Source organism: Rissa tridactyla, chromosome 6 (assembly GCF_028500815.1).
Source record: "Rissa tridactyla isolate bRisTri1 chromosome 6, bRisTri1.patW.cur.20221130, whole genome shotgun sequence".
Lineage (NCBI taxonomy): Eukaryota > Metazoa > Chordata > Aves > Charadriiformes > Laridae > Rissa > Rissa tridactyla.
Genome location: NC_071471.1, coordinates 13794993 through 13864666, shown reverse-complemented (window position 1 = coordinate 13864666; position 69674 = coordinate 13794993). Strand labels below are relative to the sequence as shown.

The 69674-nt window shown below is 51.9% G+C and overlaps 1 protein-coding gene and 1 long non-coding RNA gene across 5 annotated transcripts; one reads left to right on the top strand and one right to left on the bottom strand.

The window, feature by feature from the left end:
* The first annotated feature begins 34799 nt into the window (after positions 1 to 34799).
* LOC128911524 (uncharacterized) lies at positions 34800 to 36874 on the top strand. Its single transcript, XR_008467108.1, has 4 exons — positions 34800 to 34861; positions 35249 to 35333; positions 36037 to 36132; positions 36569 to 36874. It is a non-coding gene; the product is annotated as an uncharacterized LOC128911524 (long non-coding RNA).
* Positions 36875 to 41782: 4908 nt separating this feature from the next.
* Positions 41783 to 67472, bottom strand: IGF2BP2 (insulin like growth factor 2 mRNA binding protein 2). 4 transcript variants are annotated; one of them, XM_054206830.1, is made up of 18 exons: positions 67283 to 67472; positions 66674 to 66734; positions 55801 to 55849; positions 55380 to 55431; positions 54725 to 54788; positions 52143 to 52215; positions 51943 to 52010; positions 47839 to 47973; positions 47258 to 47380; positions 46856 to 46991; positions 46520 to 46648; positions 45580 to 45603; positions 43992 to 44060; positions 43705 to 43821; positions 43386 to 43460; positions 42985 to 43116; positions 42565 to 42678; positions 41783 to 41964 (listed from the first exon to the last, which is right to left on the bottom strand). In XM_054206830.1, the coding sequence occupies exons 1-18, from the start codon at positions 67470 to 67472 to the stop codon at positions 41869 to 41871; spliced, it is 1707 nt and encodes a 568-aa protein (XP_054062805.1). In that variant the 3' UTR covers positions 41783 to 41868. The 4 variants fall into 4 exon arrangements, with proteins under 4 accessions (XP_054062805.1, XP_054062801.1, XP_054062802.1 ...); XM_054206826.1 differs by having other exon boundaries at positions 51943 to 52215; XM_054206827.1 differs by having other exon boundaries at positions 45580 to 45600; positions 51943 to 52215.
* Positions 67473 to 69674: the final 2202 nt, after the last annotated feature.

Below are 69674 nucleotides of genomic sequence, written 5' to 3'. Positions count from 1 at the left end.
CCATTTCTAGCAGGCAGCTCTTGTGTGCTGGGTTCGCCTTCCTCAGCTCTGCGTCCTCTGCTCTGGCACTTGCAGCCGAGGAAGGAGCAAAGCGTTTGTTGCCTTCCAGATACTTTCCCGTCATCCCAGTTTATGGTTGTCCTGTGTTTGTAAACTGTTGTTACTCTCTCTCTCAAGCTTGTAGTTAAGGAATCAAAATACACTACTTTGCAAGAAAAACTGCGTACTTCCTCTGGATAAACCTCCTTCTCATAGGTTCATAATCCACCATTCCAGGGGAGGATGCCTGTAGGACTTGGACTCTGTCAAAATGAGTCATGAGCTGCTTGACTTCCCAGTTTGGTTCAAGTAGTAGTGCTATTTTTCTTATTGCCCTATAGGATAAGAGGAATAAGAATCTGTCATGCTCTGACTATTAGTTCGTGAGAGAGTCATTCTCTCTTATTTGTTCAAAATATCTTTTTGAAGGGCTAAACTACCACACTTTGGACTAGTGATAACTGCGTGACAAGTTTATATTGTTTTAATCACTGCAGGTATGAGAGCCTGTATTAAAAGCCTAAAGTGTAGTCATCAGAGATCCTGCAAAGATTGGCATTCTTCCGCAGTCTGAGCGGGCAAATCATGGTCCCCAAGTCAGAACAGAGTTGACTAAATTTCAGGAAGTTTATGTTTGCTGGCATTCACATGGAATTCATGTTTTACTCTCGTTGTTTTCCTTTTTTTTGTTTGCAGTCCATCTTTTCTGAGCCTCCAGCTAAAAGGGCAAGATGGTGTATGGAAGAAGGAGGGATGCTACAAATTGGTAAGGCTGACATGGAGTTATGAACTCGTTTCTTTTTCACCCGCCCTTGTGCACCGTACAGCTGGACCCCTAGAGTTCTGTAGGGCTTATTGCAGGCACAATACTAGGCAGCATCTGGGAATACTTGAGTGTGAGCTCTGATTCCTGCCTGCATCCTTGCATTGCCTCTGGAGTGGAGCCAGGCGTTGATCTTGTCGTCTCAGTAGACGAGCTGCCTTGGATGCAGTCCTTCAGTTCTGATATGTCCACTGTTGGCTTGCCAGAAGTCAGTAGTTTGAAAAGCTGATTATGGGTAGCAGGTCCTGATAACCCTTTTTTATTTCGGGTTTTGGCTGGCAATCCCTTGTGTGCACAAGTTTCTGTAGTTGCCAGTATGAAACTCTGAAACTCTCCTCAAGTGACATAACACAAATAATATTATGATGTAGGAGAGAAAATGACAAGCTTTCTTTTGTGAAGCTCTTGACTGTAAACTCATAAAACCCTTCAATTTCTTTTTGTAGTTATCGATGCCTTACGCTCACTGTCCCTTTGTGACAAGACAATTCCGCGTCTGAGGTAAAAATCCTTCCGTTTTCTTGGAGTTCTTCTCCGAAAGGTTTATTGCCTTTCTCTTTTGTTGTTGAACTTCCTCCGTATTGCCTAACATTTGTATTTGTGTCCACAGAGCAATATTCCTCCAAGGTAGCCTGGAACTCCCTCAGGCTGCTGTACTAAGGGAGGTCTCCAGCTGCTTTTTTGGTTTTTTCTCCCCCGACTGATTTTAAGCTTTTTCTTTAAATCCAGATACTTCATAGACACAGGAGATTAGATAAAGATTAAAGGTCTGTGGTAAGAGGAAGTGTAGAACTTGAGAAGAGGCTGAGGTGACAAACAGCAGTGTATCTTCAAGGCAGTTGTTCTGATTTTCGCTTTGACTTCTCTGTACTTTCCCATGAGCTAGTTGAAGACAGCAGGTCTTCATCTAAAGGTTGTAAACATCTCGCGTCTGTCTCCATCATCATCAGCGTACGTGCTTTAACACAACAGCTGTTGGTGAAGCTAGCATCGGGAGCTGCATATTTGAACCTTCTCTTGATACTATTTCTTTTGCCCTTGATGTTTTTAGCACAAGCCAGAGGGGCAAGCAGGACATCAAACCTGCCTCAGGCAGCGTCTTGACACCGAGGCCACCCATTAAGGAGCGCGCTGCGCCAGAACGCAGCACTTTGGAAGCCAGCAAAATGGGGAGGCTTTTCTGTACTGCTGAAGAGGTAACCTGAGTGCGAAATGTGTCTTTTGAACGGAAAGAACTTAGCACTGATAGCAAAACGGCGTGTAAAGGCTGAAGGAGCAGTTTGTAACAGCACAGTGGGTGTAGTGAAAGAAGTTGAAGGGATGCTTCTGGGAAATCAGCATATAGCATTTCATTTGCCTTTACGTGCATCAAGTCTTGGAACAGAGCAGTGGTTTGTTGCCAAAGGATTGAATTTTAAACCATTTTCATGGACCTGGTGTAGTGGGGGAGGACCCTGCAGCCAGTTTCCCTTGTCAGTGGAGCTGTACTGCCTTGTCACTAAGTATGTATTTGTTGCAGAGTTGTTTCACTATGTTGTCCTTAACCTAGCTCAACTCTGCTCTTTAGGTAGCAAGTCTAAAAGGATGGCGGAGGGAAAAAACCCACTGAGTTGCTGCTACTCCTTCCTTACAGGGCTATCTGAGAGGTCTTTCCCTGTCCTTTCCTTCCAATACCTGAAGGAACCATTGGAAAATTCCTGATGAGCTTACATGGGAGAAGAACGTAGGGCAAAGTGCTGGAGAAGCAGGCCATGGCAAGCTGTGGAGCATGATTAGGATATGCCCGGGGACTCATAGCAGCCAATCATGATGTCTATTGGCAGGAATGCCTATTAGCCTGAATTATTAGGCAAGGGGTGCAGACCATAGCTGAAGAGCAGAGGCCCCCAGTTGAGGAAACAGTTGCAGAAGGAATTTTGAGCGTTCTGGTGGGACACGAGCTCCTAGAGCAGGGCTAACACAAAAGGAAGGTGGGAATTCCTGCTAAAGTAAATGTGAATAACGTGCCAGTATTTTGGGAGCAGCCTGTGCAGTCCACGCTATATCCGGATGACAAACGTTTGCTTCACATGCAGTGGTTCTAAGCTGTTTGTTTTTCCCTCCATTTTGCTAGGATGTTCAGCGAGGAGAAAAGGTGAAACATCAAAAGCCTTTGGAACCAGTAAAGGAAGAAGATGCTGGAAGCCGTCCTAATCCAGAGCCGACAAGGTTCCGCAAGTAATTATAGGCAAAATTACCTTTAACTTCTTGGTGGTAACTTTGTAGGTGTTGTACATGGAAGCGGAGGGGATGACTGTGTCCTACTGTGGGGGTTCTGGGCAGTGTCCCAGGGCAAGTGTTGGGGCAAAGTAATTTTTAAAAGACCGACCCCCCCGCTTCAGCTCCCTGCAATGAAGCACGAATAGTCCCTGAATGATCTGTTGGGCTCATATCTCAGAGCAGAGCTGGAGCATGTGAAGCAGATTCCTTTCAGGTGAAGCTAAACCAGAGCGTGTTCCCAGGGCACGTGCCTAATGCACTCCGACTGCTAATGAGCATGTAGTCTCTGAGGTCAGGGTAGAGCAGGTCTGAAGTAAAATGTCCTCCTCGGTGGCCTCCTCAGGTTAATCCAGGTATTTGTAGGATGTGCAAAGAATGTTTCTTTCTTTTTAAAGACAAACCAAAAAAGCCACTGATTGACTGGTGAAAAGGTAAAGGGAACAAATACCACGATTGATTGATCTCTCTTGAAATTCTGAAGAGACAGAAAATTGGACTCGTGTATCTTCAGTGTGCCCGAGTTGAAAGTGGCCGAGTTTCTGAACGTAAACTCCCCATGGAAATCCCTTTGCATTTTGTCCGGAAACTAGTGCAGGAGACAGGATGTTTCTGCCAAGGGATTAAACAGCTTAATTTTACGTTACGTATACCTGTTGCTTTACCCATGACTTCCAACTCTAACGTAGACAGTTGCGTCCGTCTGAACTGGATCTGTCCTAGTGAATTGGTATGTACTGACAAGAAATGCCCTAGGTATAAAAATAGTGATTCTCCTCTGTTGTTTTTGCTGCACCAAAGGGTTGAAGCCTATTCCAAGGAACCTGTGATGACTGACCCGGAAGAAACAAAAGGAGGAGATGTTTATCCATATCCAACGCTAAGGACTGGTGAGTATCCCCATGATTCAAATCCCTTCCAATTTGTAGGTAGACTTCAAATGAAAATAGGGCATTTCCTATACACTCCCACATGATATTCAAAGTTCACACTGCTTGCCAGAGTTCAAACTTCCTAACCGTACAGTCGTCATTTAAATGTATTTTTTTTATTTATTCCTCAGAAATGGAGAGCTACGTACATCTGATGGCAATCGAAAGTTGACTTATTTTTTTAATACTACTGCTTTTCTGTGCAGGTATCAAATTGGTAGGTGTTTGCTGCCCAGAGCTGTCTCAGGGAGATGTTGTGACCAGGTAGAGTCTCTTTTCATCACGGTTCTTGTTTCTTTTGGCTCTGTGCGCGTGTCTCTTTCCGTCCCTGTTCTTCTCCCCGCTTTAAACACTAGCGCTCTCTTTAGCCGTGCGGCACTGTTGTGTGCTTAAATTGTCAGTGGTTCACCTGAGCGTGAGGGGAGAGAAGGAAATAAAGGAACGGATAGAGTATGACGGGTTGAAGTGAAAGGAACATTTTCTTGCCTTTTTTTGTGGATTTAACTACTCAGTCAAGTCATTTGATGAAGCTTGTGAATACCTGCTCTTCCCCTGCTGGACTGAAAGGGGAGAATACTGTGAGAGTCTGTTGTAGGTCTCCCTCCTGAACAAGGGGGTCTTTGGTGACAAGGCAAATTATCGGTTTTGAGGAAGGCACGTATAGACAGACAACGTTCTGTCTGTGTATTTGTTTGCTCTTAAGAGTCTGCGTGGTTTTACTGGTAATCCTCTCCAAATGGGGACAGTCACTCTCTTGACTAGCCTATAGGAGGCAAGTAAATATCCTGTAGGTGTCCCATTTTTAGTTCCCTGTGCTGGTCTTAGTTCCCGTAAGCTAACTGTATGTGGCTGCAGGTAGAGTTGCGGGTGTTCCTGTTATACCTTGCAGTATAAGCCCTAGCACGCAGCATTTCTCCCCAGTAGATCCCAGAGCACTTGACAGAGGAAGTGCTGGTTGCTTCCCTGTTTTCCAAATAATGAAACTGATTAAGAGCAATCAAAGGAATCTTGCACAGGGAGATGGGAAAAAATGTACAAAGCTCCCAGTGCTTCCTTCTATGCCAGTCTTGCTGCTCCGAAAGAATCGTGCTGGAAGCGGAGACGATGTTGTCACACGTGTGCAACCGAGGCTGTAGTCAGCATCAGCCTTGAAAAAGCATTTCTTGTCCAGAAGGTGAATTCTTGAGAATTCCGTGGGACAGTACAGGTCCACAGCTCACTGCTCTCTCTCTTTCTCTCTCCCGCTCCTCGCAGGGGCTCCCCACCAGCAGAAGAATGTCTGGAAGAGGACGGAGCGGTGAAACAAGCTGTTGCAGTTGCAGGGGTAAGCTTGTGTTATTCATGATTTCATTTCTTAGGAAAATGTATCTGGTTGTGATCAGAAATTTTTGCGCTCCTCCCTTTCATTACTTCCTCAACAATATCTGTATTCATCCAGGTCATTTTTCCCAAGGGAAGCGGGAGCATGATTTGTTGAGTAGCACGATCACAAAGGGTTTCCCGCTGCCGTTCATTTTGTTTCTGGACTATGATGAGCGCACTACCCTATACTATTTTTCTTCTTCCCCTTTGATGTGTTGGGTACAGCCTCAGAGTCTTTACTGCACAGGCTTGGTTGACCTGCAGAGCTGGACTGTGGTATCTTTAGTGGTGTCTTGTTTTGTGAGATAGGAAGTACATCTCTTTGACTTTCGTCTCTGGTCAGGATTGAGATCAAAATTAAATTTTAGTCCTGGAAATCAGAGCTATTAATCTCCATCTCAACCTGATACCTACCTGCGGAGGCTTTTCTGGGGTTCTTAACGCTACTCCAAGCCAAACTAACTTCCTGCCTCTCTTGCCTCCGTTTAGTTTTGAGTGCAGCACTACATGGGTGCGCAGTTGGGATGCAGTCCTCGACAAAAAGTAACTTTGGAGTCGGCCGGTTAGATGCGTGTACAAAAGCCCTTCCAGTTTTAGACATGAGCAAGATTTTCTGTGCTATCCCCTAGCAAAAAAATCTGTGCTGGATTGGTAGCTTGACGTCCTTTTGTCTCACAGGAACAGCGTGGAGCTCAGATCGCAGAAGGTGTGTTATGCCAAGTACCTCTGGCACCCGCCCAGGCCAAAAAGTCACCCGCCCTTGCCGTGAAAGGAAAGAAAGTCATAAGGCTGAGAAGAATAGGAAAAGACTTTACTCCACTCACAGAGGTACCGTAGCTGACAGGCTGTTTGACAAAAGAGAAGGCTGTGAAACAGCTGCAAGGAACTCCATTTGTTACAGGTGGTTCTTCAGGCTTTTTGAAATCTGAAGAACTTGCATTTAAGCTGTTAGGGAGTGTCTGCAGCTGTGACTTCCCAGTGCAAAGGTCAGCACTAAAGCTGGTTTGAAGGATTGAAAGGATTTAAGCATTTGATGCTCCACGCACTCCTTCAGTTGTGCTAACCTAAGGGTTGGTGGGGCTTCTGTTACTCGGACAAAAAGGAGTCCACGTTTAACAACAGCCTCCCCTGCTTGTCTGAGTGTTGGCCGCTTTTATTCTTGGGAGTTGCAGTCTGATCGAGCGCCCCCTTTTTTGCCTCTTGAGGATTGACTTGGAAAGGGCTAGCAAGTCCAGAGTTTACAACGTCTGCGGGGTGATGCTCAGTACAAGGAAAACCAGGGGTTTTCTTATCCTGCTAGCCCACGTTCAACCGAGAAGAAGATGCTCTGGCAGTTCAGAGTATTTTATACTAACAGACCCAGTGGTTGCTTTGCATTCCCTAAGCAGAATTTCCTTTGCATGGAAACCTGCAAATGACAACCAGTTGCATGCACAGCCTGGACTCCCGATTGCCTGACTGCAGTGTAGCTGCCTCGGTTTCCCCCTTTGCTGGTACTTCAGCTCCCTTGAAGTTCCCCCACCTTCCCATTCTTTCAGGCTCCTGACGTAGCTGCCTTGGCATGGAGAATGCCTGCTGCGGTTGCCTTAAACCTCAGCGTTGCGAGGGCTGCAGCATCGCATGGGAAAGGCGTTTGCTGTGTGTTTGCTCGTCCCTGCGTTTTGTCTCAGCTTCCTTGGTGAAAACAAATTGAGGCAAACCTGGACCCTGAAGTTCCAAGTCAGGATGCTGAAACCAACCAACCAACCAAAAAGGGCGATTGCTAACCTAGCCGAAAGCCGGCAAAGGCAGTTGCTCTGTCACCTGAGCTTCATTTCCAGGCCGTGTTTGAGCTGAAAGCTGCCCACAGGTTGGCATGCTCGATGCTCTGTTGCACAAGTCCTTCCCCATTTAATTGTTCATTTCAGGCCATGGAGAGAGAGGTCGTTGCCGCATTAGGCAAAGGTGAGCCAGAGGAGATCATGAGCAGTGCCTTCAACCTAAAGGTGACTCGTGAGGACATCCACACCTTAAGGAACGGTTGCTGGCTAAATGATGAGGTAAAACTAGCTGCAGCACAGGGATCTTCTAATTGAGCATTTCTTTAAAAATACCCCTTCACCGTGTACTTTTCGAAGTTATTTGATGACCTGCACTGCAGAGGCTAGAAATCTCTGTGCAGTTCTTATTTTAGGTACTTGAGGGTCCAGTGTTCCTGACAGTTCCTTTACTTGTTGTGTTATGTGCTTCCAGGAGTTAGTCCAGGTTCTTGGAGTGGGTGGCAGGTGTTTTTATCAAAGTGCAGTTTGATAACCAACTGTAACCAAGTGCGAAGTTCTCTCAACAAAAGCTGACAGCTGAGGCTGGAGTTCTCTCAGCTGCGTACTTCAGGGTGGCCAGAAGAGAGATGTGGCTGTATTTTTCGTTTGGTAAGCTAGCGTCTGATTTTACATCTCCAGTTTACTCTTTGTGGTACAGGTCATTAATTTCTACATGGGTCTTGTGATGGAGAGAAGTAAGAAGGCAGGATATCCATCAGTCCACGCTTTTAGTTCCTTGTTTTATGAAAAACTAGCTTCTGGGGGCTACAGGACAGTAAGAAGATTGACCAGACGCGTGGATGTCTTCCAGAAGGACATCATCTTAGTGCCCATTAACTTGAGCTTGCACTGGGCACTAGCGGTGAGTCAAACGGGCTTGTTATTTAGAGTTGGGTGGGGAGAAAAAGCTAGCAAGAAAAGTCATGGAGGTTTGTGCAGCACAAGGTGGTGCTTTGTCTAACAGTCACCTTTGAATAACAGGTCATAGACACCAGAAAGAAGACCGTCAAATACTTTGACTCCCGAGGACAAGAAGGAGGGGACAAGATTTGTGAGACTTTGCTGTAAGTAACTGCTCAGTCAGTGCTTTTGTGTTGTGAATGAGGAGAACGTTTTGGGTTTTGCCCCTGTGACACGACGGCAAGTTTCCACATTTCCTGTAGATAACAAACCAGAAATCTTGGATTCGCTTGCTGCGAGTTGTCTGACAGTGACTCCTTCCCTAGTCTCACGTCGTCCCCTCCACCCAGCGTCTTGGGTGCCTGGGTTCTGCCACCTTCCCCCTATAGCACAGACAAAGACATGGTAGCCCCGTGGCACACGGGCACCAACCTTGTTAGTGATCAATAAAATGGGGCTATTGACGAAAGGGAAGAATTTGAGGGCAGAAGTGTTTGAGGATACCGCTGGGTGCTCTTTGTAATTCTGACATTCTCGTTCAAGACAGATACCGTGTAGCCAGCTTTTGCAGCTGTGTCAGCTGGCACGCACACCTCTCCAACGTAACGGGGACAGGTTTTCCTGTTGTGCAAGCAGGCGTCCTTAGAAGTCTCTGCCACTGATGCAGAGGTAGTAAAACCCCTTAATCCAGCAGCTTTGTAGCCCAAGAGCAAGGAGAGCGGCCCCGCAGAGACAAACCAAGCGTTGGTTTAGTCCAGTGCTGTCCTGAACAGTTAAGAGCAGGTGCCTGGGAAAGGCTATAAGAACAGGTCTGCATCCAGTCCTTTTTTCCAGCAACTGGTGGCCTGGAAACTTCCTCAGCCAGAGGTGCTGGCCCAAAAGCTTTTGTATTTGTCCTTCCGGAGGCGCACGCAGTCTGTGGGATTCAGGCACGTGGTGGGCTGACGACATTAGGGTTCCTTGCTTGGTTTTTCTGTTCTTCCTCTGATAACATGGGATTTGGGGTTTTTTGACCTCTGCTAAGCAATGACCTTATTTGGAATTGTCGGAATTGTCGGTCTCATTCCTGATGGTTAGCTCGCAGCCTCTCGCAGCGTTTGTAAATTTAAGATTTGGATTTTTCCTCCAAATGCCTGAAATCAGCTGCTGTGAGGATCCTCTGACATGTTTACTCTCCTGCCATTCATCTTCCTGTGATCTTTCAGCAGCTCTTTTTTTCTCGGCCTAAATTACAGCGATGAAGAGTGGTTTTTCTTTTGTTTTCAACAGCAAATACCTGCAAGAGGAGAGCCGTGAAAAAAGACACGTGAAGCTGAGTGTTTCGGAGTGGACTGTTCACAGCATGGAGCCACATGTGAGTGAGCACTGCTTGCACTTGAAATGTGAACTAGAACTCCTTGTCACAAAGCTCTTAACGCTTTCTCATAAGGCCAGGACTTCAGAGAACAGCCATAAGCATCTTCTTCTGGTCCCACATGGGGCTGCAAGTGGACCAGGAAACAGTGCTGGGATGAAATCTTTGAGCAGTGCCTCTCCTTGCTGGCCGAATACTTTGTTGGGTTTTTTTTAATTCCTCTGCCACGTGAAGGTGAATTTGGCTTTGCCCCCATTTCACAAGTCAAATTCCAAGTCTCTTTAGCAGTTGTCAGAGAACGTGGGCTGCTTGTTTGCAGCCCAGATCCTGGTACGTGACAAAGCAAAGGGTTGGGCTGATGTTTCTCAGCAATAGTGAAAAGCAGCACCGAAAGCCTCGATTTAAGGGATGTCACTTCAGAAAGACACTGTAGAAACCTCCAGACACCTTGCAGGGAGGAAGCCTGCTGTCCCTTATCAGCCTGCCAGGAATTTGGCTTGTAACATCCGAGCGTAGGAAGCCGAGGGGAGGGATGATGTGCAGTTCCTGGGGTCTGTTCCTTGTGTTGGGGAGCGGTTACTGGGGATGGTGCAAGTTCAGGAGTGTCTGGTTAGGGTATTTTTGGTAATGGGTGCTGCTTCCAAGTTGCTTTTCCTTGAAGATAGAGGCAAATTCTCCATCTTCTTTGCATTCGTTAGGAAATCCCTCAGCAATCGAATGGAAGCGACTGTGGCGTTTTCACCTGCAAATACGCAGATTACATCTCGAGAGAGAAACCGCTGACCTTTACACAGGTGAGTGAAGGTTCTAAACAGCTCCAGCCCCTTTCGCACAGAGACAAGAGCCAGGGAAGTTACGCAGCGGCTGTTAATTGCATCTGGTGCAGCGGCTGAGGTTTTGTACCTCTCTCCGTTCTTGGGAGATAGTGGCTGGGCTGGAACTTCCAAGTGGCCTCAGCAGGGCAGAGCTGTGTTCTCCATCCTGGCGTCCGGTATCTGCTCCCAGTGAGATTCCTCTTGGGCGAGGTACTGGAGCCAGGGGGTTTGTGGGATCTGGCCTTGGGATCTTTGGGAGAAATGGGTCTCAGCCTTTGACCAGTGAAGACACTGGTTCTTTTCCAAGGCAGTGCTCTTCTGTGAAAGTGCTTGTGAGCTGTTGTGTGGTCAAGGAGATCTGGTTTTGGTGGCATGTCACCCTCTTAGGAGCTGTGCGGGTGAAAGCCAGGTTGTACCGGAAGGGCAAGCGTTGGCAGTTCTTAAAAGGAAGTGTATATTAAGGAAGTAACTGGGCGTTTCTGCGTATTTTGTGTCTCTTTCTGCCATGATGTGCATTTCATGGATTTTTCTTTTCTTTTCAGATCCACATGCCTTATTTCCGCGAGAGGATGGTCTGGGAAATACTCCATCAAGAGCTGCTCTGAGGCATGCGCTACCAGAGTAACACTGTCATCACCTTTGGGTGACTACCTCTTCTTTTAGTTACTTTTCTACTACCTCATTTGAAATAGCAGCAGGCACACAAGTTTTTCTCTTTAGGTTAAGTAGTAGTGGTTAAGATTGTTATTTCCCCCCCGCCTGCCCCTATTTTGGAGACAGTAACTCTCCTTGAAATTAGCTAACACACCTTAAGCACAAGCTGGAAAGGTTGGTGTCACCTGGGCAAGGAAATGGTTAACAACAAATGCTGTGAACTTCCATCGCAGAGAGGGCTGCTCACACCTCGCAGCGCACGTGGCCGCGTTCTGGACGAATGGGACTCATCCTCTGGTGGTGACATTGCACGAGTGGAACTTCTCTCACAGCACACATGGTCACGTTATGGACAAATGGGACTCATCTGGTGGTGGCAACAGTTGTGTGAGCTGACCGTCTCTTCCCAACAAGAAGGTGCTGAACTGCTGTTTCCTCAAAGAGAGTTTTCTTCTGTTTCTGGAGTAACCTACCATCTACTTGATGCCTACAAGTGGATTTGTGATGACCATCAGAAGAAAGCATTTACCATCTTTTGATTTGCGAGAGAAACCCCTGTGGTTGGGGTTGGTTTGTTTTATTTCTGTCTCCAGGGAGTTCTGTAATATGAAAAGAGAAGTATTTATTTATTTTTATTAAAATAAATATTTAAATTATTTGAAGAGCCTTACTGGAATGAAACTTGATCTGGTAATGAGAGTGATTTAGGGTTTTTTTGTCATTGAAAATAAGGTTGACATATCAATGTGGGTTTTAGCTCACTCACAGTCTATGGAGGAAGACGACTCTGGCCAGGCTGGGTATCAGAGCACCAGAACCTCCAAGCGATTGTCCCAAAATGCTGAAGGGACAACCAGGACGTTGTTCAGCAGCGAGAATCCCAGTAACAGCCAAGTAGGAGATTATTGCTGCTCTGCCGCAGGCGCTGCCTCCAGGCGTCTGCCCAATGAAGAGCTTGTGTCGATCCTCGCTCTGTTACGCTCAGACCCAGCTAGATCAGTTTAAACATGGTGTTTCCCCCTTTCTTTCATTTTTTTCCCCCCTCTAGCTTACACTCCGGAGCTGGAGTGGGATTTCAGGTCTTTCCTTGACCATCGCAGGGGAAAAATTGCCCAAGAGGTGGTTTGGAAGCCCCGTGTTGGAACGCTTGTACAAATGACCGTGTGGTGTTGTTTCTGTAATGGCAGTTACCATCGTGTGAGGTGATTCCTGCCCGGTGATGCGGTCTCTCCTCTCCTCAGCTTTGGGGGAAAGCTGGTGATTTTGGGGCCATGCCCTCTGTCGCCGTGGGTGGGATCAGCCTTCCCAGGCTGCTCCTCGCCTGAAGGTCTGCTCTCCTGGGCCGGCTGACGCGGTGGTTTGGCTGTGGTGCGCGTCAGCAGCCACATCGCTCTCTGCTTTCAAAGTGATGAGCTTAATCCGTCCCCAAATCAGAGGAGGTTCTCCAAAGGAAGAACTATTGCAAAGGCCATTTGTCGTGGTTTGTTCCTCCATGAGATACTTCATCTTCCCGGGCTCCCGGAGGACGTGGAAGATTTTAGCTGTTTATTACCGCTAGGACGCAGTAGCTGAATGCTTGAAGTGTCCTTTCCCCTTCCCTTGGGTTCTCGCCATCTGGGGGCTGCAGTTTTGAGGCTGACCCTGTGCTCTGCTGAGTACAAAAGCAGGATTTTGTCCCCCGTCCTCCGTCAGGGGATCCCTGCTGCTGGTCGCTTGGCAGCGCTGGTGGCTGCTGAAAGCCTCTGCGTCTGAGGCGGTGGGAAATGGTAGGCGTAGCAGCCACCGTCCCCTCTGTCTACAGGGTCACCTCCTGGGCTCTGGCCCTTCAGCCGGGGCTCGTGTCCTTGTGCCCCAAGGAGGTTCTCTGAGAGCAGCCCCTGGGGAGCAACAGCCTGTTAACACTGTGCTCTGCATGAGCAGTTGGGTGGGAGCTGGGCCTCGCTTCTCCTTAGGAAATGGCCTTTTGGAGGGGACGAGCCATGGGACGAGGGGGAACGGTTTTTCACTGGAAGAGGGGAGATTTAGATGAGATGTGAGGAAGCAATTCTTGGCTGTGAGGGTGGTGGGACGCTGGCCCAGGCTGCCCAGAGAAGCTGTGGCTGCCCCATCCCTGGAGGGGTTCAAGGCCAGGTTGGACGGGGCTGGGAGCAGCCTGGGCTGGTGGGAGGTGTCCCTGCCCAGGGCAGGGGGTGGCACTGGGTGGGCTTGAAGGTCCCTTCCAAGCCAAACCCTTCTCTGCTTCCATGAAAGACAGGATCCTGGCCTTGGCCCCGCTCGGGCGGGCAGGACCAGCTCCACCGGGCACCGGAGCTGTCTCTGAAGGGGCCGCTCGTCGGGTTCCGCCCCCCCGGCCCCCAGCAGCTCCCGAGCCCGGGCAGGAGGGGGCCACCCCCGGCGCCCGCCGCCAGCCGCCACGGCCTCCCGCCAGGGCCGCCGCGGGGCGGGGCCTCCCCTCAGGGCCGGCGGCGGGGGAGGCGGGGCCTGGCGCGGGGGCCCGCGCGCCGGCGGGGCGGCGTCACTTCCTCTGCGGAGGGCGCTGGCGCCGGGGACGGTCGGGTCGGGTCGGGTCGGGTCGGCGGTGCCGGGGAGCGGCGGGACGATGAGCGGCAGCGGGGAGCAGAACTACGGCGAGCGGGTAATACACGGAGCCTGAGTGCGCTGCCCGGCCGGGACAGCCCGCACTCCCCTCCATCCCTCCCTCCGCCGCCCCTCTCCGGGCGGCGCCGCGGCCCGAGGGGAGGAGCCGCCGCGGGAAGGGCCCGCCGTGGCCCCGGCGGCGGCGTCGGGGTCGGGGTGTTTTTCCTTTGGGAAATGAGTCTTGTTTTCCTTCGAGGTCTTTAGTTTTTAGAGAGGAGTGCAGTGCCGGGGTCAGCGCTGTGGTTTGGGTGCTTTTTTCCCTCATCAGCCTGTACTTTTTGAACTTCTCGCAGCCTCAGCAGGAGTTGTGGAGGTGATGAGTAGTTTGAAGTTTTAGCCTTCACTGGAGGTGGCAAAAAATCCATTTTGAAGAGAAGGTAACAATTCTGAGCAGGAAATTGGAGTGTCTTGCTTTGGGTAGGGCCTTTTCTCTTTCAGATTCCCTGTAAGAAGCTTTAATAGTGCAAGTGTTTGTCCTTCCATGGAGCTGAGGTTAGGAGAACTTGGTCTGCGGGAGGTTAAAAATGCTGCATGGGAATGAATGCTGAAAGACAGGGATTAGAGAATAGGCTCGTGCCGCCCCCGGTCTTCCCTCTCCGTTGGTGTCTTCACGTCGTTCTTACAACTGCTGTGTTGTTGGGGAGGAGCTCTTAGTTCTGACTTGCTCAAGGTGGATTTCTGTGGGTTAGTTTTTTTTATAAAAGGTTGATTGAATTGCTGTTGTGCGAGTCCACTGAAAAGCAGTTCAAGACGGCAGCCGACCTTTAGTAAAAGTTTGGCAGGATAACCTGCGCTGTATTTCCAATCAGAAGGAGTGGAAACACGAAGACCTTTCGAGCAAAGTCTTTTGGAAAGGTAACTGTGCAGGGTGTGATAGGACAGCAATTGCTATCCCACCTACTTCCTAGTCTGTACTTTCCCATTCTTCCTGCTTCCCTGTTCTTCCCTTTTCTATACTTTTATTTACAAAAATAAAATCCCGTGCAGACAGTCTTCAGCAAGGCTTAAAATGAGTTATGGCTGAACTTTTGTGAGTCATAAATAGGCAAGTTGTACGCAATGTAGGCGTTTGTAAAATTAAGAGAGAAGAGCACAGATCTACAACCTGCTATTTCAGACTAGATCAGGGAGCGGCTTTTCTAATGCTCTTGCTAGTGTTATTTATGACATTTTTGGCTTACTTAAGGCTTCTATTTTACCGAGTCAATGGCTTTTCTACTTTTTGAAGCGGGAAGCGCTCAAGTCTCTGCAGAGTAGCAGCAGCGTTTGGATAAAGAATCTAGGATATGACTTTCCGACTGTCTGTTGAGCTGCTCCAAGTCCATGCTGCCAACAAGAATTGTGCTCCTGAAAACGTGTTCTGCTTTCTCCCTTATACTAGTGTTTGGACAGCCAGTCGGATCTGGGAATTAAATCAGCTGATTTATTTTTTTTGTCCCGATTGCGTTTCCAGCTGCGTTGCTTTGCAGGCTTGACTGGATTGTGGAGCCACGAGTCCTAGTGTCAGCATTGGGGATGGAGAAGAAATACCAGGTGCTTTCGCAAGTAATGGGACTTGCTATTTCAGCAGCAAAGCAAACTGAAACTGGTTTATGTCACAGTTTAAACAGGGAGAGGGGTGTGAAAAAAAGAAGGGAAAGAAAGAAAATCCCCGCTCAAATTCTCTTTCAGAGTTTATAGTCCATAGTGGGATTAAACTCCGGAAGCTCTTTTTAACTGAAGAGGCTCTAAGTTATTAGGTGCTACTAATACTTCGAATACTGGAACACACTTGAGATACCATCGGTATGCTGTAATAATTGCCGCGTTTTTCCAAGTCGCTTTTATTGTGTTTTCCTTCATTGAAATTGTGCTCACTGGAGTGCATGTGATTCAGGCATGGGAGGGCTGGGAAGAAGACTAGTTAAAGGGAAAAGTAGTGAGTCTCGTTGTGTGAATTAGTTAATGGTGGTGGTGATTACTTGCTATGTGCCTGGTCAGCAATGATTTAATATGGTAGTCAGGTCTTTTGGTTGGTTGGTTGTTTTTTTTTAATCAGAGTAACTTGAATAGTAGAAATGCTCAACGTACAGATGTACTTACAAGATACTTAAGGCATCTATTTTTAAGAATGCTGATTTTTATTAGTAAGTTGTGGAAGAAGAACTAAGGAAGCAGTTTGAGAAGGTTCGAAACAATCTGATAGCTTGATGCCACCAAAAGGACAGGTCGTTCTTTGTGTTCCTCCTTCATCAGCTGCCCTTGATCTGACTTTTTGTTGGGCTGGTTGGTACCCGAAGCTGTCAGAAAATCCTTTGCTTTTTGCTGCTGGACTAGTCTCCTGCCGGCTTGGTGGCACGGAGTGAGCCCCAGGGCCAGTGCAAGCGGCAGAGGTGGTGGGAGGAAGGTGGGCTTCTGTGCTTCTTGTCTGATAGTCTCATTTTTCAGAACACATTCTTGTCTTTTTTTTTTTTTTTGGTGGAGTGTGGGAACTGTCATGGGAAGGGGCTGCTCTGCTTTCCCTCCCAGTGGATTCCCAGCCCCCCCAGCAGTGATCTGGTCTGGTGATGGTGTGCTTCAGGGGGAGAGAGGCAAAAGCTGTTCCTTCCAGGTGTTCCAGTCCACAAGCCTGGACTTCAGGGCTTCCACCTCAATTCCAGTAGTGGCCAAAGAAGGGGAAGAACTGTTGGTAACGATCAAGGGATCTGGTGATTTTGGGAATGTACACGTCGTCACAAATTGAAGGTTAGAATAAAATGGTTATTTAATAGCAAACACCAGTCGTGATCTGCTTACCGGCAGAGTTTGAATATAGGGAGGGTAAAGAAGTCTGTTTTTTCTTCTTTTGTTATTGCATATTCCTTACAGGAGCCTAGTTTGGCAAAAGAGCAAAAATTAGGCAGAGAAAATGTCTGAAGAACAACCAAAGGAGGTAGTAGAAACTCTGCGATTTCAGTGAGCTGCGGGGAGTGGCTTGTAGGAACCCTCAGTATGTGTCAGGATAATGGGGCATACACTGCTTTTGGAGTGATGCAGGCTCCTGGTGTTTGACATTTTAGGTCGGGAGGATTTCCTGGGGCTTGGGGGGCGGGTAAGAGCTTTGACATTTTAGGGGTTATTGCCAGTCTTAGCGATAGGCGGAGCAGGTGAGGTGCCAGGAATTCCTTGGAGGCTGGAAGTACTGAAGAAGTGGCATAATCCTGTAAAATGTGGTAGATTGAAGAGAGAGGTTTCAACGAATGGTGATCTGGAAACAAAAATGTGGATGTTTAAAAACTGGAAAATGTTGTAAAATCCAAAAGGGCTGAATGAATCTAAGGCAGCTGTTTAATTTTCTGGTTTAGATACACATCTGTTTCCTCTCAGATCACAGGTGTCCCGCTTCCACATCCATCTTAACGTAATGTAGCAAAGGTTGTTGTAAAAATATGTCAAAGGGATGAAGACTTCAGTCATTTGCTTAAGCTAAAATGATTTCTCTACTGATTTCTTCAAAGCTTATTAACTTCTAAACACTAGAAAGGGGTACGGGGAATGTTTGTGGGCAAGATTCTCGCTGCTGCTTCCGTCCAGTCGTGCATTTCTTGTGTCCTTCTCAGTGTCAGACCACCCGTATTTCAAATTATGATTTGTTTGGAAGTGTGAAGCCTGCATACGTAATGACGCTTGTGCAGGTGTGTATATAGATGTCTCTCTGTATTTATAACCATTGAGTATAAACGAGAAAGTTTGCTGCAGAGTTCTCTCCCCCTTGCTGGCTGCCATCCTGAGCACTCCTTGCCCCGGTGCTGGGGCCCTGAGCCCTTCCCTTCCTCCCGACGCCGCAGCGCTCGCAGGGTCCCACATTGGCTGTCCCTGCTGGGAGAGCACGGCTTCTGCTGATGGGATGGGCTGGGAATAGTCCTTGTGCATTTTCTATTGGTATCGGGATCAATACTGGTTCTTTAGTGTTCTCAATGTTAATTGTCTAGTCTTATTCTATTAAACCTGTTTGAATTTCAGTCCTCGGCTTTCCTTGTTTTTTCCCAGTTCCCCTTCCTGGGTGGGGAGGGGCCATCGGGTGAGAGAATACCTGTCTAAACGACAATAAATTGTTGTGGGTTTCTCAGAGCAGAAGAGGGAGTTACGTTGGAGCAGTTACAGGAAGAAGTTGCCACCCGCAGCCGACTGCTGAGCCGTTCCCAAACAAGCGGGGCTTTCCCAGGAAGCCCCTGTGGCCGCCCTGAAGGCGCTCGCCCTTCCCTGCCAGGTACCACGCAGCAGGGGAGGGAGCAGAGCCCATCTCCAGGAGTGCTGGGCACCTCTCTGGTGACACCGGGAGGACAGAGCAGGGTCTCCGCACGCCTCCCCCAAAGCCATCCTCCCAGCCCAGACCAGATGTGGAGCAGACGCTGCAGCGGGGCTTCGCTGAGCTGATGTGCCACCTCCATGCAAGCCCCTGCCATGGCAATGGTGGCGGGAAGCTGAGGGACCCCTGCCCGGCACTCCTAGTCCTTCTGGGTCCACAAAGTGGTGGTGATGGCGGTGTCCCTTCTGAGCTGAGTGACAAACACCACCGCGACAGCCCGTGGAGGAGGAGGAACGTCTGGGAGGGGTTGGTGGGCAGGGGAGAGGACGGGCAGGAATTCAGATGTGCCCTGCTCAGCTCAGGCAGGAGCCGAGTTCACGTTCTGCCATTTTACACCCCGAGTAAGACCGCCCAGACCCGTGCTTGGCCACGAGACGGAGTCTGCCTCCCGGAGTGCCCGTTTTGGGGTGGGAAGCAGGGACGAGCTGCGAGGTGCCTTTAGGTGCCGACCGGCTAAACACACACGAGCCATAAGGCAGCTGTGGTGACAAACTGACTCATATCCAGGGGGATGGACCCAAGGCAAAGAACCGCCGAGATTAGCCAGCCAAAGCCCCAGCAAAGGCGCGCTGCGGGGAGTCGCAGTGCTGGTTTGGAGTCTGGGATAGCGCTGTGCCACCCGGCATCATCCCGAACACATGCGAAATAAAGAGATTGAAATGCCAGATTAAGCATATTACGCTTTCCATACCTAAAAGTAGGGCTATAGCTAAAATGACCAAGCATTCCTCCAGCCCTAATGTTAATTGTTCAGTTTGTTATGCCACGAATTTGAAATATGCTGCTTCGGCATCCAGGTGTGTGAAGCTGCTTTCACACTGAAGCTGCTCTAAAGGCACAGACTCTGGGTAATGCACAATTAATGAGCTCAGATTCTGGAATGATCCGCATTCGCTATCGGATCGGAGATGGAACTCCAGTAATCCATGTGGATGTAAACGTCTGGTAACGGGATTCGGGATTTTCGTGCACCAAAGAGCCTAATTTTGAGTCCTTACGCATCAATGGACTGAGCAAGAAGCTCAAAGGCACAGTAAGGAATTAAGTCATGACCATCAGCTGCATCAATTACAGGCACTGAGAAATGTAACTGATGTAAAACTGCACTGTAAAGACGTGCCAGGAATTACGACATACAGCCTCTGGCACATCCAGCTGTTGTATTTGCTTTTAGAAAAATGGGAATTTTTTGCCATATGCAGGACAGAGAGGAGGAAAAAACCCAAAACATTTAATGTAAGGTGCAACAAGAGACTCCCCTCCAAAAAGAAAGACTCTCAGTCTGGTGGCTTTAATTTAATGAAATGGTAACTTCTTGATGTGTTTGGTTATTGACGTTTAGAGATCACAAGAGTCTCCACACCAAACACCACGCACAAAGGAATCCGACTGGGACAAAACCTTTGGACGGGCACCGCAGTCACACTGACCCTGTCGCCACTGTCAGGTACTTTTCTGGCACACACAAAGCCATTCACGCAGGTGTTTTCAAATCATTTAACAGCATTAAAACCCCTGTCCTGGTGAGGACAAGGAAGTGGTGTTACCAGGAAGCACAGAGGAGCTGCTTTAGAATAACCACCACAGTTCCCAGAGAAGATTTCTCATCTTTTTCTGAGCATTGTCCTGCGGTGGGTTATGCTGCAGGGTGGAAGAAACTGCGGCTGGGGGGACATGCCTGGCAGAGGAATCCTGCAGCCCCAGGGCTGGCTCCACACCTGTGCCCAGGGTAGGGGGTCCCAAGGCAGGAGAGAAGCCTCAGCATCACCCTGTGGCACAGGGCAGCTGTACGAGTCTCACGTGGGCCACATCTGCCTTGGGAGCAGGGAAGAGCCCTTCCCCAAAAGACCATCCTTCCCCCTTTCCTAGAATGGCCCCCGAGAGCCAGCCCAGGCCACCAGGAGCCAGCTCAGCACTCGCCAGCCCCACAGCGGCCGCTTTAGCCGGGCTCCCTGCAGCGGGCCCTTGGCCGCCGCTACATCACGGTTCGTCACAATGGTCGAACGCAGCGTCCGCGTCCCTAGTTGCAGCGGAGCCATGGCGGAACCGCACGCAGCGCCTGCAGCTCCCCAGCGGAGCGGCACAAAGCGTCGCTTGGGCCGTGAGGCCAGGGCTGGGTAAGCCCGGCAATGCCATTCCCTCACCGCCGCAGAGCACAGGAGGCAGTAGCGGGCGCGCAAGAGCCAGCGTCGCCGGGCGCTGTGGCCCGCCCCCGTCCTGCGGGACGCGGAACGGCTTCTCCAGCCTCTGGGTCCTCCAGGGCGCCCCTGCGGCCTCCGACGGGCCCCCCGGGCCTCTGTGGGTCCCCCGCGAGGTCCCTCCGGCCTCGGTTGGGCCCCTGCGGCCGCCCCTCCGGCCTCTGCGGGGCCTCTCCCTAAAGGGAGACGGGCCTGTCGCCCTCCACGGCCGTCCAGGGCTCGGCTCGGGGCTTTCTGGGAGGGAAAGCTCCCCGCCTGGCCGGGGGCGGGCCGGCACAGGCCCGGCCCCAGCGGGGAGGAGGCGGCGGAGGGCTGGGCGGCCGTTCCCGCCTCCCTCAGGCGGCGCCGCGCATGCGCGCGCCCCGCCGCCTGCCCGTCCCTCCCCTCCGTGTCGCAGGGGCGGGGGCCGCTCCCCGGCAGCCAATAGGGAGGCGGCGCCGGGCGCGCGGGCTGGGCGCACTTCCGCCCCGGGCCGGCGCGGGCCTATGTACCAATGGCTGCTGGGGGCCCTCGGCGCCCTCCTCGCCGCCGCCCCCCGCCCCGCGCCGCCCCCCGCCCCGCCGCCGACCCCCAAGAGGCCGCCCCCCAAGAGGCCGCCCCCCAGGTCAGCGAGTCGCCCCGTTGCCTCCGGGCCGTCCGAGGGCCTCGCCCCGTCCCATCGCTGAAGCCCGTCGCCCGCGGCCTACCCCGGTTCTGGGGGCTGCGGGACTCTCCGGGGCCTGCCTGGGGGCAGCGGGAGCCTCATTCCCGTCGCCTCGGCCTGAGGGGCTTGAACCATTAGCTGCTCTGCGGGCTGGGGCGCAGTGTGGTGTCTTGCCCTGGGGTCCCCGCCACGCTCCTGGGTTGGGCTCGGCCCCTCTGCCCGCCCAGAGCCCCCCCTGCGGGGCAGCAGGGCTCGGCGTGGGCTCCCAGGTGCCATGCGCCGCCCTCTCCCACCCTGGCACCCCTCCTCCCGGCCCGGCTCTTGCCTTGTGTGGCTGGCCATTGGTCCCGCCGCTGTCGGGTCGCCCTGTGCCCGCGGCCAGAGTTGTTCACTCGTGATGCTGAGATGAGTGTGGGTTCCAGACGTTCCCCCCGACTCGCTTTCCCTCTGCACAGTGTAGGGGTTTGAAAAGAAAGAAAAGGGGAGGAGACTTGGAGTAGGAGTGTTGAAGGAGCAGGGAACAGTCTGTATACATGTAGGGATATCTTGGGTGGAGGAGAGGCATGGCATGGGGATGTGGCAGGTATGTGGAGTGGAAGACAGGGGGATGCCTTCCCAGACGTTAAGCATTGCAGGTGCCCCAGAGCTCCCAGTGACAGATGGCTGAGCCATCTGCGTGCCTGTCGCATGTGCCTCTGCAAGGAGAGGGAACATCTGGGAACACGTGCCACGTTTTGGGGAGTGTGGTTGCTCCCTCTGGGAGCAACTTGCTCCAGGAGGCCCCGCTGAGCGTCTCATGTTCCCCGGTGAATGGGAAGAGCGCAGGTCTTCTGGAAGGAGCCACTCGTTGCACAAGCAGTAGTTCACAGCTGCTGTGCAGAGCACAATCCCAAAGTGAAGAATGCGCCTTTGTGGGTGCTGCAGGCTGTCGTGTCACGGCCTGACCAGGAGACCCAGTTTTGCTAAGAGTTCACTGGGAGTGACAGGCGAAGGGATTAGGATGAAAGTGAAGTAAAAGTGTTAGACGGCTTCAGAAGCTGTCCTGCTTCTAACAATGCCCTCCGAGATATGCAGTAAAATAGCAAAGCTCCCTTGTGTGAGTCTCTTGAAGGCAATCTAAAGCACAGGGTGGTTGTTATTGCTGCCCCTTGAGGTTTTTCCGTGATAGAAAGATGAACAATGATGGGCATGAGTGGTGAAGCTGGTGGGCAAAGGAGATAAGTGTTAGCTACTCTTGTACTGCACTGCTGAAGCGCAGTCTGCGATTTTTTTGGGGGGTTAACCTGTGAAAACTTGAATTTTTTACAAATTCAAATTATAAATCCTAATGAAGTGTCCTCAACACTGGTGGGCAGGAGGTTTTGAAAAGAGGAGGGCCTGAGCTTCTGTGGGAGTCTACAGAGTTGCTGAGTTTTCCTAATACCTTCTTTCTTTCTTGTCCTTGCTAAGGAGGCAAGTCAAATGCTGGGCGTAAATAGGTGCTGTCTCCTGTAGAGCGTGGAGAAGGACATGAATGCGTCTCTCCCTGGAGAGCGGTCTCAAGTTGCTTTTATTCTCTGGCCCGTTTTTTCATCATGTTTCAAATACTACTCAACACTCTGTGCGCTTCCCTGTTTCTGGCGGGTCCTTGGCAAAACCCCAGTTGCAATGACACAGTTTAACCTCCTCCTGGGGTTGTGTATTCCCATGGGAGAGACAGGTAGCTAGGCTTAGATTGATTTTTTCCTTCCCTTTTGCCCATCCACGTTCCATGCCCATGCCCGCTTCAGAACAGCAAAGATTTCCACGTTTATTTCTGAACTGGCAAGAGAGAGTTAATCTTTTCTTGTGACGAAACTAATTCTAAACCTCCAAGTGGTTGGTAAAGTAAAATAGGAGAAAACACAGCTGTCACAGGTGTTGGGTGCTCTGGTAAAGGTGGAGAAAGAGGCCCTTCTGTTCACAAACCGCGGTCGGGTATTTCAAGTGTGCTTCTCTGAGGAAGTAGCCTTGAGGAGGTTGGATTGTGCTTATCCCTGCAGAAGAATGATGCTGGAAAGTTTTCACTGAGGAGCAGCTTAGAATGAGCTAGCTCTTGCTAAAAGTTGAGCAGGAGGATACAAATATTTTGCATTCCTTAGTTTTACCTTCTGCCACGTCAAATATGCTGCATAAGAATGCATTTTTATAATGGTGTATTTGCCTTTAACACCTAGCCCTTGATATTGTATGAAAGGTGCTGTTAAGGATATCGGTTCCTTTTTGTGTTCCTGATACATACAGAAGCAATGATACTAGCAGGGTTCGGGGGCATAACAGTTGAAAAGAAATTATTTTGTGTAAGAAAGACCAAAGGATTCTTGCAAGAATCCTTGTCATCTGTCATGGCATTTTGGGGAGCAAATAGAGGAAAAAACCAACTAGGAACAACCTTTGTGCTCCATTCCCAAAGTAAAAAGTTTTACTGGATTTTATCATTGTTTTCAACTGATCTAGTATTTGGACTTAAGCTTAATAAGAAAGGGTTCAGCTAAGAATCCTTTGAAGAACGAGTTCCCGAGCACTGCTTTAGCAGTAAGTTATTGCAGTGGGTGTCTGCATGAGTTGCTTTCCCACCTTTTGTTTCCTGTCCTACTTAGTCTTTTCTTTGCAACTCCGTGTAGTGACTGAGGAACTTGGAAGGCTTAGTAGTGGCTGGTATGTGGCTTTCCTTGAGGAAAGAGGAAAACTTGGCATCGTAACTTCTGCAAGTTTTTGGTGATAGGAACAGATGTAAAATGTTAGGAAGCATTAGGAGAATGAGGAAAAGAGGCCTAATAGGGTGTAGTGGGATAATGAGCTGTGTGTGAGCGGTCCGTTGCCTGGGAGAGGTTGTGGGGGGTTGATGGGGGATGCTCAGCGGTGTGCTCAGGTTGGGTGTGTGTGCCTGAGATGATGCCAGGGGCGTTCGGAGGGGGAAACCTTTGGGCTCTGGAAAGTACCTTTGGAAGTTTGGGTCCTGTGAAGGGAAGTCAGCCTGGTAGAAGCTTAAGGAAGTTTCAAACCGCGGTTCTGTGTGTTCTTTCCTCAGCACTTGTACAGCTGCGGACGATCCTGCTGAGACCACAGCAAAAAAGAGAAGGACAGGTATTGCACATTACAGAAGTATTTAATATGCCTGATTTTTCTTCGGTTTCATCTACCTTAGAAAACTCTGGCTTCTGTACTTCAGCATTGTTCCTGAAACTGTGGTTTTTCAAGCCTTTTTCCTTGTGGCCATCTGTGTAGCCGGTGACTTGAAGGCGTGTCGTAGGGCCTAGCCTTATATGTGATGTTATCTGTGTTGACTGTGGCAGGGTACAATACTTTTAATGCCAGCAGGTGATATCCCACGTCTCTCTGGCAGTGAGCCCATGCATGTCAGCAGAAAGAGTATTTTAAATCAAAGCTGCATGCTCCCTCCTATCTGTATTCGCAATGTACCTCTGTCAGTTCAAAATACCCATATGTCTTACAAGAAATCACTTAGACTTTGGGATGTGAAGGAAGGTAACTTTAAACTGATGATAGGCAGAGAAAAATGGTATTTCTGTGGGTTTGGGGGTGGGGAGGAAGCTGAATTAAAAACAGAAGTTTAGTCTGAATCGGAAAATGTTGGCATTTTGAAAAACTAGAGGAAGGATGAGTAAAGAAGGATGGAGATACAGCAGAGGAGAGAAGAGCGGGGTAGAGAAGTGCTCTCTTTGGTGAGGCTTTTTCTGATACCTGCTCCACAAAGTGTTTAAGGGTAAAATTACGCAGCTGCCTGCAGCCATGTCAGTGCCTTTGGATGCCAGCTGCATTGGTCATGATTTGAGATGGACATTTCCCCTTTTCTCTCTTTACTGATAAAGAGGGAGAAATTATGCTCTTTAGGCTGTACAACATTTCACAGCACAAGTTCTACGGGGAGATGTGGAGCTTCCTAGTTACTGCTTGGCAAATGATGCTGCCCCTTGTTTAATAGTAGGGGCTGCTGAGCTGTTTGTGTACTTTGAAAGCTTAAGAGCATAAACCAATTGAAAAATACATCAAATTGGCATCTTGCTCCCCTATCCCTCCTTTTAGCGACATGACCAACTCTTGGTAGGAATAATTCCCACTTCTTAGTAAGCAGGCCAAATCTGCTTCTAAGAATGTGGTAGCATCTATGCCCTCAGCTGCTAAAGTGTCATTCTCTTATGTTCAAACAAATGCTTTTGTCTAGTGTGATTTAATCTCTAACATGTGAGATGTGTTATGAGGCAGCCCTGGCTTGTTGAAGTTTGGAAATACTGTCTAAGGGCTTGTATATCTCTGCTTCTTTAATACTGAAAAGAGCGGGCTTGGGTAGCTTTGGTTTCTAGACCTCAGTGAACAGTTTCTCTCAACTAGACAAGAGTGAAACATAATAAACTGCATGTGTGTGGATGTATACGTAATAAACACGTATACATAATAAACTACATGCATGTGTGGAGGAGTGAGGAGGATAAATTGCACCCTGTGCTGCTTCTCCAGAAACAGGGAATGTTCCCCAAAGCAGGGTTTTTTTGCAGATCTGGCTGGCAGACTCACGGGTGGGTTAGTCTTTGAGCTGTGGCTCTGAGGGGCTGCTCAGTGAGGCAACTAATACAAAAATTGCCACCAAGTGCTGTTGGCAGAAGGGTGTGAAACTTGAAATGGGTTACACTACTTTAGCTGGGACTAAGAAGAGGGGCTTTAATGCAAATAGAAATCCTAATCTCCTTTTCTATCATGTTCTTATATGGCCTGTCTTTGCTTTTTTAGATTATGATGACTCTGAGCGAGGAGAGAAAGTTGAAGAAGTTTCTACTGTGGTGCAGTTACCAACCAAGGCAACTAAACGCCCGAGAGATCCAGTCATTGATGATGCTCCGACCACAGAGTCTGGGGAAGAGGTTAGCAAGGGTTGGGAAATTAGGTAGAATCTGCGCAAGATGAAAGAGCAAGCGTCTCTCCCTGAAGCGTCCTGAAGTTGGGCCTGCTCTGAGCCTGTGCAGCAGTAGGTGGTTCTTTTCCATTTCTAGCAGGCAGCTCTTGTGTGCTGGGTTTGCCTTCCTCAGCTCTGCGTCCTCTGCTCTGGCACTTGCGGCTGAGGAAGGAGCAAAACGTTTGTCGCCTTCAAGATACTTTACAATTATCCCAGTTTTACTGTGTTTGTAAACTGTTACTCTCTTTCTCAAGCTTGTAGTTAAGGAATCAAAATACACTACTTTGCAAGAAAAACTGCATACTTCCTCTGGATAAACCTCCTTCTGATAGGTTCATAATCCACCATTCCAGGAGAGGATTCCTGTAGGACTTGGACTCTGTCAAAATGAGTCATGAGCTGCTTGACTTCCTAGTTTGGTTCAAGTAGTAGTGCTATTTTTCTTATTGCCCTATAGGATAAGAGGAATAAGAATCTGTCATGCTCTAATTATTAGTTCGTGAGAGAGTCATTAACTCTTATTTGTACAAAATATATTTTTCAAGGGCTAACTTATCACACTTTGGACTAGTGATAACTGCGTGACAAGCTTATATTGTTTTAATCACTGCAGGTATGAGAGCCTGTATTAAAAAACTAAAGTGTACTCGTCAGAGATCCTGCAAAGATTGGCATTCTTCCGCAGTCTGAGCGGGCAAATCATGGTCCCCAAGTCATAGCAGAGTTGACTATATTTCAGGAATTTTATGTTTGCTGGCATTCACATGGAATTCACGTTATACTCTCGTTGTTTTCATTTTGTTTTCATTTTTTTTGTTTTCAGTCCACTTGTTCTGAGCCTCCAGCTAAGAGACCAAGATTTTCTACGGAAGAAGTAGGAACGCTACAAATTGGTAAGGCTGACATGGAGTTATGAACTCGTTTCTTTTTCATCCTACCTCGTGCACCGTACAGCTGGACCCCTAGAGTTCTGTAGGGCTTATTGCAGGCACAATACTAGGCAGCGTCTGGGAATACTTGAGTGTGAGCTCTGATTCCTGCCTGCATCCTTGCATTGCCTCTGGAGTGGAGCCAGGCGTTGATCTTGTCATCTCAGTAGACGAGCTGCCTTGGATGCAGTCCTTCAGTTCTGATATGTCCACTGTTGGCTTGCCAGAAGTCAGTCGTTTGAAAAGCTGATTTTGGGTAGTAGGTCCTGATAACCCTTTTTTATTTCGGGTTTTGGCTGGCAATCCCTTGTGTGCACAACTTTCTGTAGTTGCCAGTATGAAACTCTGAAACTCTCCTCAAGTGACATAACACAAATAATATTATGATGTAGGAGAGAAAATGACAAGTTTTCTTTCATGGATCTCTTTATTGTAAACTCATAAAACTCTTCAATTTCTTTTTAAAGTTACTGATGCCTTATGCTCTTCTCTCGTAGGCCCAATGCCTTGTGGAACCAATGCTTACTTGACTAAGGAAACACTATCCCTTTCTCACAGGAGAATTCCGCATCTGAGGTAAAAATCCTTCTGTTTTCTTGGACGACTTCTCTGAAAGGTTTATTGCCTTTCACTTTCGTTGTTGAACTTTCTCTGTATTGCCTAACATTTCTATTTGTGTCCACATAGCAATATTTCTCCAAGGTATCCTGGAACTCCTGAAGCATCAGGAGGTGCATATTTGAACCTTCTCTTGATACTATTTCTTTTGCCCTTGATGTTTTTAGCACAAGCCAGAGGGGCAAGCAGGACATCAAACCTGCCTCAGGCAGCGTCTTGACACCGAGGCCACCCATTAAGGAGCGCGCTGCGCCAGAACGCAGCACTTTGGAAGCCAGCAAAATGGGGAGGCTTTTCTGTACTGCTGAAGAGGTAACCTGAGCGCGAAATGTGTCTTTTGAACGGAAAGAACTTAGCACTGATAGCAAAACGGCGTGTAAAGGCTGAAGGAGCAGTTTGTAACAGCACAGTGGGTGTAGTGAAAGAAGTTGAAGGGATGCTTCTGGGAAATCAGCATATAGCATTTCATTTGCCTTTACGTGCATCAAGTCTTGGAACAGAGCAGTGGTTTGTTGCCAAAGGATTGAATTTTAAACCATTTTCATGGACCTGGTGTAGTGGGGGAGGACCCTGCAGCCAGTTTCCCTTGTCAGTGGAGCTGTACTGCCTTGTCACTAAGTATGTATTTGTTGCAGAGTTGTTTCACTATGTTGTCCTTAACCTAGCTCAACTCTGCTCTTTAGGTAGCAAGTCTAAAAGGATGGCGGAGGGAAAAAACCCACTGAGTTGCTGCTACTCCTTCCTTACAGGGCTATCTGAGAGGTCTTTCCCTGTCCTTTCCTTCCAATACCTGAAGGAACCATTGGAAAATTCCTGATGAGCTTACATGGGAGAAGAACGTAGGGCAAAGTGCTGGAGAAGCAGGCCATGGCAAGCTGTGGAGCATGATTAGGATACGCCCGGGGACTCATAGCAGCCAATCATGATGTCTATTGGCAGGAATGTCTATTAGCCTGAATTATTAGGCAAGGGGTGCAGACCATAGCTGAAGAGCAGAGGCCCCCAATTGAGGAAACAGTTGCAGAAGGAATTTTGAGCGTTCTGGTGGGACACGAGCTCCTAGAGCAGGGCTAACACAAAAGGAAGGTGGGAATTCCTGCTAAAGTAAATGTGAATAACGTGCCAGTATTTTGGGAGCAGCCTGTGCAGTCCACGCTATATCCGGATGACAAACGTTTGCTTCACATGCAGTGGTTCTAAGCTGTTTGTTTTTCCCTCCATTTTGCTAGGATGTTCAGCGAGGAGAAAAGGTGAAATATCAAAAGCTCTTGGAACTGGTAAAGGAAAAAAGTCCTGGAAGCCGTCCTAATCCAGAGCTGACAAGGTTCCGCAAGTAATTATAGGAAAAATTACCTTTAACTTTTCGGTGGTAACTTTGTAGGTGTTGTACATGGAAGCGGAGGGGATGACTGTGTCCTACTGTGGGGGTTCTGGGCAGTGTCCCAGGGCAGGTGTTGGGGCAAACTGTTGTTTAAAAGACTGACACCCCCCTTAACCTGCCTACAATGAAGCACGAATAGTCTCTGAATGTGTATTCTAAAGGTGACAATTTCTTTGTTGATATGGATGATTCTCTGATATTCCTTTCTTGTTTCTGTGTTAAGAAAGGTAGTATCTAGTTCCAGTGCTGGCAATGTAACTTCTAGTATAAAAATATAGAGCACTGGTTATTCCGTAGCACCATTAAAAAGAATTTCTTTTCCTCTGGTTTGCAATGGATGAGTTTTTCCTTGCTCGGGAATCCTGTTTTATCTGTGAATGTGAAACTTCAGGTAAACACAGGGAATGCCAGAATTTTCTCTGTTCCTCCTTTCCACCTCCCCTAATCCTTCTCGCACAAATTATAGGAAGTTCTCCCTTTGCAGTACACTAAGTTGACAAAATCCCACTTGTGTGTAGAATTCCAGTTCATAAAGCAACCTGCAAAGGGGAACTTGTGTGTAGTTATGATTCATATATTACCAGTGATGAGTGTATTTGATATAACTGCATCAAAAGATTGCGCCGAGTTAATGACACAAGTAAAAACCATTACCTTAGTGGAACAATTACTCTTCAAAGCTGTGCAGAAGGGGCCTAATTCTTGTCAAATAGTGATGCCAAGATGATGCTGAAGTTCCAGCATGCTTTTCTGCGCAGTAAGACGGTAGAAAATGCCATGCTTTCTTGCAGTTCCCTTTAAATGCTGTGAAACGTGGGTTGTTACCAAGGTTTAGAAAAATCCCAGTCTCCATCGGTGGTTCACAGATAGAAAACATGTGAACACACAACTTCAGAACAGCGCATCATTCTGGTGCATGAAAATGATATGGAAAACAGTACCTTGTGTCATTTTAAGTGCACTGGCAATAGCATTTTAGGGTGGGTCAAGGCTCTGCTTTCGGCATCTGATCTCCCAATCATTGATTATTGTGGTTTGGCTCATATCTCAGAGCAGAGCTGGAGCATGTGAAGCAGATTCCTTTCAGGTGAAGCTAAACCAGAGCGTGTTCCCAGGGCACGTGCCTAATGCACTCCGACTGCTAATGAGCATGTAGTCTCTGAGGTCAGAGTAGAGCAGGTCTGAAGTAAAATGTCCCGGAAGCATGTATGTTGTGGACATCATGTTCTCAGTGTCAGCGTAATCTTTAATACATAGCTTGAGAAGAATTGGTCAAGGACGGTCGAAATGAATGCTGTCTTGTCCCATAAAATAAAGTGGCCTCCTCAGGTTAATCCAGGTATTTGTAGGAAGTGCAAAGAATATTTCTTTCTTTTTAAAGACAAGCCAAAAAAAGCCACTAATTGACTGGTGAAAAGGTAAAGGGAACAAATACCACGATTGATTGATCTCTCTTGAAATTCTGAAGAGACAGAAAATTGGACTCGTGTATCTTCAGTGTGCCCGAGTTGAAAGTGGCCGAGTTTCTGAACGTAAACTCCCCATGGAAATCCCTTTGCATTTTGTCATGAAACTAGTGCAGGAGACAGAGGATGTTTCTGCCAAGGCATTAAACCACTTAATTTTACTTTACGTATACCTGTTGCTTTACCCATGGCTTCCAACTCTAATGTAGGCAGTTGTGTACCACTAAACTGTATCCATCTTAGTGAATTGGTGTGTACTGATAACAAACGACCTGTGTATAAAAATTGTGATTCTCCTCTGTTGTTTTTGCTGCACCAAAGGGTTGAAGCCTGTTCCAAGGAACCTGTGATGAGTGACCTGGAAGAAACAAAACAAGGAGGAGATGTCTATCCATATCCAACACTAAGGACTGGTGAGTATCCCCATGATTCAAATCCCTTCCAGTTTGTAGGTAGACTTCAAATCAAAATAGGGCATTTCCTATACACTCCCACATGATATTCAAAGTTCACACTGCTTGCCAGAGTTCAAACTTCCTAACCATACAGTCATCATTTAATTTTATTTTTTTTTATTTATCCCTCAGAAATGGAGAGCTACGTACATCTGATGGCAATTGAAAGTTGACTTATTTTTTTAATACTGCTGCTTTTCTGTGCAGGTATCAAATGGGTAGATGTTTGCTGCCCAGAGCCGTCTCAGGGAGATGTTGTGACCAGGTAGAGTCTCTTTTAATCATGGTTCTTGTTTCTTTTGGTTCTGTGTGCATGTCCCTTTCAGCATCCAGAAGATGACAAATCATATTAATCGTCTCAGTGCTGTGGAAGAGGAGTAGCTCGCTTGTGGCTCTGGAATTTCTCACAAGCCAGTTGCATCTCAGACACAGCTCCCATGCTAGAGCCGTGCTGTGTGACAAACAGGCTTGTGCTGGTGTGGTGTTTGCTGGGTCCCTTGCTGCGGGAAGAAAGCCAGTGAGGGGGAGAATGGTGGTCGTATCAAGTTGTCCTTGGATTTGCAGAGTCCATATTTGCTTGTGAATCTTTCTGCCAAACTATTCACGAGCTGGCATTTCATTTCTTTCACTTTGAAAATAGGATGCTAAGCGTAAGGATCGGCGAACTTGTAAAGCCTGGTGGGACTGAGGCAGTTTCTGTGACTTACAGGATGCCTTGGGTTTGAATACGAGAGCAAAAAGGAAGCTGGCAGGACCAGGAGTTCGGATGGCTTTCTGTTGTTGAGGGAAATGGGGTTTTGGTTGCAGTAGGTGCAGCTACAGGGAGAGATTTTGTCTGGCAGTCTGATGCACGCATCTTTCTGCAGTGACCTGCCCTTAAATGAGAGGCAAAAGCGTAGATAGGAGCAGAGAGAGATTCAGTTGAGGCAGTCCTGTTTTTTAGCTAATTCTGTCTCTGTTCTTCTCCCCGCTTTAAAGCCTAGCGCTCTCTTTAGCCGTGCGGCACTGTTGTGTGCTGGAATTGTCCGTGGTTCACCTAAGCTCGAGGGGAGAGAAGGAAAGAAAGGAACTGAGAGAGCAGGATGGGTTCAAGTGAAAGGAGCATTTTCTTGCCTTTTTTTGTGGATTTAACTACCAAGGGAAGTCATTTGACGAAGCTTGTGATACCGACTCTTACCACGCTGGACTGAAAGGGGGGAATACTGTGAGAGTCTGTTGTAGGTCTCCCTCCTGGAAAAGGTCTCCCTGCCCTTGTCTTTGGTGACAAGGCAAATTCTTGGTTTTGAGGAAGGCACATGTGTACGGACAACTTTACTGTCTGTGTGTTTGCTCTTCAGAGTCTGTGTGGTTTTACTGGTAATCCTCTCCAAATGGGGACAGTCACTCTCTTGACTAGCCTACAGAAGGCAAGTAAATATCCTGTAGGTGTCCCATTTTTCATTCCCTGTGCTGGTCTTAGTTCCCGTAAGCTAACTGTATGTGGCTGCAGGTAGAGTTGCAGACGTTCATGTTATACCTTGCAGTATAAGCCCTAGCACGCAGCATTTATCCCCAGTAGATCCCAGAGCACTTGACAGAGGAAGTGCTGGTTGCTTCCCTGTTTTCCAAATAATGAAACTGATCAAGAGAAACCAAAGGAGTCTTGCACAGGGAGATGGGAAGAAATGTACAAAGCTCCCAGCGCTTCCTCCTATGCCAGTCTTGCTGCTCCGAAAGAATCGTGCTGGAAGCGGAGACGATGTTGTCACAGGGGTGCAACCGAGGCTGTAGTCAGCAGGAGCCTTGAAAAAGCATTTCTTGTCCAGAAGGTGAATTCTTGAGAATTCCGTGGGACAGTACAGGTCCACAGCTCACTGCTCTCTCTCTTTCTCTCTCCCTCTCCTCGCAGGGGCTCCCCACCAGCAGAAGCTACTCCGCAACAGCATGGACCAGCGAAACAAGCCGTACCCCTGGCACCTGGTGAGGCCAAAAAGTCACCTGCCTGTGAGGTGGAAGAAAAGAAACCGCCAAGGCTGCAAAAAAGAGCAGAAGGCTTTACTCCACTCACAGAGGTACCGTAGCTGGCAGGCTGTTAGACAAAACTGAAGGCTGTGAAACAGCTGCAAGGAACCCCATTTGTTACAGGTGGTTCTTCAGGCTTTTTGAAATCTGAAGAACTTGCATTTAAGCTGTTAGGGAGTGTCTGCAGCTGTGACTTCCCAGTGCAAAGGTCAGCACTAAAGCTGGTTTGAAGGATTAAAAGGATTTAAGCATCTTATGCTCCACGCGCTCCTTGAGTTGTGCTCCAACCTAAGGGTTTGTGGGGCTTCTGTTACTCGGACAAAAATGAGTGCAGGTTTAACAGCAGTCTCCCAGAGCAGTGCTGACCTGATTCCTACAGTTGTATGGGATCTGCCTCTCAACCTGTCCTAGCATGAAGATAGAACTTGAAATAGAAGCTTTTACTGCTCCGTGGTGTTGCCTTGCTTGTGGGGGACCTGAGCATCTTGCGTACGTCCTCGGGATGTCACCGAGCCGCGGATGCGCACTGGGCATGGTTGCACTGCGTGTAGCAGTGGTCACAGGAGTTCACTTAGTTACGCTATGCAACAGGGAGTGGGAGTTGACGTTCCCCTGCTTGTCTGAATTTTGGCTGCTCTTATTCTTGGGAGTTGCCGTCTAATCGAGCGCCCCCTTTTTTGCCTCTTGAGGATTGACTTGGAAAGGGCTAGCAAGTCCAGAGTTTACAACGTCTGCGGGGTGATGCTCAGTACAAGGAAAACAGGGGTTTTTCTTATCCTGCTAGCCCACGTTCAACCGAGAAGAAGATGCTCTGGCAGTTCAGAGTATTTTATTCTAACAGACCCAGTGGTTTATTTGCGTTCCCTAAGCAAACTTGGATGGAAACGTCCAAATGACAACCAGCTGCATGCACAGCCTGGACTCCCGATTGCCTGACTGCAGTGTAGCTGCCTCGGTTTCCCCCTTTGCTGGTACTTCAGCTCCCTTGAAGTTCCCCCACCTTCCCATTCTTTCAGGCTCCTGACGTAGCTGCCTTGGCATGGAGAATGCCTGCTGCGGTTGCCTTAAACCTCAGCGTTGCGAGGGCTGCAGCATCGCATGGGAAAGGCGTTTGCTGTGTGTTTGCTCGTCCCTGCGTTTTATCTCAGCTTCCTTGGTGAAAACAAATTGAAGCAAACCTGGGCCCTGAAGTTCCAAGTCAGGATGCTGAAACCAACCAACCAACCAAAAAGGGCGATTGCTAACCTAGCCGAAAGCCGGCAAAGGCAGTTGCTCTGTCACCTGAGCTTCGTCTCCAGGCCGTGTTTGAGCTGAAAGCTGCCCACAGGTTGGCATGCTCGATGCTGTGTTTCACAAGTCCTTCCCCATTTAATTGTCCATTTCAGGCCATGGAGAGAGAGGTCGTTGCCGCATTAGGCAAAGGTGAGCCGGATGAGATCCTGAGCAGTGCCTTCAAACTAAGGGTCACGCGCGAGGACATCCACACCCTAAGGAACCTTTGCTGGCTAAACGATGAGGTAAAAGTAGCTGCAGCACAGGGATCTTCTAATGGAGCGTTAATTTCAAAATACCCCTCAGCGTGTACACAAGTCTTTGCAAAGTTATTTGATGACCTGCACTGCAGAGGCTAGAAATCTCTGTGCAGTTCTTATTTTAGGTACTGAAGGGTCCGGTGCTTCTGGCAGTTCCTTTACTTGTATTGTGCCGCTTCCAGGAGTTAGTCCAGGTTCTTGGAGTGGGTGGCAGGTGTTTTTACCAAAGTGCAGTTTGATAAACAACTGTAACCAAGTGGGAAATTCTCACAACAAAAGCTGGCAGCTGAGGCTGGAGTTCTCTCAGCTGCGTACTTCAGGGTGGCCAGAAAAGAGATGTCGCTGTGCTTTTCATTTGGTAAGCTAGTGTCTGATTTCACATCTCAAGCTTACTCTTTATGGTACAGGTCATTAATTTCTACATGGGTCTTGTGATGGAGAGAAGTAAGAAGGAGAGGTATCCATCAGTCCACGCTTTTAGTTCGTTCTTTTATGAAAAACTTGCTTCTGGGGGCTACAAAGCCGTGGGAAGATGGACGAGGCGCATGGATCTCTTCCAGAGGGACATCATCTTAGTGCCCATTAACTTGCGTTTGCACTGGACACTAGCGGTGAGTCAAACGGGCTTGTTATTTAGAGTTGGGTGGGGAGAAAAAGCTAGCAAGAAAAGTCATGGAGGTTTGTGCAGCACAAGGTTGCGCTTTGTCTAACAGTCACCTTTGAATAACAGGTCATAGACACCAGAAAGAAGACCGTCAAATACTACGACTCCCTGGGACAAGGAGGGGAACAGATTTGTGAGACTTTGCTGTAAGTAACTGCTCAGTCAGTGCTTTTGTGTTGTGAATGAGGAGAAGGGTTTGGGATTTTTCCCCTGTGACAGGGCTGCAAGTTTCCACATGTCTTGTAGATAACAAACCAGAAATCTTGGATTCGCTTGCTGCGAGTTGTCTGACAGTGACTCCTTCCCTAGTCTCACGTCGTCCCCTCCACCCAGCATCTTGGATGCCTGGGTTCTGCCACCTTCCCCCTATAGCACAGACAAAGACATGGTAGCCCCGTGGCACACGGGCACCAACCTTGTTAGTGATCAATAAAACCCTCCTGCCACTCATCTTCCTGTGATCTTTCAGCAGCTCTTTTTTTCTCGGCCTGAATTACAGCGATGAAGAGTGATTTTGCTTTTGTTTTAAACAGCAAATACCTGCAAGAAGAAAGCTGTGAAAAGAGACACGTGAAGCTGAATGTTTCGGAGTGGACTGTTCACAGCATGGAGCCACACGTAAGCGAACACTACTTGCACTTGAAACGTGAACTAGAACTCCTTGTCACGAAGCTCTTAACGCTTTCTCATAAGGCCAGGACTTCAGAGAACAGCCATAAGCATCTTCTTCTGGTCCCACATGGGGCTGCAAGTGGACCAGGAAACCATGCTGGGATGAAATCTTTGAGCAGTGCCTCTCCTTGCTGGCCGAATACTTTGTTGGGTTTTTTTTAATTCCTCTGCCACGTGAAGGTGAATTTGGCTTTGCCCCCATTTCACAAGTCAAATTTCAAGTCTCTTTAGCAGTTGTCAGAGAACGTGGGCTGCTTGTTTGCAGCCCAAATCCTGGCACGTGACAAAGCAAGGGCTTGGGCTGATGTTTCTCGACAAGTTAATAGCGAAAAGCAGCACCTAAAGATTCAGTTTAAGGGATGTCACTTCAGAAAGACACTGTAGAAACCTCCAGACACCTTGCAGGGAGGAAGCCTGCTGTCCCTTATCAGCCTGCCAGGAATTTGGCTTGTGACATCCGAGCGTAGGAAGCCGAGGGGAGGGATGATGTGCAGTTCCTGGGGTCTGTTCCTTGTGTTGGGGAGCGGTTACTGGGGATGGTGCAAGTTCAGGAGTGTCTGGTTAGGGTATTTTTGGTAATGGGTGCTGCTTCCAAGTTGCTTTTCCTTGAAGATAGAGGCAAATTCTCCATCTTCTCTGCATTCGTTAGGAAATCCCTCAGCAATCAAACGGAAGCGACTGCGGCGTTTTCATCTGCAAATACGCAGATTACATCTGCAGAGACAGACCGATGACCTTTACACAGGTGAGTGAAGGTTCTAAACAGCTCCAGCCCCTTTCGCACAGAGACAAGAGCCAGGGAAGTTACGCAGCGGCTGAGGTGTCTGCTCCCAGTGAGATTCCTCTTGGGCGAGGTACTGCAGCCAGGGGGTTTGTGGGATCTGGCCTTGGGATCTTTGGGAGAAATGGGTCTCAGCCTTTGACCAGTGAAGACACTGGTTCTTTTCCAAGGCAGTGCTCTTCTGTGAAAGTGCTTGTGAGCTGTTGTGTGGTCAAGGAGATCTGGTTTTGGTGGCATGTCACCCTCTTAGGAGCTGTGCGGGTGAAAGCCAGGCTGTACCCGAAGGGCAAGTGTTGACGGTTCTTAAAAGGAACTTCATAGTAAAGAATTAACTGGGCGTTTCTGTGTATTTTGTGTCTCTTTCTGCCATGAGGTGTATTTCATGGAGTTTTCTTTTCAGACCCACATGCCTTACTTCCGTAAGAAGATGGTGTGGGAAATACTCCACCAAGAGCTGCTGTGAGACCTGCACGACAGGAGGAACCCTGGGATCACCTTCGGGTGACCAACTCTTCTTCTAGTTATTTTTCTAATATCTTCTTGGTATTAGAAATTTTTCTCTGTAGGTTAAGAAGTAGTGGTTAAGATTGTTATTTCCCGCCCCCCGCCTGCCCCTATTTTGGAGACAGTAACTCTCTTTGAAATTAGCTAACACACCTTAAGTGCAAGCTGGAAAGGTTGGCGTCACCTGGGCAAGGAAATGGTTAAGAACAAATGCTGTGAACTTCCATCGCAGAGAGGGCTGCTCACACCTCGCAGCGCACGTGGCCGCGTTCTGGACGAATGGGAATCGTCTGGTGGTGGTGACATTGCACGAGTGGAACTTCTCTCACAGCACACGTGGTCACGTTATGGACAAATGGGACTCATCTGGTGGTGGCAACAGTTGTGTGAGCTGAACTTCTCTTCCCAACAACAAGGTGCTGAACTACTGTTTCCTCAAAGAGGGTTTTCTTCTGTTTCTGGAGTAATCTACCATCTACTTGATGCCTACAAGTGGATTTGTGATGACCATCAGAAGAAAGCATTTACCATCTTTTGATTTGCGAGAGAAACCCCTGTGGTTGGGGTTGGTTTGGTTTATTTCTGTCTCCAGGGAGTTTTATAATGTGAAAAGAGAAGTATTTATTTATTTTTATTAAAATAAATATTTAAATTATTTAAAGAGCCTTACTGGAATGAAACTTGATCTGGTAATGAGAGTGATTTATTTTTTTTTTTTTGGTCATTGAAGAAAAGGTTGACATATCAATGTGGGTTTTAGCTCACTCACAGTGTATGGAGGAAGAAGACTCTGGCCAGGCTGGGTATCAGAGCACCAGAACCTCCAAGCGATTGTCCCAAAATGCTGAAGGGACAACCAGGACGTTGTTCAGCAGCGAGAATCCCAGTAACAGCCAAGTAGGAGATTATTGCTGCTCTGCCGCAGGCGCTGCCTCCAGGCGTCTGCCCAATGAAGAGCTTGTGTCGATCCTCGCTCTGTTACGCTCAGACCCAGCTAGATCAGTTTAAACATGGTGTTTCCCACTTTCTTTCATTTTTTTCCCCCCTCTAGCTTACACTCTGGAGCTGGAGTGGGATTTCAGGTCTTTCCTTGACCATCGCAGAGGAAAAATTGCCCAAGAGGTGGTTTGGAAGCCCCGTGTTGGAACGCTTGTACAAATGACCGTGTGGTGGTGTTTCTGTAATGGCAGTTACCATCATGTGAGGTGATTCCTGCCCGGTGATGCGGTCTCTCCTCTCCTCGGCTTTGGGGGAAAGCTGGTGATTTTGGGGCCATGCCCTCTGTCGCCGTGGGTGGGATCAGCCTTCCCGGTGCTGCTCCTCGCCTGAAGGTCTGCTCTCCTGGGCCGGCTGACGCGGTGGTTTGGCTGTGGTGCGCGTCAGCAGCCACATCGCTCTCTGCTTTCAAAGTGATGAGCTTAATCCGTCCCCAAATCAGAGGTGGTTCTCCAAAGGAAGAACTATTACAAAGGCAATGTGTCGCGGCCTGTGCCTCCATGAGATACTTCATCTTCCCGGGCTCCCGGAGGACGTGGAAGATTTTAGCTGTTTATTACCGCTAGGACGCAGTAGCTGAATGCTTGAAGTGTCCTTTCCCCTTCCCTTGGGTTCTCGCCATCTGGGGGATGCAGTTTTGAGGCTGACCCTGTGCTCTGCTGAGTACAAAAGCAGGATTTTGTCCCCCGTCCTCCGTCAGGGGATCCCTGCTGCTGGTCGCTTGGCAGCGCTGGTGGCTGCTGAAAGCCTCTGCGTCTGAGGTGGTGGGGAAATGGTAGGCGTAGCAGCCGCCGTCCCCTCTGTCTACAGGGTCACCTCCTGGGCTCTGGCCCTTCAGCCGGGGCTCGTGTCCTTGTGCCCCAAGGAGGTTCTCTGAGAGCAGCCCCTGGGGAGCAACAGCCTGTTAACACTGTGCTCTGCACGAGCAGTTGGGTGGGAGCTGGGCCTCGCTTCTCCTTAGGAAATGGCCTTTTGGAGATGACGAGCTTGCTCTTTTTCGTGCTGATGGGCGAGCGCGTGTGCGGTGTGAGTAATGCCCTGCCGCCCTCGGCGGGGCAGGGGGGACACACACTCCCCATGGGGCTTCTTCGCACAGTTGTGACGCTGCCGGCTGCCCCGTGAGGTGGTCCTTGCTCACAGGAAGGCCGTGGAGGGGGCTCAGCCCCCAAGGCTGGCTCAGACCTGGCCTCACATGGCCAGTGACCACAGGTCTACCAGGAGCAGAGTCATCCTCGGCTGGGGATGGCGGGGGGACAGCAAAGGTGAAAACTGATGCTCTCTTTGTGATTGCTCATGCTAGAGGCAGGGAGGGGATTTATTTTGTTTCCAAAACACGTGGGCGTGACAAGTGCCCTGATTTGGTGCTTTGAAGTGTTACAGGAGCGGCACCGGGGCCTTCCCCCCTCGGGGGCCACCTCTCCGTGGCACTGTGTCCCTGGTGCCCAATGGGTGGGAGGGAAAGAGCACAGCTCTAGGGACCGTGGGGGTTCCCGTGAGAGCCCGCGTTTGGAGCACTGCATCCAGCTCTGGTGCCACCAACAGCAGAAGGACACGGAGCTGTTGGAGCGGGGCCAGAGGAGGCCCCGGAGATGCTGGGAGGGCTGGAGCCCCTCTGCTGGGAGGACAGGCTGAGGGAGTTGGGGGTATCCAGCCTGGAGAAGAGAAGGCTCCAGGGAGACCTTCGAGCCCCTTCCAGTCCCTAAAGGGGCTCCAGGAGAGCTGGGGAGGGACTCTGGATCAGGGAGGGGAGCCATGGGATGAGGGGGAACGGTTTTAAACTGAAAGAGGGCAGATTCAGATGAGATCTGAGGAAGCAATTCTTTGCTGTGAGGGTGGTGGGACGCTGGCCCAGGTTGCCCAGAGAAGCTGTGGCTGCCCCATCCTTGGAGGGGTTCAAGGCCAGGTTGGACAGGGCTTGGAGCAAGCTGGGCTGGTGGGAGGTGTCCCTGTCCAGGGGATCTTTAAGATGACCTTTAAGGTCCCTTCCAACGCAATCCATTCTATGGTTCTATGATTCCCTCATTGTGGCATACATCAGCCCCCCCCGCCCCCGACACGATGCCCGGGTGCAGCCCTGCCACCTGTCCAAGGGACACCCCAGCCCCATCTTGGTCCTTTCCCAGTTGGGTGTTGCCCTTCCAGCCGCCCCAGAGGTGGGCTCTTCTGCTGGTGATGGCTACACCTCCATATGCAACCAAGTGACGTGACATCTGGAAAAAACCAACCACCCCCCCCTCCACCCCACCTCGAAAAAACCCTACCCCTCTCCCCATCCACCTTTTCTCCCCCTGGTAGCGCCGTGCTGACCACGGGGTGGCCATGGGATAACCCCCTCCCCGAGCCCAGCCTGCTCGTCACCACCGCAAGGCCCTCCAAAGAAAGCAACGGATAGCAAGCTCAGGCTCTTGTTAGCTGGATATATTTCTCTTTTTTTGTCGTTTTGTCAGGTGGTTGGGTTTTTTTTTTTTTTTTTTTTTTTCACAGAACACTTCTCAGTAGAGGACAAAAACTTGGTGTCGCAGCCCGCGGCTCCGGCGGTGGCACCGGCACCTCACCCCGGCACCTCCCGGCCCACCTCTTGCCCCTCGGCTTTCACCGCTTTCCTTGGGTGGTTGGTTTTTTTTTTATTTTTTTTCTCCTTTCTACTTTTATTTTTTTTTTAATCTTTGGGGTTGGGTTTTTTTTTTTTTCCTTTTTCCTTTTTTTTTTTTTTTTCTTTTTAAACATTTCTCAAGCTTTCTCCGAAGGCATGGCCACTGGCTCTCAGCTAGCAGAAGGAGACTACGGAAGAGCTCTGGGACACGTGGGATGGTTTCCTTCTCCCGCCTCGCACTTGGTTGAGATCGTTTTCCAACTCGTTGTTTTTTTTTTTTATTAAAAAAATAAAAAAATGCTCCAACTATCAGTTTTACAAGGCATACAAAATCTCTAGAAGGGAAACACAAGCGCAAGGTGCTGAGGTACGAAAACCTGAGGTAGTTTTTGTGTGTGTGTGTCTGCGTGTGTCAGGTGGGGTTGGTGGGGTTTTGGGTTTTTTTTTTGAATTTTTTTAAAAAAAATAAAAATGGTGCTTGTTGGTTTTTTTTCCAGCCCTGGGCTGACAAGCTCTTGTAAATCTGTCCCCCCCCAGCCCCACTCCCAGCCCCTTTTCCCCTCCTCTCCCTACAACGGGGATCTTCCCTGCCCAAAGCGGGCAGGGCTGGGGCTGCCTGTGGTTTTCCGGGGATTTGGGTGCCGAGCACGGCTGCGTGGCGTGGTGACGGGGGGGGGGACACGACGAAGGGACAGGGGGGACAGAACAGATGCAAACCCCACTTTTGGACTCTGTGAAGCAAAGAGGAAAGGGCGTGTGAAGGAGAGATTCCTCTTTTAGGAGACGGTATCCCTTCTGTTGGCTCATACAGGCACTGCTCTTCTCAAAGCCCTTAAGAAATCGCTTTTTTAACACTCTTTTAATTATTATTTTTCTTTTCCCCTGCTGGCAATCCTACAGCTCTGCTCTACTGTGCATTAGAGAACCAATGGACTAGCTCCTTTCCTTAAACGTCTAGAAAAGCCGGCTTTTGCTAAAAAAACCCACAAACGTTCCCCCCCCCCGACCCCTCTGAAATTAAAAAAGAATTAAAAAAAAAAAACAAACAAAAACCCCAAAACAAAACGTTCTTACAAAACTTAAAAATCGGCGTTAGTTTCGTTATCGATATATTAATTCTAAAAAAAAAAATAAAATTAAAATTGATGAGCGCCGCCCTGTGCGCTGAACGTCCGTGTCCGTTCCCCCCCCCCGCCCCCCCCCGGCCCCAACACTGGGGGGAGCTCCTCCGGCCGTGCCTGGGTGAAACGGGTGGCTTTTAGGAAATTAAAAAGAAAATTTAAAAAAAAACAAAAAACAAAAAACAAACTGCAAACAACAACAAATTCTCTCTCTCTGCCTATGTTAGTCCAACTAAAGGGATAGCGTCGGGAGGCGACGGAGTTAAGGGGGAGGCTGTGGGATGGAGAGAGAGAGCCCCCCCCTCCCCGTACCCCTGGGCTGCGCAGCCTCCCAGCACCCCGGGCCGCGGGGAGGGGGGCTCGGGACGGCGGGGTGGGGGGGGGGTCTTTGGTTTGCTCCCCTGACCTGCTGGGGGGGGTGGCGGGGGGGGAGTCCGGCGGCGGGGTTACATTCATCGGGCGGTGCTGGCCGGCACGGCGGGAGCCTCACTTGCTGGGCTGCGAGGCCGGGGCTCCCTGAGCGTGTTTCTGCTCCTGCTGCTTCACCTGCTGGACGATTTCCCTGATCTTGCGCTGTGCAGTCTTGAAGGGAGAAGCGGGGGGGGGGGGGGGGGGGGCGGGGGAAGGAAAAAAACAGGGGTCAGGGTGGGCACCGTGGGCAGCCTGAGGATTTCCCCCCGGGCCCCGAGCCACAACTGAGCATCTCGCCGCTCAACGCCCTCCCAGGTTGAACTACGGGACGCGCACGCGGCTCGGCGCAGGCGTAATTAAGGCTGGGCTAAAGGTGACTAAACTCCGCGCGGGGTTTGAACTTGTGCTTCCTCCATCGCACTTCGGGAGCCTGAGTTTTGGGGTGCCGCCATCCCGCTGCAGCAGTCAGGAGCCAAGGCTGTGGTACCCAGGAGCTCCCTCCCGGCGCTGAGCCCAGGGAGGAGCCGATTCATCCCCAGGTGCCACGGCGCATGGCCTCCAAGACATTTATTTTCGCTAGATCAAGCCAATCTTTAATTTCAGCGCAAGCACAGCAAGGGAGAGCTGCCAGAACAACCTTAGCGCATCCTGGGGGCACAGGAACCATCAGAGAGTGGGTGCTCAGGGCTCGGGGCTGCCCATCACCCCAGCGGCTTTCCTCGGTGGATGAAACCGGACGGGAATGTCAGCAAAGCCACGGCCAACCCTTACCTGACTGGCAAAGAAATGCCCAATGATTTTAACGATGACCTCCTCGTTCTCGTCCGGGGTTTGGTCTCGTGGCACTATGACTTCTGCACTCGTTAAGTTTTGCAATTCGTTCACCTGGAGCAAACGAGAGAGCCCCCGGGTGGGGTTTGCTGGGGAAGAGCCAAAATCCATCGCTGCCGGTGTCACCCCGGCTCCGAGCCAGCACCTGGCTCCTGAGGGTTACACCCTGTCCCCCCCCCGCCGGGGACGGTCACCACCCAATGAGAACCACCATCAGGACATGGGGGTTGGGGTCGAGACATTGCTGCGACCACCCAGCCCCTGGGCTTTGCCCCCCCGGGGTGGCCAGGGGTGGTGGGTGATGCCCAGTTCCGCAGCCCTGGGGGGGGGGGGAGGGGCACCCCTGCACCCCCCACCTACCGTCTTGCCACCTTTGCCTATCACGCGGCCGGCGGCGAAGGAAGGCACCTTGATGTGGGCTTCAAGCTTCACTTCTTCTTTCGGGTTAAAGAAGTTTTCCTCTTTCAGCTTCCCAAATATTCGCCCCTGGGCCTGGGGAGGAGACGGAAGGGAAGTAAAACCAGTGGGCGGGCGGGCGGCCGTCCTGGCAGTGCCCCCCGCCCCGAGGGTGATGATGTGCCGATGGCCGGCAGCATCAAAGCCACAAAGCCACAGTACCACCGAGCAAAGGGCTGCCCGGGCACTCAGGGAGCCAAACCCAGGCTGGCAGCGCAGTGGCAACCAAAGGGACGCTCTCGGCTTGTCCCTTGGCATCACCCCCCACCCCCCAAAACACAGCCCCCACCCCGTGCCCAGCACACCTTGAACTGAGCCTCAGGCGGCCCTGTGATGATGACCATCCGCTCGCTGGCGTCGGGACCTTCTGCCGGGGCGATCTGCGGAGGGATGGGGGAGAAGGAGCATTAATTCTGGCCCCGCTTTGGCAAGATCTCCCCTAAATGGCACGGCCCCCCCATGCAGGGGCATCCCCCCATGAATGCAGGGGTGATAACCAAGGTTTTGCAGGACTAATTTGGGGAGCAAAACCCCTCCCTGAGGACCCCCGTTGGCCGCCCTCAGCAGTAGGAAGGGGAAACCGAGGCACGAAGCGCAGGACCGGCCCCGCAGCGCCCTGCTCACCTTGATGGAGGCACCTGCAAACCGCGCCAGCTGCTTGATGTGCTGCCCCTTCTTCCCGATGATGGCCCCCACCGCCTGCGTCGGGATGAACAGGTTCACAACCTCCTGCTCCGGCAGCTGTGAGGGCAGGGAAGAGTGAGGGTCAGGGGACCAGCCGGACAAGGGACAAGGAGGGTGGCTGTCCCCTTGTCGGCATCGCAGGGCAGCGGCCGCCCACCCCGGCCCCGTGTCCACCCTCCTGAGGTGCCCGAGTGAAGATCTCGTGGAGAGCGGTGCCAGGCACTTACGGGGTGCTGATGGGGGAAGGCGCCGGCTGGGGGGGCTCCGTACAGACCCGAGAGATACGCTGAGGAGCTCTACGGTGGGAGAGAAAATGAGGGTCAGTGACAGCCCCAACCTGCCAGCCCCTTCCCGGCCACCCCCAGCCCGACACGGAGCAGCGCGCCACCAGCGTGAGCCTGGCAGGGACACGGGGACAACCCTCCAGCCCCTGACGCCCCCCCGGCTCCAGAGAGCACAGCGGCACCTGAAGGTGCTTCAGGGTGAGCTGCAGCCCCGATCCTGCGCCTGCAGCACAGCACAATGGGGCTGGGAGGTGGATGGGGGCTCCCAGCTGCCCCCAGTCCCTTCCTGCTGCCATTTTACAATCCGTGTCCTGACAGCGGAAAACCGGCCCCTCCGGCCTTTCAGAGCAGCCACAACCCTGGAAAGCCAAAACCACGCTGTAACCACCGGCAGTCCCCTGCAGAGAAGGTGGGGGTTTGGTGGGAACTGAGCAAAACGTCTGGTTTGGCTCCAATTTCCATCACCAGTTCCCTTCTCTAGTTCCAAGAGAAGAAAAAGCCAAGGCTGAAGAAGATGTTCCCCCAGGACCTGAGCTGGAGACGGGGTGAAAGCAGCCACAAGCAAGGGGTGCACGCCAGCACCCCAACCCAACTCAACCCAACCCAACCCCTCTTCAACTCTTCCGTGTCCCAAATACATTGGACACTTCTCTCGGCAGTAGACACAACTCTCTCCTGCTCTGGATTCCAACAAGTACAACCAGATGCCACCTGCAAACCACCATTTCTCAGGTGGAGGGGGAGCAGACCCAGCTCCCCTGCCCACGGCAGGTGCCACTCTCGCTCCCAGCCCTCTACTTGAACCTCCTGCACTGAGGTTTTGTGCTCCTCCTCCTCACACCAAGCAGAAGCACAAAATGCTCCCCGTGTCCACGCTCTGCTTCTGGCCATGGGTTGCTCCACGTCTCCTACACCAACATGTCCTCTCCTGCTCAACCAGCCCTTGAGGCCAGGGTGGGCACTGCCCCTCCCCAGTTCCCCCAGTTCACCATGAGGTTCCTTCCTCATCCTCCATCCTTGCCAGGTCTCTGAGCTCCAGAGTTGAAGCAATAGCCAACGGCCCCAGGTCCTGCTGACAGCACGGTCACAAATGACCGCTCTGAGGTGTGAAACACAAAGCGTTTGGGGGGAAGGAGCTGCCACAGAGCCAAGCTGGTATCCTATTAGTTCTTTTTTTTTTGGTCTGCTTCTTGTTTTGCCATAAAAAATGACGGCAGAGGCGATCGCTGCTCTTGGCCTCACCAGGGTGGCTTGAAAAAGGCCCCACAAAGCTTTGGTGTGAAGGAGCCCACCTCAAACGCTCCTTTTGGTTTGCCCAGCTCCTCTCCATCGCACCAACAAAATCTCAAGCAGACGTTTCCCCAAGGCTGCGCTTGCTCGGGGCGGCCGAGGCAGGCAGCTCATCCTCCCCTTGGAGGTGCACAGACAGACAGACCGACCCTCTCAGTGCCCTCCAGGGGCTACCGCGCACATCACACTCATCCGCGGCCCCCCCACCCCCGCCACCCCGCAGCGCCAGCCTGGCACTCACCGTTCTCCTCCGACTGCTCTGCTGCTGGCGTCGCCAGGAAAAGAAAACAGCACAAGTAAATCAACCCGCACGCCCGTCGCCGTGCGGCCAAAGCATCGCAGCAGATGTATTTAGAGACTAACGGAGAGAGACCGCAGAGCCCCGCCATCCCAAGGGTGCTCTGCAGGTGCTAGCGGGTTGGGGATGGACCTTCTCCACCGGCACTTTGGCCGACCTGTCTTCCCAGTGCTGGACTGTCCCTGCCTGTGTTGCAACCTCAGTGGTTTTTGAAGCAGCTTCCCAGGCTTGCTTTGCCCCAGGTCGCAGCAGCCACAGCACCCCGAGAAAGAGAAAAACCTTCGCCTGCGGAACCAGGTGAGGATCAGCTCCCAGCAGGCGTAACCCTTCAGGTGCCAGGGCAGGGACTGAGGATGATGGCTGCGTGGGGCACGCGGCTCGTCCCCTTTCACATCACGCTCCCCACACCCTGCGGTGATGCGATCATGTGGCCACCACAACCAGACCCACAGGGGCACAACCGAGTCCACAACACCACAACCCGTTGGGCTCAGGACTGAAGACCATCTACGTGGTTTTTCCGTGCTGGCGTTGGCACAGGCTGTCCAAAGCCACCTGCAGAGAGCAGCACCCTTGGGACACAGCTAGTCCCTAACCACATGTGAAACCGAGCTCAGCACAACATGGGGATGCAGCTGATCTTCCCAGGGTGCTAAATCCAAGGAGGGACAAGCCACGGTCATTCACTGTTTTCTCCGCTTCGCTGCTGTGATGAGCATCTTCCCTAAATGGCCAACACTCAGAGTTCCTGTTCAAGGCTCCCCATGAGATGGCTCCTATAGCTATGGTGTCCACCCAAACCCAAGAGCTACAGCAGGAGAGTCTAGAGACCACTCTGCCTTCAAGAACACGCCCCCCACACCTCAAAATCTCATGCACTTACTGCAAACGGGTGGTACGGGGTGGCTGCTGCAGCCCCTCTGGCCCCTGGGGTGGATGGGAGCATGGACAGTCCCGTCGAGAAGATGCCCAAAGCACTGAGGTTCAGTCCAGGGATCAGGTTGGCTTGTTGCTGGGAAAGCAAAGACATGGAGAAACGTGTAAAAGACAGAGTTGGGTTTCTGGCGTTCTCACCACGTAGTGTGGACGTGATGGGTGAGGGCCAACCCTTGCCATAACAGATCAACACCCCCCCCTCCCCCTGCTCAAGTTTTCTTCTGGCCACCTCAGCAGTGGCTTTGAAGCAGGGGTGTCCCAGGTGGGAGGGCTGGGAGCTTACATTGATGGCCACGACGTCATTCTCGTAGGCCTCTCGCAACTTCTTCATGATCTCCACTTCGGCACTGGAGCACGCCTCTGTGCTGCCCTTTACTGTGATGGTCCGCTCGGGGTTATAAATGGTTAAATCCTGCAAACTAGCCCATGGATAAAACCAGAGACAGAGTTACGTTTTCTTCCAAGTCAAAAAAAAAAAGGGAAACTCAGATGAGGGTTCCTCCCCGAGACCATGTAAAACCACGGGCCCTCTCCCTGCCCAATGCCAGCGTCCACCTGGAATGCAGAACATCCACCCGGGATAGGGACCATGTATGGGAGGACGCAACTGCTCTATTTTCTGGCTCCAGTGCTGCCCGTACCGTGTTGGATGGAGAGGGATGGCTTGGTGTTCACCAGGACTTACGGGGAGATGGTGATCTTCGTGCCCGTGTCCTGCTCAATCTTCTTGAGGTTGCGGCCCTCCTTGCCAATCAGCCTCCCCACCAGACTGTTGTGTGCTAGGATTTTCAAGGGAATCTCTTCTGTTCTGAAATGGATTAAAAAATTAAATCTAATGGTCCATCTGGCCAGTAAACCAACTTTCAGCAACAGGCACTAATGATGTGGTTGAAGGAGCAGAAGAACCACCACCATTTCCCTCCTCAGGGAGGGAATGTATCTCCTCAGCTTCAGGGGAATGGGAAGTCAAGAACTTCCCAAGCCCAATGACACATCTATATTTCACGAGATTTTGTTCTCCAAGTTTGCCTACGTGCTCTTTGTACCCACCTGAGCTTCTGGTCTCTACAACACTGTCAACCACATCATGGAGAAGTTCTTAAGTGGTAAGTTATTAACTGACCTATGACTCTGTCCTGAAACTTCAAATGCCAGCAGTTCTGGCAGGGGGTGGGAGGTGACAGAAGTGGAGAAAAACTCCTCTGATGGCTGAGCTTACCTCCCTTTCTCCAAACCTGCCTGTTTTGCCAAGCCAAGGACACTTACGATTTAGTTTCATCAGCCTCCTTCTGCATGATATCAAGGATCATGCGACACGCTTCGGAGCACCCCTCTGGCGTGGCATGGATGGTGATGGGCTTTTCGGCGGCGCCAGCGTTCTCCTTCCGATGGATGTCAACCCTACAGTGAAACAACCAGCAGAGAGAAGCCCCCTGAGATGCGTCTGGTGTCACACAAAGGCTTTCAAGAGCTCAGGAGCTGAGCTCGCTATTCACAGAAAAGCTCATTTCAACACCTGCTCAAGCTTTGGGGTGAACCTGGGTCTCACTGATGTACATCTACCATCACCTGGTCTCATGCAAGCCCAGGCAGCGTTTCACTTCGGTTGGTTTAGATCAGATTTGAGCTACGTTCGCCTTCATAACCTGAGGTCTGCCTAGGAGCTGAGGGATGTCAGTCAACGTCAAATGATGCATCAAGAGTGGGGAGAACACCTCCTCAACTGGACAAAGCCCTGAGCAACCCAGTCTATCGTCTTTGACACCAGTCCTGCTTGGAGCAGGAGACCAGATTAGAGGTCTCCGGAGGTCCCTTCCAACCTCAACCTCTCTCTGCACAACACCCGAGGCTGTCCAGTGACCAGCGGCTGCCACAATCATTGCGTGTCCTTCAGGACAGAGAGACAACTTACCCGTAGGCAGCGCTGTCACAACACGGAGGCATGCGTCAACAACAGCGCTTGTACTCACGCCCTTCCATGGGAGACCAGAAAGCTCTCCCTTGCGCACCGGCAGGGACCGTGCTCTAGCTCCTCTGGTCCTCCCCTCAGCTCATAGCAGGGAGGAGGCACATGCCTCCAGCTCGCTCCTCACCACTCAACCATACCTGGCAAAGGCCCTGAGAGAGAGGGAGAGAGGAAAGCAGGGTAGCAGACTCCCGTGTCAACCACGCGTCTTCAAGAACATCAACCTTTCCATCTTCTCCATGTGAGTCTGTGCACTCTTCCCACCGGAGGATGATGCCGTGCAGCCATCCTGCCATCGGCCACCACCTCAGGGTCCCTGTCACTGCCGCAGCCAGAGCTGGGCTGGGTCAGATCTTCTGAGGAAGGTGCTGTAGTGACCGCTCAGCCACCCAGTGAATGCCACCAGCGCTCAGCTCCAACACACTGCCCTTCAGCCATGTCTATGTTTTTGAAAGAGGTCCCCATCCTGACTGGGATCATTCACGGATGCTGCTGTGCATGCATGGCCAAGGGTTGTGGTGCAGTCACCTGTAGCCAGCACCACATTTGGATGTTGCAGGGTCATGGTGGGTTTGCACAGGTCAACTCTTCCAGGAGCTCATGAACCAGCGTGTAGGAACAAGGACATTTCATCTACAGGTAGAGGACGAGGAGCTGGGTGAGCCTTCCCTGAGATAAGGGAAGAACCTAACACCACCAGCCTCGAAAGGGAACCCAGGGTTGAAGAGGGAATGAAGACAAGAGTTTGATCCCCTTTGCAGGCTACATCTCTCCAGATCTCCTACAGCTTCAGTAGCTTCAGTCAGAGCAGCTCAGGCAGGAGACTGGTCCTGCCTGGACTGGGCAAAGAGGTGCTAGAGACAAGAGCACCGCCAGGTTATGTCTACAGCACACAGTGACCCAGTTGCATGCTGTCACTCGCATGTGACACCCTCTAAGGCGCTCCCAGTTGTGAAGCTCCAGCAGGTTGACGTGGAGGATGTGTTCCTTCAAAGGCAGCGCCCAGCAGCCACAGGGACACCCACTGTCACACCCTCCACCGGGGAGATGGCAAACACATCACGATGTGCCACAAGAGGCAATGACAGGCCCATGCTCCAGAGTGGTGCCACAACATGACGCTGGGCTGACGCTGATTGAACCGATGGGGAATCCACGGCCACCCCAAACCCCATGGATGGGGTGGATTCGGCAGCATCTTGAACCCATGAGCAGTCGAGGTAGAGACGGGGCACAGAGCTGCGCCTTTGTACCAAACAGGGGCCAAGAGACACAGACGGGCTGGATGGATGCACCCAAGTGACAAGTGCCCTGGACATGCCAAGGAGAGGGACACGGGCCAGGTTTCTGGCTGACCTCCAACCCATCCCAAACCTGGATGTGCAGGAAGGAGCTCAATTTGCAGAGAGAAGATGGGGTGCCAGGAAGGGGCTGCTGCATTCAGGCAAGTCCTGCCCCGAAGAGCTGGAGGGTGGAGGAGGGCTCTGGACTTTCCAGCATGTCCCAGTGCTGCTGCTGCACAGCTCCAGTCCAACAGGAGGATGAAGACGGGGACCCTCAACACCTTCACCCTGGCTGCCTGGGACCTCAGGCACCTTACAGGGGCTGGGAAGGCTTCAGAGAGTGGTGGCCATGAGGGACAGCCCTCTCCAGGTGGACGATACAATGTGCACGTAGGGTTATCCTGGCCGCATGGATGCTTGGTAGCGATGGTCTTCTCTCCTCATCAAACTACAAGGGCTGCAATCATCGTGGAAAGTCCTCTGGTGGGGTGGGCTCTTGGTCTGGGCTCCTTCTCAGCCAAGGAAGAAGACGGCTCAACCTGGGGACAGTTTTGTCCCCTGGAGCTCAAGAGCATCTCCAGCCATCACTGTACACGGAGACAGGGGTGAAGTCCTACATGACCAGAGGAATCCAGGACCCAACCTTGTTCTGTGTAGGAGCAGGGGCCGGGCAACAGGATGTCATCAGCACCCTTGTCACCAGGATCTGCACACCGGTGTGTGAGGGTGACCTGGGCAGGCACAGAGCTGTGGGCTGACACCCCAAACAGTCTCTTGCAACTGCCCGGGCTGGACACACGAGGCCCCCCCTTGCCCAAGTCTGGAGCTCAGGTGGTGGCCCACCATGGCACATGGCCTCCTCAGGCAGGTCAGGAGAGGTGAAAGCGTGGAGCATGGCCTTCCTCCACGGCACCAGGTTTTTGGGGCAGGAATGGGGAGCCAACCCATGAGGAGGGATGGCTTGGCAGCAGAAACTGCCCCAGGCAGCAGTGTTTGGCCTCATGGTCAGGAGAAACCGACAGCCAGTGCCCCTCACCTTCCTCACCAGGCACAAGGCTTGCAAAGGGCAACCTTCCAGTCTTGAGTGGCAAGGATACGGCTACACCTGCTGCTCATCACGCCAGCGGACTCACCTGGAGAAGAAGGGCTTGCTGCCAACCGGGACCAGCTCATGGCTACTAGGTGGCCACCCTCTAGGGCTAGCCGGGCTCAAGGAGCTCCTCTCCCTACACGTCTGCCCCCTTTCCGTACAAACCTCTTCCTGTAAACCCGATGCCGGGGTTCAGCTCGCTCGGCTGCAGAGCAGCGCATCTTCCTACCTCCTGATCAAGCAGATGCGCTATTACCAAATCATTTGCCTCTAAAAGCTTCTCTGAGAACTAGGACGCCCTGGAGGATGTTCTGGTACAGGAGTCCTACGTCCTGTGGGACCACCGGGTTCAGGATGATGAGCATGGGAGAAGACAGCTTTGGGTTAAACACAAACAAATCTGGGCAGGAACAAACCATGCAGGAAAACCATGCAGAAAATCAGAGGTGAAATCAATGTGAACATTGACAAGAGAAACATGGAAAACTTTGGCAAGACAGTCCCCTCCCCCCTCCTTTTTTTTTTTTTTTTTTGCTTTCTTCAAAAATAAAAACATTAGACTGCAAAGAAAGGCTTTGAACAGTTATGAAAAGCCCATCCTTCTCAAGGCGCTCCCACGGTGCCCCCTTTCCCCCTACAACAGCTCCGGCCCGTACAGGGCACCGCGGGATGAGCAAATCCCGAGGGCAAAGACCGCGTGGGCGCCGACCGCTGTACCTGGGATCCCCCTTCAGCATTTTAGCCCCAAACTTGCCATTTTTTTCCCTAAAGCCTCACCCCCAACCGTTCTCATGATTAGGCTTTAGAAACCCATTTCTGACCCTTTTGAGTGTGCATCCCCCTCTTGTCGCACCCAGACCACCCTGGCCAGCAGGAATGGTTTAGGACATGGGCTTTGCCACCATCCCATGAAGGCTGCACCCCAAGAAAACAGCACTGGCCAGCACTCAAAAGCCCCGAGTGCATGGAGGACCCACGCCGGGGACCTACAGCACCCTACGGAAGGAAACAAAACCATTCAAGGTACTTACTTGGACTGGGTTTGCTTAGTAAGGTTCTTTATGGTCAAGCCCTCCTTTCCTATGATCGCACCAACAAACTGCGTGGGCACCAGCATCCGCAGTGGGAAATCGAGCTGTTTGGGCTGCGAGGAGCCCCCCGGGGAGGAGCCCCGCTCCCTGGAAGAGTGGCCCCCGCGGCGGGATCGCTGGGGGGGCGGAGGGGAGCTCACCTCTTCATCCGGGATGTAGGAAATCTTGAAGGAATAGTTCTCAAACTGGTGGCCGCTCAGCTTCTCAATTGCTCTGCAAGGCAGGGAGAGGTGGGGGGTGGTGAGGGGATGGTTCAGGGATGGGGACACCTCCAGAACTTGCCCTTGTAGACTACGGTCCCTCCCCAACCCTGCATCTTCCTCCCTCCCCAGTCTGGAGGAGGCAGCCATGGAAAACCAGAGACCCTAACTTTCCCTGTGCAGAACAAGCCCGTTAGCGTGGTCCTGACCCACATGGGGGGCACTGGCAGGACTGGCACACGGCTTGTTCCCCCAGCAGAGGTGGGATGCCAGCCTGGTGATCTGACACTTCACCCAGGGAAAGTGCTGGCCAGAACCTATCACGCAGCGTGGAAACACTCTCGTGGGCTTTTTGGATATGGAAAAGGTGACAGAGGGACTCCGAGCAAGAGCTGCCACTCCAAGGAGAAGAACACGGCATGTGGTGCCCCTCTACTGGGAACCCCAACTCCCCTTCCAGCTCGGGGGTACACCACCAGGACTCTTCATCCCCACAAGTTCTTCCTCGGTGAGGTGATGCTCAGCCATATTGGAGTTTGCGATGACTTCTGCGAGCAGTGATGGCTTCAGCTATACTTCTGTCATCTTCCTACCACATCTCACTTTGGCTGTGTATAGGCAGGCCTTGCCAGGCTGAACATCACATCCAACAATGACTTTTGCAGCTTCGCCGTCCCTTTCCAAAATCAGCACAGTGCCCCTCAGCCTGACTTCTCTGCCAAGGTCTTCACTTCACCTGTTCCTATCACAACCTCCTCTAAGCCAAACACACATACCCACAAACCATCCTGGCCTTTCATTCCATCAGTCGCTTCTGCATCAAGTTGCTGAGCACCACCGAAAACTGGCATCAGTCTGGCTGGATATGTGACCAATCACAGCGTCTTCGCTAATCCTGAAGACTCTTACCCCAAAGTGTCAAGCACTGCTGTGTTGGCGAGACTCTTCATCTTCCTTTCCTGCCAGGCATCCCAAGACATGGCAACTCACACCTTGTTAATGTGTGGTCCACAGCACCTTCCCTTCACCTTCTGGCAACCACCTTCCTCTGGCCAGCCGAGGCTGGACCACACGCCCGGCGTGGCCACCCCAACTGGAGCAAGGTGGGCTGTTCTCTGGCCTCCTGAACTAGCAGATTGTTCTCCCCATCGTTGCCCTCACAAGTCCAACCTTGTGGTGGTCAACTCAGATGGAAGTTGCTGGATGTCCATCGGCAAACGGACTCTGGAAATGGCTCTTCCTTGCATGGCGTCTGCCTGGCTCTTGGTCATATCAAAAATACCCTGGCCACTAAGTCTGAGATGTGCTCACTGCTTACTCGTAGCTAACTTAAGGCTGGTCTCTAGCACGGGGCTGAAGTCTCTACCTCTAACAAAACATTTTGCTTGAAATAGTCCCTGCATTCCTTAATTAACCTCTAATTTGGGTTTGGTTTTTTTTTCCCCTCTGCTGGCTATGATAAATCTTTAAGGACGTCTTCACACAGCCCTACTGCACTGATGCACGGCCTCAACAGGTTCTTCCGGCCTTTAAAAGTTGGTCTTGATGGGCGGCCAACGCCCTGGTGATTGACCCTCTGCTGCCCTCCCTCCCCTACAGGACCCGGCCATGGACCACTCTCACCCCCACTCATCCAAAGGCCCTCCCTCTTGTCCATGGTAGAAGAACTTTTCAAAAGCCTTTTAGAAGTTCATCAGCCAGTTTCTCCGGGCTCCAGGAAGCAGGAGGTGACAGTCTAGAATATTTTGGTCTCCAACTTGAACTTTCCCCAAATGGCAGGGAGTCCTTACGTCTCCCATCATCAAAGCATTTCTTCACCATCTCTCCCACCTCCTTCACCATATTCCACCTCTTCAGCAGCTCTGACTGGGTGGTCAGACTGGTGATTAATCCAGTGCATTCCCAGTTTAGGTCTGGACTTCCAACCTGGGAAGACGACTCCTTGAGGAACTGCTTATCTGACGTGACCATCAGCTTTCTAGAGCGCCTTTCTGCCGGCAGACAAGCCCACTGCGACTCAGCAGGAGACCCTGTAGGAAGGACAGTGTCCAAAGGGAACTGCAACATGCCACATCCGGGAGCCCCTTGGAGACAAGAGGAGAAGGCACAGAGGAAGAGGGAACAACCACATGGCTGACAGACCCAAGGTGGTCCAGTGGTGCCTGTGCATGTATGATGGCGCACCACGAGAAACCCTATCTCCCATGTGAGGGGAGAAGGCAGGAGATCACCCAGCGGTGCGGTGAAGAGGAGAAGGTGGAGCTGGCTGCTGGCAGAGGACACGGGATGTGACACAGCTCAAGATAAAACCAACATCTGCCTGCTGTGTCTCAAGAAGATACACAAACAGCCCTTAAGGCACTTGAAGGTTACACTCTTAAGAGCTTAGAAACAACCCAAGGAGGCTTAGGAAGAAGACAAGAAGCAGCCTGGAAAAATGCCCGGCAGAAAATACCTGGGATTCCTCGGAAAAAGTTCAGGTGGTGTGAAAATATGGACAAAATGAAATAACACCCACTTACACTTTTGCTTCTTCTTTACTTGCATATGTTACGTTGACAACGGCTGTTTCTGTGTCTGTGTTGACTGGGGGAAAAGCAAGAGAAGGAGCGTTAGAGGAGGGGGGTAGATGTCGCTGCTGCTCCCGGCCCCCCCCAGTACGCTGCGGAGCAGGGATGCAGGTGGGACAGTGGGAGGGTAATGCCTGTCCCGTGGGGTACGGCCCCAGCCACCGCACAGAGTGCGAGCTTGTGTACCGCTGGATTTTCCCCCAGCACAAGGATGGGGCTGGGCTGGCAAAGGACCAGAAGGTGCCAAGGACGGATCCTGCCACTCCCACCAAGGAGGATGCGTGGCCGGACATTACCGATCCACCAGCAGACCCCAAACAACACTTGGCTTGTTTTTGCTTGCAGGGACAATTGGTTTTTCAATTTGCCAGCAACCAAGAGAAGCCCTGGGGATGGAGGACTGATGGCCCATGCCATCCCACCACCGGATGGGTGGTCCCACCTCTGCCAGCAGGGCTTGTGTCCTCAGGAAAAACCATTTTAGCCCAGCACCAATGACTGCCAAAACCAGGTTTCACCCCATTGGGTTTTCTCCGGCCTTGGCAGAGCTGGGGAGCGGCACTGGGGCTTTTGCACAGATGGGGACCACCACGCTGGACCATCTTACCTTGCTCTACGTTCTCCACTGTCCCATACTGAGCTAACAGGCCATCCAGCACCTGGGGACAGAGCAGCAAAGAGGGCAGGTGAGTGAGGCAGGAGATGCTGTCGGCCAGGCAGGGGAAGAGCCTTCTTCACCCACAGACACCCTCCAAAGAGCCAGCGTCACCCAACTGCTTAAATGCCGTCACCCACCTGCATCCCATTATCCCAATGATGCCCCACTGCTCAAAGTTGCCCACAGCTCTGGACCCACCATCAGGCAGGAGATGGAGCCCAGTTCACGCTCTACCTCCCTCCTGGGGTTACTGGGAAGGTAAAGGGTGGCCCTTATGGAGACCATGAGCTCCAGCAGCACAGCTCGTGCTGCTTTGCATGACTGATGAAGGAGGAGGAGGAGATTAATTTTAGGATTGTCCACTTCTTACCTCCCACTGCAGGTGGGGGGGGATGTTTCGGATCTGGATCTTCCTGCTCCTGCAAAGACAAAGCCCTGGGTTAGGGTCTGCAGGCAAAAAGGCTTTCCGGGAATCAGAGGGCAGGTGGTGAGAGCTTGCCGAAGCATCCCGCTTCCCCACGCTGACCTGGAGCAGGTCAGCCCCGGAGAAAGGCATTCCTCCCAGCCTTGCCCCGGTCACCTCCCACCGGGGTCGAAGCTGTCTCGGGAACGCTCCCTCCTCACACTGGCTGCCGGGTTTCCAAGGAAACCTCCTGAAATGAGCCTCTGCAGAGTCACGTCCGCACAGGCACGGCCGAGGTGCATGCACGCACACCCCTGACCACACTGCCCTGGGCTGGCCATCTGCGGGGCGACAGGGGGATGCCCCCAGACCCACCACGGCTCTCCAAAGGTGTGTCCGGCTGATGTCCACCACTTCCCAGCAACGTGGGGCTGTTTTCCGTGGGGAAACCTAAATACACATCCCTTGGAGATGGCCAACACAGCCAATCTTGTCTGGTTGCACAAGCTCACATGACAGCACTCCCAACCTGGCTGTGGTTGCACTCCCAACCTCACATGGTGGCACTCTCAACCTCACCGCGATGCAGGCTCAGGGCATGGATGCACAGGAAGCATTGCAAAGGCTTCCCAAGAGGTAGCGACCACCCAACACCTCCCCAGCCTGGCTGCAAGAAGACACGCTTGGGCAGCAGGGAACTTTGAGACACTTGAGTCCATGGAGGATGCAGCCAAGCCATGAACTCACCCCTTGTTCACCCAGACCAGCGTTCATCATCCCGCTTATAGTCAATCACCTCCGACCAAAGCAGCGTCCTGTGTTCTCACCTGGTCCAGCTCTGATGCTCTGAGCAGAGCAGAGCAGGACCGCCTCTCCCAACATCAGAAATAAGTTTTCCAACTGAACCACCCCACGCACACAGCCGGGTTTTGGGAGTCAATCAGCAGCAGGAAGCTGGTTTTGCGAAGCTTTGCCCTTCCTTGGGATGAGCTCAAGGAGGACGCTTGGAAGGACTGGTACCACCAGCCTGAACGCTACATGGGGATGTGCAAGCAACCAGCAGCAGCCCCAGCAGACAGCCGGCAACACGCAGGGGTTTTGGGACAAATCCTGCAGGACGAGCCCTGCAGGAGGAGGCAGGAGAAGCTCTGCTCACCTGCAAGCCATCAACACCCACCACCCTGATTCCACCAGAGGTCTTCAACAGCTGGAAAATGAGACCTTCAAACTTTGGCCCAAGCTGCTCATCGCCCATGCGCACCCTGAACCTCTGCAGCCCACAAACAATTTTGGCCGATAAAGAGCTTCTAAGGTAGTTCGGGGCCAGACACTGGGAGCAGGGAGGGAACGTGGGGCACAGCATGAAGCGGAGGAAAGGCTGGTCCATGCAGACCCAAAGCAGCCAGGGCTTGGGAGAGCCGTGCACGGCAGCGCTGGAGGTTGGTGTGCTCCAGATGCGATCCTTCTGTCCCTACAGCAGCAGCACACTCCGCCCATCCTGCTCCTGCACAGGACAACCAGAACCTTGTGATGGACAACCATCTGCCTTGTGAAACATGGATTTGAGGTGCAGCATGAGCAACACCTGGATCCTGGCGAATATGTGCAGCAATCTGGGGCGTCCGCCCCACACACCGCAGATAAAACACAGGCTCCAAGCAAGAAAGGGATGGCAGGGAAAGGATGTTCCTTGAGATGTGAGCTGTGAGGGCAAAACAAAATCCATAGCCAGGAACCTCTTCAGAGACCACTCCAGAAAACGGGACATGTTTAATTTTAAACCCCACCAACATCTCCCAGAGAGCCTACTTTAAGGTGCCTGGGTCAAATCCCAGGAGGTTGCTCAGCTCCCAGGGGGACCACTCCTGGCTGCTCCAAGAGATGCATCCTGCTCCCAAGCCGACCAGCGGCACGCTGCGAGGCCAGTTTGCCCAAGGAAACCCCAGCCCAAATGCCAACGAGTCTCAAACCATGAAAGCTTTACGGGGAAAAGCCCTTCTCCGCTCTGAAAGCCCAACCGAAGCCCAGGACTGGCCTCTCCCCGCTGGTGGAGAGCACTGGACATGCTGCCTGGTTACTTCCACCACCTTCCAGCCCCAAAACAGAACGGGTGGCACCTTCACCTGCCTTGTCCCAAGCTGCCACCGCTCAGGTGCAAGCCAATGCATCGCTACAACCATCCTCCTTCTCCATCCTGGGAACCATTGGTGCCCACGGACACTTCAGGCTGGACCATGGAGAAGCCACCCTCCTTCTGGGGTTCATTTGGCTCAGCCTGCCCCATCACCGAAGCCTAGCAGCCCAGGGGACATGGGGCATTTTCACAGAATCACAGAATGGTGGGGGCTGAAAGGGACCTCTGGAGATCATCCAGTCCAACCCCCTGCCAGAGCAGGGTCACCCAGAGCAGGTGGCACAGGAATGCGTCCAGGCGGGTTTGGAATGTCTCCAGAGACGGAAACTCCACCACCTCTCTGGGCAGCCTGTGCCAGGACTCTGCCACCCTCACAGGAAAGAAGTTCCTCCTCATGTTTAGGTGGAACTTCCCATGTTCAAGTTTGCGCCTGTTACCTCTTGTCCTGTCACTGGGCACCACTGAAAAGAGCCTGGCCCCATCCCCCTGACACCCACCCTTTAAGTATTTATAAGCATTGGTAAGATCCCTCCTCAGTCATCTTTTTTCCAGACTGAAAAGACCCAAATCCTTCAGCCTTTCTTCGTAAGAGAGATGTTCCAGTCCCCTCATCATCTTGGTAGCCCTTTGCTCTCCCCTCTCCAGCAGTTCCCTGTCCTTCTTGAACCGGGGAGCCCAGAACTGGACACGTTGCTCCAGATGTGGCCCCACCAAGGCAGAGCAGAGGGGGAGGATGACCTCCCTCGAGGAGGTTAGGCTGGTGGTACCAGTCCTTCCAAGCAGTGCATCCAAGTGAAGTCCTGAACGGCATCAGGATCAACCCTAGAAAAGCCTCTGCCTTGAACCGACTTGCACCACGGCATCACCTTCCCTACACCTCTGCCCAGGGAGATGCCAGGGCAGCCCCAGTCCCCACAGGTGCTGCCTCACTGTTCCGTGCCACTCGCCCACCTCCCGAAACACCCAAAGAGAAGGACCACAGCCATGTAACCCCCATCCTCAGCGGGACACTACAGCAGATTCACGCTGCTGAGGTCCACCTCAGCTGATGCAGAGCATCCAAAGACACCCAAACGGGGCTCAAGGTTTCACCCCCACCACCTGGCAGGTCTCCCAGCAGCTCATTGTCACCACTCAGCATTTAAAATAAGGTTATTATTCCAACCAGGTATATTTTTTATAGCTCTCGTAATTCCCCACCCGGTTGAAACGGTGCTGGACCGTGCGCGGTCATCGCTGACAGAGTGGTGGATGTCCACCCAGGGCCACGATAGATGGACGCGTTATTCCCAGGGCTGGGGCAGGGACCACCCGCGGTCCCTGGATGTGGTTATTCCCAGGGCAGCAGAGCTCAAGGCCAGCCTCCTCCGACACCACCCCTCCGGGGAGGACTTTGGGGCAGAAAACCCATTTATTTTCATTTTCCCCGCTGGGAGATGGGGGAGTGGTTTCAGCGCACGCACACAACCCGCGGCCCAGGAGCTCGTGACGAAGGCAGTGGCCATGTTTCAGCCAAATTGTTTTGCCCCAGGCTGGCAGGAATTTAAAAAAAAAAAATAAAAAATAATCATAATAACCAGCAACTAGGGGCACGGTGTTTGTGGAAAAATACTTAATTATGTGGTGCAAACAGCCCAGCCGTAAGGAGCTGCCCCCGAGATGTCCTTCTGCATCATCCTCCTGCTCTTCCTCACCTGCATGTGCTCACCAGCCGCCTCAGTGCCCAACCCAGGACCAAATGCCTGGTGGCAACCGAGCATCGGCCTCAACTCCTAAAGAAACCAGTTCACCTGTTTTTTTTGCCCCGCTAAATTCAACCAAAAACCCGCCCTGCGTGCTAGCAGCTATCCCAGCTTGAGGAGGAAACATCTCCTCCATCCCAGAGCTGGGTTGTGGGTACCACGTGCCGGCCAGCATCACGTGCAGGATGAAGGGCCGGCTCAAAGCAAGGCCGTAAACCAGCTTCATGAAATAATCCATGAGGGAGCTGGGCTGTATTTCACACATCCGTTAGACTGAAATTGCGAAGTCGACGCCGCAATTGTGCAAGGAAAGGGGACGGAAAACCCACGGCCACCTGCGTCCCACCAGCATCACCGGCTGATGTCCACAAACACGAGCTTCAGATGGCACGTGCTGGACAGCTGTACTTCTTGACATCAAGCAATAAAACAGAAGATGCCTTAAAACCTGCAGTTTATTCCCCAGAATCAGGTGGATTGGGGTGCTTTTTGCACACGTCTCCCACTTCCAGCAGCCCAGGTCAGCAGCACCACTCACACGGCTTTGTGGCTACCCTTCCCAGAGCTCCCAGGCAAATAACGGATAACCGCCACCTCCGAAATCCAGGGACACAGAGGCAGAAGAATGAAGACGAGACAAAGCTGTGAAATGAAAATCAGCCGCGAAACCCCCTGCCCAACCTCCACGATCCCTCCCCGTGTCTGCCCATCCATCCCCTGCCCATCGGACTGTAGCTCCATGGACCACCCACCGTCTCCACCACCCCCTGGTCTCCTGCTCCAGAAGAGCTTCACCTCTGTGGACCACAGATCATCCCCACCACCCCCTGGTCTCCTGCTTCAGAGGGGCTTCACCTCCATGGACAACCCACCATCCCCACCACCCCCTCGTCTTCTGCTCCGGAGGGGCTTCACCTCCATGGGCTGCCCACCATCCCCTGGTCTCCGACTCCAGAGGGGCTTCACCTCCATGGACCACCCACCACCCCCTGGTCTCCTGCTCCAGAAGAACTTCACCTCCATGGACAACCCACCATCCCCACCACCCCCTCGTCTCCTGCTCCGGAGGGGCTTCACCTCCATGGACAACTCACCACCCCCTAGTCTCCTGCTCCAGAGGGGCTTCACCTCCATGGACCACCCACCATCCCCTGGTCTCCTACTCCAGAGGGGCTTCATCTCCACCTCCCATCCCATGAGTGAACCAGAAACTGGATTTCACCGAGCTGGCTTAAATATAAGCCTTACAAGAGGGTGGAAGGGATGGCTTCACTGCTCTTTGCCCTAAAAAAGGAAGATTTTTTTTTTTCTATTCAAGCTTTGTAATATCTTACTGTAATAAAGCCATAAAGGGATTTTATCACCTTCCACCTTGGACTGGTGCCGAGGGCAGAGAAAACACTGTGCGGCAACTCCTATTTAAATGAAAACCAGTTTTAAAGAGAACTGGAGGAAAAAACCAGAGAGCAAACAAGCTGGAAACCAACCGTCTCCCCAGCGGCCCTGCCTGCTTTATGAAATATTTGTCCCAGGCAAGAAAATATCTCCAAGAAATGATGTTCATCAGCAGGCGGGGACCAAAAACTCAGTCCCACCTGAATTTTCCAGACTCAGCAGCTCGGAGCCGGAGTCGGGCGCGCTCCCCTAACCAGGCAGGGAAGAAAGCATCTGTTGGGTTTGCCTCTCTCGATTATTATATATATATATTTTTATTTTTTTTAGGTCTATTGGGGTCATCCTCAACAAGTTTTGCTCTCACCCAACCCAATCCTGCAGCGGATCTTAATGAGCAACGGCTCCGTCAGCGCCGGGCTGGATAAGCATTAAAGAGCTGCCCCAGTTTCAACCAGTTGCCAAGAGCATCGCGGATGCGCCTGCTCCAGTTCCCCTCCCAGCCCGGGAGCTTTGCCTTGACGCTCTTAAGGAATTAAAATCCGTTCATCGTTAAAGCCCTGTCCTCTTCCGCAGGACGAACAACCTGCCCAGGGATGGAGCCGGGGCGGGGGGGGGCGGCGAGGGCGGCACGTGATGGATCCAGCCCCGCCAGCTGGGGGTGTATTAACTGGGGGGCTGAATGGGAAATAACCTCCCATCTGTCACAGCTTGCCAAGATTAAGGCGGGGGGGAGAAAAGGGGGAGGGGGGAAAAGGTGGGGGAAAAAAAAAAAGAGGGGGAAAAAAAAGGGGTGAAGGGAGGGAATAAAAATGGGGGGAAATAAAAGAGGGTAGAAAAGAGGGGGGAAATAAAGAGGGGGCAAAAAATAAAGAGGGGGGAATAAAGAGAAGGGAGAAATAAAAGAGGGGGGAATATAAAGGCAGGAATAAAAAAGGGGAGGGATGAAAAAGGGGGGAATAAAAAAGGGGTGAATAAAAAATAGAAAAGGGGGGGAATAAAAAATAGAAAAGGGGGGAATAAAAAGAGGGGGGAGGTGGAGAAAAAGGAGGGGGGAAGGGAGGGGGAGGAAAGGGGGGGAAAGCAGCCCCCGCAGCCCCATTTATCATGGGGATGAAGGGGAAAGCCAAGCCTGGCATGCTGCCAGCCCTGCCGCGGCCGCCCTGCGCTCCCCTCCTCTGCCACCCAAAGCACCCGCTGTCCCCCCAGCCCCGGCACCCGCCTGCCCCCGGGGAGCGCTGGCGCAGGGCGGGCATCAGAGCCGTGCCCAACGGGGCAGGAGGGCAACTTCATGCTGCCGGAGGAACCGTAAAACGACAAAAATAAAAGTTAATTAATGGCCTCGGTCACCGCCCTGCATCCTCCATGTCCTGTCCCATGTCTTGATGTCACCCCGCTCCCATCCCTGCATCCCCAATGTCACCACACTCCTAGCCCCGATGCCACCGCACTCCTAGCCCCGATGCCACCCCGCTCCCATCCCTGCACCCCCGATGTCTCCGCACTCCTATTCCCGATGCCGCCCCACTCCCATCCCTGCATCCCCGCATCCTGGCGGGTGTCAAAGAACCAAGAGCAAGGCAGCTAAAGGAAAATAAAACCCCTCGGATGCCACCAGCTCCCAGTTCACCCACACCTGAAAGCAAGGAACTACAACGAGCGACGGCGTCACACCCAGCCATAACAAGCACCGGAGTCCGACTGGGAAAGGATCGTCTCCAAGGGGTTTCTCCTGGTCAGTTCCATAGGGAACAGCACCCAAGACCAATGGGAAAGCTGCCGCGCAGCCAGCGGGCAGCAGGAGGGGGTTTCCCCATGGCTGGTGCCACCAGCATCACCCTGGCAATGTCGTATTTCTGCATATGTGCGTATATAAAATACATATAAATATATATATTGCGACCAGCAATGTCATATTTCTGTGTATGTGTGTGTGTATATATGTATAAAAGAAATACATATAAATATAAATAAATAAATATATTGCAACCAGCAATGTCATATTTATGCGTGTGTATATATAAAAATACGTATAAATACATATAAATATATACATATAGTTTTAAATATATCTGAACATATATATTTAAAAGTATCTTTTATATATCTAGTAAAAGTATAAAGTATCTTATAGTATATTTTATTTATATATACATAGAAGATACTAAATACTTTAAATCCTAAAGGATACATTATTAATTTGCATAGACATAAAAGATATTAAATATGGATATTTAAAAGCCGGCCCAGGACTGGGAGCAGCCCTGAATTCCGTCTGAAATCCAGTGTAACCCAACAGATTCCACGCAGGGGAAAATCTCCAGCAAGTTTCACTCTCTTGGCGAAGCGAAGCAAACCCTCCCCGCGCCGCGGCCGGAGGAAAAAACCTCTTCTGGCTCTTTAGGTTTCTCTCATTTTTTTTAAAAATTAGAGATATTTTTGAAGCTAAAGCGATATTAGAATGGGAATGCCAGGGGAGTAATTTTTTTTTTTCCCAGAGCGTTATTTTTCAGGCGAATAGGTGCTGGTGGTTTTTCCTGGCGAAGCAACTGGTTTGCACGCGGATTTCCTCTCCCCTAATTAAGCATCTCATCGATGACAAGCAATTAAGAATAAGGAAAGAAATGATGGGCTGCCCATGGGGAGACCAAAGGGCATTTATTCCAAGCCTTAACATCCCCAGCAAAAACAAGGGGGTGGGGAAGAATAAATAAATAAAGCCCAAATACACGCAAACGAGAATTGCACCGATGCTCAAGAGAGGAAACTGATTTAAGGATAATTCCTTTTGAAACAGGAGAAAATCCTGAAAATCCCATAAAATCACCCCCCAGCAAAGCTGCTCATCGCTACCCCTCCAGCCACCGCTGCCTGGGGCAAAACCGCCCAAGTTCTGCCATTCATTAAAAGAGCAAAAATTATGATTTTTGATATCAGGGAGATTTCCAGCCTCCCCCTCTGCGCCGGTCACAGGTCCCTCGTGCTTTTCTTCCTCATCGCTGAAAGTTAACAGCAGACGCAGAAATTAAAAGGCATCTTCGCGACGGGGAACCTGCACATTTCCCTGGTTTGAAGACATTAAATGGGGCTTCGCTACTCATTAAACTCATCATTTTTTATCCAGTCCTTCTATAAAAGTCACTAAGGGGGTGGTCGGGTTTTATTTCCCGTACTTCACAAGCCATCCTAATATTTTTCTTTTTATGCCTTTCTTCCCCATTAACGGGATTTTCCAAGGTTTCAGAGAGGTACAACCTCTCTGTAAGGGGCAGGGTGGCGATGCTTTGCTCCGGATATAAAATCCTCTGGAAGCAGGATCGCATCGCCCCCGCTTTGAGCAAAGGGAAGTATTCTCTGCTCCTGCCGAATTGAAAGATCAGTTTAAAAATTAACTTACAATTTTTGAATGCTGATAAAAAAGCAAAAAGGGTGATTTATTTTTTTTTTCTTTAATTCTCCAAGGCACAATACAGAATATACAAGGGCGGGGGGTGTGGGGGGGGAAACAATCGAGACACTGTTGGCTCCTTCCTATAGGAGCCCAAACCATGTGCATGGCGGCAGAAGGGCTCATTTTTAACTCCTGAGAGGCAGATGCGGGGGGCAAAGGGCAGGATTCCTGCTCCTTCCCACCTCCCGCACGCCGAAGTCCTGCCTTCGGAGAAACACCAACAACCCCCTGCCAGCAGCTCCCGGCGGCACCTCGAGGAAATCCCGGCCCTACATCCAGAAGCCGGAGGTGTTTTCCAGCCCTTTTCTTACCGAACCCGCTTTAGACGTGTATAAATCCGTCGGTAAATTGTATTTGTTGTAAAAAAAATCCGGCAGCGCAGGTGAACGCGGGCACGGGCACCAGCACCTCCGGGTTCCCAGCCCCGTGACGCAGAAACGCCGGGGGACCGGAGCCAAGAGGGGCTCAGGTTCCCCAAACCCAATTAAAACATAAATTCATTTAAATAACCAGGGTGTTGTTTTTTGGGGTTTTTTTACCCGATTAAACCCCCCTGAAATCTCAGCGCCTCTCTGGGACTCGACCGCAACTACAAAAACTGGATTTTCTACAAATTTAAAGCGGGGGGTGGGGGGGGATAAAAACATGACCACGTGAGGCTCTGTTCCCTGCCAAAAATCACATTATTAATATAAAATCTATAATCTACTGAGGCAAAGGCACGCCTCGGTATTGGATATATTAACGTAAAGCAGAATATATTTTTTTTTAGCTGTGAAAAACAGGTATCGGCTTAAATTCGATCTCAATAATCTGAGGGAACTTGGGAGCCGAGCCGGAATAGAAAACTTGGGAGCCGGCCGAAAACAGACCGATGCAAAATAAATCAGCATTTATTTCTGGGCTGTTTAAAATGTCTTTCCCCTGCCCCCCCCTCCTTTTCAAACTCGGAAGGAAAAGCAGCAGCACCCCAGCCCGACGGAGAATTTAGGTAAAGATTAATTCCTTGTTTACATCCCCTTCGTACATGGTAAAGGTCAAGTCCCGGGTCCATACTATCTTCCCAAACTCCCAATTTCTGGCTCCATCACTCTGAAAAAGCCACCGGTGGCCCAGCCTGAGGCTGCTGCAGGGATTTGCCTTAGAAATATTACAATTAGGATTTTTTAAATTATTTTTGGGGGCTTGTTTTTTTAAGAGTTTTTAAGGTAAGAGAAGCGTGTGATCCCTGACGAAGAAGAAATCCCGCTCCGGCACACGTGATGCCGGGCACGAGCCATTCCCCCCACCGAGCCTCAATTACACAACAGCATTCCCCCCCCTCCCCATACACACACACACACCCCTTGCCCCCTAATTTATAATTTCAAAATTAATAATCCAACATCAAACACGGGACCAAACGGCCGCAAATTAGCCGGCAGGATCAAGCCGATGGGGTTTTTTTCCGGACTTTTTTTACCCCGATACATTGTTGTTGGGGGGGGGGGGGGAATCTCAGGAGAAGGCAGCTACGCAACGCGGTCCCGGCTTGGGTTTTCTATGACACGAGCGTGTCCCGGCCAGCCGGCCTCAGCGCGCCCCGACACCTGAGTAAAACGAGAAGGCGCGCTTCCGCGCAATACGTAACTATAATAATAATATAAAACTATATAGAATATATAGTTTCTGGCTCCTCTGGCCGCACAAAGGGGAGTTTGGGGAGAGCAAATTGCTGATTTACTGATTAAAAACAATATATTCTGCTGTGCGCCACCTCCCTGGGTGTAAATCCCACGGAGAAAGTGGGGGAAAAGGAGGGTTTTCTTGCTTTTTCCCTCCAAAAAGCAGCCGGTTTCCACTCGCCCCCGCGGGGGGGGGGGGGGGCGGGGGGGGACGGGACACACGGACACACACACAGACAGGGCCCCCCCCGGGTGGATGCCGGCCCGTGGGAGCGCTGCGTGGGCCGGGAGCTCCCTTCCCCCGCCCCCGCTTTCCGGAGCGAAAGTAAAACCCGGTGGGGCTCCCGCCTTCATTCCCCCCCCCCACCTCCCATCCCGTTCCCGGTACCCCCCCCCCCCCATTTTGGATGGGATGAGGTGTGTGCGTGTGTGGGGGAGTGATGGCGAGGGGGTTTACCTGAGCTTTTTGGGCACGGAATAATCCACCTCCATCACTTTGCCGTGCAGCTCCACTTTCCCTGCGGAGACAGCGGGGGGGGGGTCAGCATCACCCCGGAGCAGACCACCCCCCCGCCCCCCCCGTACCACCACCCCCCATCCTCCATCACACCCCCCCACACCCTCCCCACACACACCCCCCCCGCCATCCCCTGCCGGTCCCCGCCCTGCCGGTCCCCTGCCTGTGCCGCCGCCGCCGGCCCCCAGCCGCCCCTTCGGCCGCCCTTTGCTCCGCTCCCCCGGGGAGTTGGGACCGGGCACCTCGTAAAATGGTTCCCGAAGGGGAGCGGGTGCCGGGGGAGCGGCGGGTCGGGGGGCTCGCCGCCCGCTCGCCTCTTAATAAAATCGAAGAAAAAAATCAGCGAAAAATCGCCGGGGTTGGAAAGAGCCGGGGCGGCCGCCGGGAAGGGAACGGGGCGGGGGGGGGGGGGGCGACACGGGACACCGGAGCGACAGGGATGACCGGGGAGGGGGGGGGGTCAGAGGATGGGGGAGCCCCGGAGGAGGGGGGGGGGGGGATGCCGGAGGTTTGGGGGGGGGGGGGGGGCGGTGTCGGCTCCTGGCTTACCCGAGAGGGTCTCGATGGCCCGGATGGCCCAATTTTGGTCCGGGTAATCCACGAAGGCGTAGCCGGACTTGAGCAGGACCTGGCCGGCCAGGGGCAGCTTCCTCTCCCCGAAAAGCTGCCTGAGGTCCTCGGCGGTGGCGGCGGGGCTGAGGTTCCCGATGTACAGCTTGTTCATCCTCCGGCGCTTCATGGGGAGACCCCCACCCCCCCCCACCCTCCCGTCCCTCCCTCCCCTCTCCCCCGGCTCCTCCCCGGTAAGGGACGGCGGGGACGGGAGGGTAACGGCTCTGCGCCACCCGCCCTGTCCCCAAACCCCAGGTCCCGGCCCCGGTAGGAGCCTGTAACGGCGGCGGGCAGCGGGCGGAGCCGCGCCGCGCCGAGCCCAGCCCAGCCCAGCCCGGCCCGCCTTCCCCCCCCACCCCTCCCGCCTCCCGGCACGGCCGGGGCCGCCCCGTCGGGTGGCGGGGCTGGGGAGCAGGTGGAGCCGCAGAGATCCCCCCCCGCCCCGCCGCCGCCGCCGCCGCCGCCGCCGGGACAAGGCGGGATGCCCCCGCCTCGGGGGGACGGGGAGGGGGACACCGGAGCCAGGTCCCTTCGCCGGGGGGCGCGGCGGGTGGGCACAGCCCCGGGGGAAGCGGCGGCCCCCGGGGACCCGCAGAGCCCCGCGGAGGGCTCCCAGCCCCATCTCAGCCCACCATCGGAGGAAGGGGGTGCCTCTCCCTGCGCCCCCCAACGCCTCTGTCCGCCAGCCCAGCACACCCCAGTTTCCCCAGTGTCCTTCCTTTCACTGGCCAGTCCGGCCTCAGACCCCCAGCACAGCCTGCCCGCCGTCCCCCCGGCACATCCCGCTCCGTCCTCGCTCCAAACCACCTCCGGAGTCCCTCCGGGGAGAGGGAAACCACCTCGCTAGTCAACCAAGGTTAAAAAAAAAATCAGTCAATCAATAAAAACGCGCTTTTTTGGAAAGCACAACTGCGCAAGCCCACCCCAACCCCAGGTCCCTTTTTGCCACCGCCGCGTGTTTTGGCATCGTCCAAAAAGGCTTCAAGAAATGGGGCGCCGGTGCTCCGACATCCCGGCACTGAATTTTGCACATTCTCAGCCCGGCAGCAGACGGCTGCGGAAGCTTTTGGAGCTTGTGGCTCTCGGGCGATCTGCTGAAGGACTGTCCTCAAGTGACCAAGAGCCAGTGGTACCACCTGCCTCGTCCCTCAGGGGCTGGACACCGCTGGTTAAATGACTTTTTTTCTCTTTCTTCTTGAGAATACAAGCCCACATCTTTATGGGATCGCATCCGGGCCATCACCGGAGACTAAATTAAGGTGCAGAAGTAACACCGGCTGACAGGAGGGGACAAGTGTCCTTGGAGCGGAGCGTTGTGCCTTAGGGCCAGTTGTCCCTTACTGGGGGGGGGTGAGGGTGAAGGGCAGTGATTTAATTCCCCATATTTTAAGCTGCGTGGTGGGACAATTAAAGGCCCCGCTGCCTTCTGCCACCCTCCATCCCTCTGCCACCCCTTCCCCTGTCAGGCGGAGGTGCTGGATGGAGTAGGAATAGCAGTGACGGGTGCTTGATGCCACGCGCGTAGCAAAAAATAGATGCGGTTGGACTGCGATGATGCAAAGGGAGAAGAATCCTTTCTCCTCCGATTTCTTCGTCTTCACTTTCAGCGCGGCTCCCGCCGGGCTGCCGGTTGGCGGCGGGGCCGGGGGATCTTCCATCCCCAGCACCTTTTCGAGGTGCTTTTAGGCTGAAACGTGTTGCTAATGTCCTTTCAGAAAAAAAAAAGCTTACCATCCTTCAGATCAGTACTTCATCCTCAGTGACGAGCTATTGACGGTAACGGGGCAGGGAGCTGCCGTTCCATCCCGTGGGGTCATCGCCACTGGGAAGCGGCAGGAGAAACTCCAGGTTTCTGGAGTAATTAGTGCCCACTGGTTGCAATGCTCATTTATGACTCGTCACTTGGTCTTCTGCATGGGCTGGAGGTAACGTAGGAAGTCTCCTGTGATTACCTTCATGATCTCATCCCTCCCGCCCCTGTTTTTTTGCTCTGGAGAAGGAGCTCAACAACCTCCTTGAGATGTTTTCCCAACCCTACGGAGCTGGCACTCTCTTTCCCAGAGTTTTGGTGGACCGGTCTTGGTCTGGACGAGACAGTCACAGGAATTACATGCTTTGGGGAGGGAGATGTAAGAGCACTGATACAAAAGAAGGTCCTCTTCTAAGGGCAGCCCTGCAGGTGGGATGTGCGGTGAGATCATTCCTCTCTGAAAAGAGATGCCGATATGGAACGAGTCCGGGAGGCAGCAGCGAGACTGATAAAAAAGAGCAAAACAACGTGAGAGCAAGGGAAGGCTGAAGGAGGGTTTGTTTAGTCTGGAGGAGGAGA

Excerpts from the sequence above, each read along its gene's own strand:
- IGF2BP2 (XM_054206826.1), bottom strand. The coding sequence starts at position 67,472 with ATGAAGCGCCGGAGGATGAACAAGCTGTACATCGGGAACCTCAGCCCC. Across the intron at positions 45,604-46,519 it reads CCCCGTACCACCCGTTTGCA|CAGCAGAGCAGTCGGAGGAG; the intron begins GTAAGTGCATGA and ends TGGCGACGCCAG. Across the intron at positions 43,461-43,704 it reads TTGCAGGTGCCTCCATCAAG|ATCGCCCCGGCAGAAGGTCC; the intron begins GTGAGCAGGGCG and ends ATCCCTCCGCAG.